The 72,089-nt window shown below is 42.9% G+C and overlaps 1 protein-coding gene and 2 long non-coding RNA genes across 3 annotated transcripts; all 3 read right to left on the bottom strand.

Moving 5' to 3' along the window:
* Positions 1-29,400: 29,400 nt before the first annotated feature.
* On the bottom strand, positions 29,401-31,468 carry LOC113010227 (uncharacterized). The gene is made up of 4 exons (XR_003270304.1): positions 31,322-31,468; positions 30,991-31,233; positions 29,858-30,087; positions 29,401-29,751 (listed from the first exon to the last, which is right to left on the bottom strand). It is a non-coding gene; the product is annotated as an uncharacterized LOC113010227 (long non-coding RNA).
* An 85-nt stretch (positions 31,469-31,553) lies between these two features.
* On the bottom strand, positions 31,554-35,703 carry LOC113010251 (uncharacterized). The gene is made up of 3 exons (XR_003270310.1): positions 35,648-35,703; positions 31,683-31,724; positions 31,554-31,594 (listed from the first exon to the last, which is right to left on the bottom strand). It is a non-coding gene; the product is annotated as an uncharacterized LOC113010251 (long non-coding RNA).
* An 18,678-nt stretch (positions 35,704-54,381) lies between these two features.
* LOC113009912 (macrophage mannose receptor 1-like) lies at positions 54,382-59,611 on the bottom strand. The gene is made up of 4 exons (XM_026148564.1): positions 59,546-59,611; positions 58,678-59,405; positions 55,340-55,696; positions 54,382-55,063 (listed from the first exon to the last, which is right to left on the bottom strand). The coding sequence occupies exons 2-4, from the start codon at positions 58,997-58,999 to the stop codon at positions 54,717-54,719; spliced, it is 1,026 nt and encodes a 341-aa protein (XP_026004349.1). The 5' UTR covers positions 59,000-59,405; positions 59,546-59,611; the 3' UTR covers positions 54,382-54,716.
* Between the last annotated feature and the right edge of the window lie 12,478 nt (positions 59,612-72,089).

Genomic DNA, 72,089 nt, shown 5'->3' with positions numbered 1-72,089 from the left:
CCTTATTTCCAGTTATCCCTGGCTATTGGACTCTCTGCATCCGCTCGTGCAGAATTTCGTTCTCCACGAGCTTCACCTACACCCCCTCCGCCGCTACTGCTCGCCCACTCGCTTCAATGGAGGACGTGCCGTCCGTACCGCCGGATGAGGAGTTACCCGGCCCATCGGAGCCGTCTCCACGGAGGAAGCGACGTTCGCGCCGCCGGCACGGCACCCCACAGCCGGAGTTCAGAATGTCAGAGCAGCCGGCTGTGGTGAGTGAAAGGGACACTTTTGTTGACTCTGTTTTGGTGACTGTGGTTTCTGGGGCAATTTTTTGTGTTTCTACTGAGGATAACAATGATTTCTCACCCATGGCCATAGCTTCTAAGACTGCCTGTTCTGAACCCTCGTTCCATGTTTATGACCGTGTCCGCTCCATTGTCCCATCCTCACTTCCATCCCAGTCAAATGCCAGGCCTGTAGCGCTGCCCTCAGTTCAGTCAGCAGCCGCGCTGCCTTCAGTTCAGTCAGCAGCCGCGCTGCCTTCAGTTCAGTCATCTCCACTACCTGTAGGTCAGTCTGTAGCCGCTTCGCTGCCTATTGCTCTGTCGCCACCAGTTCGGCTGTCTGCCTGCTCATTTACTCAGCCACCATCCTCACTGTCTCATTCAAAGCAGGGAAGACACAAGACATAATGTGGATTGCACAACACTGGACATTATATTCTTCATTTCCAGTTAATACTTGTACAGCTGCTGTTATTGTGTATATATTTATTTATATTTCTTCATACATTCTTATATAGTTCTATATTGTGTATTTTGTTGTACAGTTATTTTATTTTCAACTTTAATTTATATATTTTATCTTATTCTTTCCCAGTTAAATTTACCCTTCATTCTAATTTGTGTTGTACAGTTATTTCATTTTTAACCTTAATTTATATTTTATTCCTTCATAGTTAAATTTACCCTTTTTAATTTTTCATATTTATTTCCTATCTTATTCATAGCCTTTTCCTTTTTTGTTTTCTTTAGGTCACGAGCAGTTGTCCAGGCATTTCACTACATATCGTACTGTGTATGACTGTGTACGTGACAAATAAAAATCTGAATTTGAATTTGAACACACTTCACCACTATATCTGCTGGTTCTCTTAAGCTGGCCATGTCAGAGACAGTTGCTCCCTCAAGGGCCTCCCCAGAGGCTGGGTGTCAGTCACCAGCCAACATGCCGTGACATTCAATGGATCAGAAATCCCAGTTTGCAATTAATACAATACACAATATTACACAGAGTGCACTATACTGGTCATAGGATGTTCAAGATGGGCTATACGCCTTCCAACAACTGCTCACACTGCACAGCAAATACACCGGACAATTACATCCCCACTCTTTGGTTCTGTCCAGTTCAGAAGTTTTGGCGTGAGATATGTGAAGATTTATCAAAGTGTCTGAAATGTAACATTCCAGCCTCCCCTTTAGTATGCTTGCTGGGCAACTTGGATGAGGTCACTGAAGAAATAAACACAGCCCACGTTGTTTTTACGGCCCTATGCATTGCCAAAAAAATGGTCCTCATTAACTGGAAAAATAAAAATAATCTTAATTCTAACCAATATAAAAACCATCTAATAGATCACATCAGTCTTGATACAGCCTCTGCCATCACATTTGATCAATCCCTGTGGGCTCCTTTGATTGGCTTCATCACCTAGTGGGGCTGGGTGGGTCATGGTTTGGTCCTGCCTTTGCTATTGTGGTTGATATGGGGTAGGGACGGCCTTAGGGCATCTGGGGAGTCCCTAGGGATGTTTCCTTGGAGGGCCTAACCCAGGGGATGTGGCCAGGACCTGGTTAGGAGCTCTGGTGGCTCTTAGATGGTGTTTTCCATGTGGCTGCGTACAGCGGAGATGGGGGAGGGTCTGTGCTGGCGGACACTGGTTACCGGCCTGGTAGCCTGGCTGCCCCTGGGTGGGTCCGGGATGGGCGTGGAGGCTTGGGGGTCTGGGGGGGCTCCGCCCCCGGTCTGGGGTGCTGGCGGGGCCTTGGGGCCTTGGGGGCTTGGGTCCTGGCTGTTGTGTCGCCGGAGCTGTGGGCGGGTGGGTGCAGGGGGGCTCAGCCCCAGTGCAGTGGTCCTCTGGTGCATCGGCCCAACTAAGGGGCTCTCTAACTGGTGGGGAGGTTGTCATATCTTTGCAGGTGGTCTCCTCTCTACAGGAGCTCACTCTGCAGGTGGGGGAGAGATATAGGAGAGGTAGAGAATGAACTCAACCTGGGTGTCTATTGTCTTTTGTAGTTTGGGAGATGATTGGATGATGGGGTGGGTGCAGTTTTCTCTGGGGTGGAGTCGGGTGGGGCTGGGCGGTGCTGCTGCTGCAGGCCCCAGTCCGGATGGGCCTGGGCCCCCTTGCCCTGGTGGGTTCCAGAGTGTGGGGGTGCCTACTGGGGTCAGCGGGGGAGCTGGCCCCAGGGAGGGGCCGCTTGCCCCTCCCTTTCCTCCCTCCCCATCCTCAGCTGCCTCCCTATTCCCGCTCTACTACACCCACCCACACACGCAGGGCTTGGGGTGCAGGTATGTCACCAGGGTGCAGGGGAGGCACTCCCCCTCTGTCCCCTTCTGGCCGCCTGTGCCTCAATTTTATTCTGCAACCTAGACACCCACATTACTCACACTCTCACATAACACATACATATAGGGCCTTGGGGGTGGGCACGTTTTACAGCATCCAGAGGATGGTCGGCGTATTCCAACCCACCTCTGGCGCTGGTGCCCTACCCTCAATTTTAAATTCATATAGACACTGAGGGTTTTCGGGAGGAGCCGTGCTGCTCTCTGAGAGGAAGCTAGTACCATGCTCTCCTGAGTTTTAAATGCACTTTAGAACAGCACACAGCAACACTACATATGAGCAGGCATAGGGAGGTTTGGGGTCTTCACTCACCCCGGTTCTGTTAGCCGTCAGGGCTGGGGGGCTGGGAGGAGGTGCTGGCCGTCGGATTGGGGTCTGGGATGCGGGGCCTCCCTGCTACTGCAGATAAGGAGGTGGTCCGCTCCTTATCTGCAGCTCCCCCGCTGACCCCAGTAGGCACCCCCACACTCTGGAACCCACCAGGGCAAGGGGGCCCAGGCCCATCCGGACTGGGGCCTGCAGCAGCAGCACCGCCCAGCCCCACCCGACTCCACCCCAGAGAGAAGGGTTACATCTCCTGGGTCTAGGTGCGGCTTGCCCCTCTGGGGGCGGGGGTACCTGGACCTGGGATATAGAGTATGTTTGGGGAGTGTGACTGTCTGTGCACTGTCTATTTGTGTCTATCTACACGTTGGGTGAGTGCCGAGTATTTGGTTGTGTATATAGGGTGGGAATGCACGTCTGTGTCCGCATGCGCCTGTTCGTCTGTGACTATATGTCAGGTTGGGTCTTAGACTCAACCTCTCTGGGTACATCTCAGGGCCTCCAAAGTACGGAGGCCTGTCTCCCCTCACCACACTCCCTGCCGGTGGCTGATGCCCTCAGACATTGGTGTGTTGGTGGTCCTTGTCATCTGGGACTGGACGCTCATGTATGTACCGGATCACTCCTGGTGGCCGATTGGCGGGGCCTGGCGCCTGTGGCCCAGCTGGGCCCCTTCCGGGGGGTGGGGTGCCCTCAGGCCTCTGGCCTCTGGGCCTGAAGCTCGGTCCTCTCTGGCACAGCTGGCTGCCGGCAGAGCCCGCGGGCACGCCACTGCAACCCCCTCTGCCCTCTGCTCCGTAGCTGCTGGGTGACCTCTCCTTTGGGGCTCTACTCAGCTCTTCCTAGTAGGGTGGCACGGTTTCCCCCTCTTTTGGTGGTCCTCCTCGGGTCCTTGTACTCTGGGGCCTCTGGATGTCTGGGGCCTGGATCTCCTCCATACCTGCTTCATGCCCTGGGGGACGGGGCTATGGCTCCCCACACTCCCCAGCAGATCGTTACATGGAGAAACCTTTGGAATACAAGCATGCTGATCCACACAGGTATGCACACAGGTGTACACACGGGTATTCACAGACGCGGACTACAGCTTTCTTGGCTGCTGCCTCAAAGCACATTGTGCGCTGTCTATCTTGCGTGCTGCACAATATTGTTTATTATTTAGTATCTACTGATATCTACTGCTAGCTAGTTTATTGTGATGGTGCTGTTTTTATTATGTTGCTCTTTTTTTTTGTTTGCTTTCTCTTCTGGTTTTTTTTTTCTCCATACAGGTGACCCAGGTGTTTTGTTTGTTTTTCTCTCTTCCCCCCTTCTCACCGTCTCTTCTCCCCTCTGGTTTTCTTTCTCTCCCTCTCTTTCTTTCATTCTTTCTCCCTGTCCTATCCCACAGTCATGTCTGTCCCGTTTGTAGCAACTGAAAATAAAATAAATTCATAATTATAATAAAGGTCAATCAAATGGACCAATATGGCAAGGCCATGATGATCCACTTGGTAAAATAAATCCGCTTGGCATCTTTCTTGGCTTTAAGACAACAATTCTGATGGCTAAAGATCCAAACGGGACACAAAAAAAAAAAAAAAAGAAAAAAAAGAATGAGAATTGTCAATAGAGCAGTATTTGCATTATAAATGCAGTGGTATTGAGTATAATACAGTCAGTTAACAGTCTGTGTGGGTACGTGTGGTGAGGGGGAGTGGGAGAGCAGGTAATGAGTTCAAGAGTCTGATGGCTTGTTGGAAAAGCTATCTGCAGTCTGAAGGATTGGGCCCCGATGCTGCGATAGCGTCTGCCACATGGAAGGAGAGAAAAAAGTCCATGCAAGGGGTGAAGCACGATGCAGGAGGCCTTGCTGATGCAGCACTTGTGGAAGATGTCCTAGAGCAGACGGAGAGATGTTACGATGATTTAGGCAGCTACTTTAATCCGTTATAACTGGCTGAGATGGCCAACATTGCAGTTTCTGAACCACACACATATGCAGCTGGTCAGAACGCCTTTTTAGCCCTGCAGAGCTGCCTTGACTGTATAGACTGGTCAGTGTTAATAGAATCATTTAAAGACATTAATGAACTCACTGACGTTGTCTGCAGCTACATCTCCTTTTGCAAAGACATGATTATCCCTTCAAAGGTTGTGCATTTTTTCCCTAATAACAAACCATTGTTTTCTAAAGCTCTTATGAGGCTGATTCATGAAAGGAAAAAAGCTTTTATTGAAGGGAATATCTTGAAAGTTAGAGAAATTAGGAAGGAGATCAGATCAGAAAGGAAAAAAAAGCCCAAATAAAACTAAGATTAATAAGAGTTCAGGTCCGGATAATATATGTGGCCAGGTGCTTAGAACATGTGCTGAGCAATTATGCAGTGTTTTTTTATTACATTTTTCTTTTATCACTTCAGCAACAGAAGGTTCCAGAGGAAAAAAATCAATTATTTCTCCAGTTGCTAAGATCACAAAACCTACATCATTAAATGATTTTAGGCCTGTCGCTCTAACATCCTTAGTGATGAAGTCCTTTGAAAAACATGTGAGGAAACAGATCCTGCAGCAAGTAGAGAAGCTGATAGATCCACTACAATTTGCATACAGGCCTCGTAGAGGTGTTGATGATGCAGTGGTCACTCTGTTGAACTTCCTTTATCGCCATCTTGACTAAACACGATCACAGACTTTAGAGGGAAAACCAGCACACCGCAGACCACGGCCTCTCTGTGTGAGGATCTAAACTTATTCTACGCTAGATTCGACACAGCGAACACCATGAGACCGGACAGTGTGCGCACCGCGGATGACGTCAGTGCGCACAGGTCATGCGCGGCTCAGCTGGCTGGAGTGTTCACGCACATCTTCAACCTTTCCCTCTCTCTGTCTGTAGTCCCAGCCTGCTTCAAAATGGCCACCATCGTCCCTGTACCCAAATCCTCCACCATCTCCTCATTGAACGACTGGCAACCTGTAGCCCTGACCCCCATCGTAAGCAAATGCTTCGAGAAGCTGGTCAGGGACTTCATCTGCTCTGCACTACCCAACTCACTGGACCCTCTACAGTTCGCATACCGCCACAACAGGTCCACTGATGATGCCATAGCCCTGACACTACACACTGCCCTGTCACACCTGGAGAAGAGAGACACGTATGTGAGAATGCTGTTTGTAGATTACAGCTCAGCATTCAATACCATCGTTCCCTCGAAGCTGGACAGGAAACTGCAGGATCTAGGACTGAGCAGCTCCCTCTGCAGCTGGATCCTTAGCTTCCTGTCTGACAGACGCCAAGTGGTCAGACTGGGCAGCATCACCTCATCCCCCATCACACTGAACACTGGTGCTCCACAGGGGTGTGTACTGAGCCCTCTCCTGTACTCACTCTACACCTACGACTGCACAGCCACTAACAGCTCCAACATCACTGTGAAGTTTGCGGACGACACTACAGTGGTGGGTCTTATCACCAACGGTGATGAGACGGCTTACAGGGAGGAGGTCAGCGCCCTGACCCACTGGTGTCAAGACAACCATCTCACCCTCAACGTCGCAAAGACAAAGGAGTTGATAGTGGACTTCCGGAGGTGCAGAGAAGTACACACCCCCATCACCATCAACGGCGCTGCTGTGGAGAGAGTGAGCAGCTTCCGGTTCCTTGGTGTACACCTGGCTGAGGATCTTACGTGGTCAGTACACACAAACAAAACAGTGAAGAAGGCGCAGCAGCGCCTCTTCTTTCTCAGGAGACTGAAAAGATTCGGCATGAGCCCCCGCATCCTCAGGACCTTCTATCACTGTGCCATTGAGAGCATCCTCACTGGATGCATCAGCACCTGGTATGGCAACAGCACCGCCTACAACTGCAAAGCTCTCCAGCGAGTAGTGCGGTGCTCTGAACGGATAATTGGAGGTGAGCTTCCCTCCCTCCAAGACATCTACAGGAAGCGCTGCCTGAGGAAAGCGGGGAGGATCATCAAGGACTCCAGTCACCCCAGCCATAAACTGTTCAGACTGCTTCCATCAGGAAGGAGGTTCTGCAGCATCCGGTCCCGTACCAGCAGACTGAGAGACAGCTTCTTCCATCAGGCCATCAGACTGCTGAACACGTCATAGACACCTCAGCTTCACTACTGGAACTTCAACATTATGCACTCCACACTGTACAGTAATGCCACTGTTTTGCACATGTCTCAACTCTGTATATTTTATATATTATATTTATTGTTTACTCTATTTAATTTGTAAAATATGTGTACACACACACACACACACACACACACACACACACACACACACGTAGAAAAATATTTAGTATACACATCCAGAAATGCATATACTATTATATATTGTACATATATTTATTAGTTTCAGATGTAGCCATTCTTGTATTTTGCTTGTTTACATTATTGTATTTTGCACAACTCTGTTGCTTGTGAAGCTCGCACACAAGAATTTCACTCGCATGTGCTGTACCAATGTACCTGCACATGTGATGTGACAATAAAAGTGATTTGATTTGATGGCACCAAAGCTCATGCTCGGCTCTTATTTATTGATTTTTCTTTAGCTTTTAATACTATCCAGCCACATCTTTTAGTTGATAAACATCTTAACCAATTTAAACTTGATTTTAATCTCGTTGGTTGGATTTTAGACTTTTTAACTGACAGATCTCAGTGTGTGAGAGTAAACGGCTGTTTCTCCAAACAGCTGCACTCTTCTACTGGTTGTTGTCTATCTCCTCTACTGTATATTTTGTACACTAATGACTGTTGCAGTACACAGGCCAACAGGCATTTCATTAAATACGCAGATGACACAGTCATTGTAAGCCTCCTTCATGGTGAAGAGGATTCCCATGGGCCTGTTGTGGAGGAGTTTGTTTCGTGGTGTGATCAGTCCTTCTTAAAGATCAACACCTTGAAAACCAAGGACATGGTTATTGACTTCAGGACGACATCCCCCCATCCTGTGCTAACAGTGGTAAATGGTGCAGCCATTGAACTGGTGGACAGTTATAAGTATTTGGGGGTTGTTCTTGATAAGACAGGCAGGTGCTGAGGAAGGCAACCTCTGTCTTGTTGTGTTCAGATCATTCTCTCTTTAATGACTTTCAACTCCTTGATCATCATTATAAAATGCCTGCAGTGAAGACAAAGAGACATAGACTGTCTTTTGTATCTACTGCTATTATCATAGCTAATAACACTAAACCATGAGTGTTGTTGCCGTTGCACATTGCACTTTTTTGATGATAAAATCTAGGTTGTTTTCTCAGGCTTATATTATTCGTGTGTGTGTATGTGATGTGTTTCGTTGTCTGTTTGTTCTTTATGGACATACTGCAAACCAATTCCCCACTAGGGACTGCAGCAGATCCAATGAGCAGGGGGAGGTTGGTCTTCATATGTGCTTTGACAAGTCTCTTGATGAACAACAATGGCAATGTTTTGATTGGATGGGTATGGTATATTTTTCCACCAATAGGAACAATTCAGGAAAAAAAAATTGCACATAGTTTTTAATCTTAACTCTGGTTTTACATGGCCTATTAACACAATTTAAAAACTGGCATATAGTTTGATGTTCACACTTTAACACAAACATGCAGACGCAGAGTTGTCTTGGGTTGAACATCAGTAAAACTGCCATTACCAACAACATCACTATGGATGACAGCTAATGAGACAGGGAGAAGGTTCATATTTACCTTTTTTTATAAAAGTATTGTAAAATTTTGGGGCAATTCGATTGTTGACATCTGACGCAAGTGTATCGGCCGTGAGCTCTGATGCTGTCAAAAAAGATTCTATATGTTTAAAATGATGCTGGTCAGATAAGTTCCCAGTAAAACTCAACAACTGTGGGAATAAACCTGAACTATCTGAGGAAAATCTGCGGTGTGAAACGTCATTGATCACAACTGCGATATGCACAACTGAACAGCACATATACCCAGCAAACATGTCTTTTTTCCAGCAGAGCAATTTGAGTTCTAGGCATCCCAGAAGCGATACAGAAAAGCATAAAGTTAAACATAACTTTTAAACTAATGAGGCCCTGGAGGCAAAAAACTACATTTTCCGCAAAAATGACGTCATTTCCAGTTTTGGGCAGGTAATGGCGGACATGAGATAGTTCGCGCTGACGTCTATTCCAATGTAGGAAATATTAAAAAAAGTTGATCGGATCGGCAAGGCGTGTTCCTGGAATATTATGTTTTTGTTGCTACAAGGTCAGGTGTTCTGGGCATTTTCCCCCAGGCGGAAGCTCCGGGGAAGACCCAGGACACGCTCGAGAGATTATATCTCTCGGCTGGCCTGGGAATGCTTTGGTGTTTCCCCGGATAAGCTGGAGGAGGTGGCTGGGTAGAGGGAGGTCTGGGCTTCACTGCTTAGGCTGCTGACCCCACGACCCCCCCAGATAAAGCAGAAGAAGATGGATGGATGGAAGTGCTTTTTATGCAATTTTTGCAAAGCTATATGTGGAAGGAAACCGTCACTTAGGACAAGCTGATGGAAGATGTAAGTACAACTCCTCCTGTTTCATAGGCAAAAAAAATTATTGCACTAGCTTATGTGGTTCCTACAGTGATTTAAAAACAGTTACACAAAACGAAGCGTGCACACTCTGAGCAGTTTTATAGGGATAAGAAAAGAGCCACAGAGCAATACCACTGGGGTAGTTTAAATGGAGCCTCTGCTCTTTGCACAGTCTTTAGTCAGAAATGAGCCAGTTTACAAAACTCCTCTCATGACCTGTTGATAAAACTTTTTCTCTTTTTTTCTTTGAATTCTATCCATCCATCCATGTTCTTATACTTATCCAATTCAGGGGGGTTGGAACCCATGCCAGTTACCACAGTGTGAAAGGAGGGTACACCCTGGAAAGGTCTGAAATCTGTTGCGGGGTTTTATTTCCCTTGTCAATGAAAAATGTTTTCAGCCCAGAGAGCACAGCTCTGCCTACAGTCTCCTCAGACAGACAGCTCAAGCTTCAAAGCAGAACATGATTATAGCTCATCACTCCCTCCTGATGTGACGCCCAGATAAACAGAGGAGCGATGAGGGCTCTCCAGACACATTGTCCTGGAGTCTGCAGCTGGATGATGGTGGTGTTAGCATTTTTATTCTCAGTGTCTGCAAATGCTTTCTTCTTTGTTGATGAATTCATAAGTGATGTGAAGCGGCATGACAGCGCTTTTCATCTATGGAGTGAGACAGATGCCAGCTTGTGTTGTTGCTCTGGGTCCTCACTGTGTTTTGACTTTACTGTAAATCCATGTCGTTTTTCCTCATGCATCATGTTTCCTTCTATCTTATATGTGTGGGTTTTTTTTAACCTACATCTTTCTGGTTTATTATGGAAAATAAGTTTCAAATTCCTGTCTAGCTTCCCTCCTACTTATTGTGTCCATGTGTGTCCTGAAGTTCAACAACCCCAGTCCGAGGGAAGACTCAGCATCAATCAGACTGATTAATTGTTTTTTATTGGTTCATATTATTTGAAACAAGGAAAATGAATATGTCTATATAATCTTTATGGATCATGATATACTACATACATCAGAGAGGTTTGGCTTCCCAAGATCTGCTAGTATTCAGGGACTCAGAGAGGAGAACTGGTTTCATGTCTTAATTCAGTGAGTGTTCATTCCAAATGTTCCCTCAGACAAAACCTGTTGACATTAGATTCATATCAAAGGAAAGTCAATACTTGAAGGATGGAGGCAGAGGGCCAACAGAGTAACCAATAATGCAATGTGCTGCTGCCCCTCCCCCGCCATTCTCTACTGACAGATGGGTACACCTGTCAGGCACCTGAGCCTGTGCCAGAGACCAAATGCTGGGAACTGCCTCTGGCACAGGAGTGGTGCTAGCTCGAGCATACAGATTGTCATTTTAGACAAAGATGATGCGAGTAAATACAGAAGTTTTGAAATCATGATTAATTAAGGGGGGAAAGTTATCCAAACCTAGCTGCCCTGTGTGAAAGACCAATGTGAAATACAGCAGCAAATAAGCAAAATGAAGGTTTGGTCAGTCAAAGTCTGGACCGAGCTGCTTTGACGTGACCTTAAACGGGCCATTCATGCTGAAAATGAATGATGTGTTTGAATTAAAGCTATTTTTCAAAGAAGAGTGGGCCCACACCAACATCCCAGCGATTTTTTTAAAGCCAGTTATAATAAGCTCATTTGACAAATAAAGAAAGACATAACACAATGGGATATTCTGACCCTTTCATTACTTGGAGCAGCCAAAGTGGTGAGGATGAACCTTCTTTGTCTTTTGTTTCTATTCCAAACATTACCTTTAAGAGTCCCTCTGTCCACCTTTGATATACTAAATACACAAATCTCCACATTCATTTGGCAGAAAAAGAGACGCAGAATAAGACTCGGCACTCTGCCTGGGGCTGCCGAACTTAGAAATGATCAGAAATCTTGATCCAGATAGAAGAAAGTACAGCTAAGAACATGTCTTATTAACACTACCTCTCATGAATGCAAAGTTGGTCAAAAACCCAACTTTGCATTCATGATTGGATAAAACATACTCTGAAGATGTGGAAAACAAGCATCTGTAGTCATTTATCTGTTTCAAAGGCCGTACCAGTGAGAGGCAATCTAGAATTCCAGCCTTCTGTGTGGGACAGTAGCTTTAAGACATGGGCCAATCCAGGCCTTCATACTATATATCAAGTATTTAATGGAACAAAGCTCGAGTCATTTAACCAGCTTCAGAAACAGTTCCAACTCCCCTCTAAAGACTTAGATGGATATGTATGCAAAAAGCTTATAAATAAATGCTGCTAAAATAGGGATGTATTAAGGAGAAATGGGAACTAAACTTAAATGTTAAAATTACTGATGATGTATGTGTGGGAAGAGCTCTGTAAAAGCTGTCGCAAAGGAATAAACAGTCAACTGTGGAGAGAATTTGACTGAAAATTTTAATTCAGATTTTTAATACAGCTCTTGTTATCTCCTCATATTATAAAGAACCTGATATAGAACTATGTTGGTGAAAATGTGGGAAAACAGGAGATTATTCACATACATTTTGGGATTGTCCATTAATCCAAGGATTCTGGACAAGAATCAAAAAAGAAACAGACAAAATCCTCCAACTTATTTCTCCAATAAATCCAATCACATCTCTTTTAGGATCTATACCTAGCTAGACCTATAGTCCCGACAGAAACTGTTCTAACAATACTCCTATTGATAGCTAAAAAAAACAATAGGAGGAGAGTGACAGCAAGTTTGCAACTGAAACTGGACATCTTCCCACAGAGGTGGAGCTGTGTGACTAGATACCTCAGTGACTGAAACAGAATCCTGGAACGCTGTACTATAAGGTTATAAACTCCCCTTATGAAATCTCTCTCTCGTTGGTCTTGGTCTGTTTGGTTTCCATGGTCCTATGTCAGAGAATGTTAACATCCTGGTTGCCTGCTTGTACTTGTTTTTGTTTTGCTAGTGCTTTTTTGTCATGAAAATGACAAAATACAAGGTTATAAAAAAGCAGAAGAAGAAGAAGAGTGGGCCAAAGTTCCTCATTGCTAGTTAACAAAAGAGCTTGATTGCAGTTCTTGTTACCAATCACTTTTTCACATTTGGCTGGTAGGTTTGAAAAACTTTCCCCCAAGAATTCAATGATCATTTAAAAAGTGAATTCCATATTTATTTTGGGTGATCGTTGTCTAATATTAACAGTGTTGGTCAAGTTACTTGAAAAAAGTAATCAGTAACTAATTACTAATTACTTCCCCAAAAAAGTAATCCCGTTACTTTACTGATTACTTATTTTCAAAAGTAATTAATTACTTAGTTACTTAGTTACTTTTTAAAAACATTATTTACAACCTGAAACTTCCACGCTGCACACTCATACTCTATCCAGTACTCGATATGTGATCCATTGTTGATCTGCACACAGCTGGCTGTTGTCACGAACGTCGCACTCGCTTACGTCACTGTCATGAGACATTCTCGCAAAAAAAATCACGGTTTTAGTAACGCAGTAACGCAGCGTTCCTACGGGAAAGTAACGGTAATCTAATTACCGTTTTTGCAATAGTAATCCCTTACTTTACTCGTTACTTGAAAAAAGTAACGCGTTACTGCCCATCTCTGAATATTAACATTTGTTTGATGATCTGAAACATGAAAAAATAATAAAAGAGGAAAGATGTGAATCCTTTGTCACAGCACTATGAACTGCAGTTCTTTCCATTTATTGTGACATATAAAGTGTGTGATGTACGTTTGCTGTAGAGGGGCCACGTGTTTAGTCTACTGGTTCTTGTATGTCATGTTTATTCTTGTTTGCACTTTAAACAGTTATTTGGCTTAAAAAAAAAAACACAAACAGATTATCGTTTTTGATGCCGTGTGTACAGGCGGGTGTTACGCTGTACAGGACTTGTTGATGTTCCTTTTCTTGGACCTTCATCATCAAAGCACAACATCAACTATTTTTACTCAGATGTTGAATAGTGGAAACTGTGCATAAACCCAGGGAAGACTGTTATCACCTATAAAGTAACTACTGTACTGAAACACATCGCCACAGAGCTGTCTACTGCAGGGATAGTTCTCTTCTCATTTTACCTTGAACTTTTCTTATTCATCTGTGTGACCAGCCAACAGCTCTGGACAGAGGCTCCAAGCTGATGCAGACTGGTATCTGTAAGAAACCACAGCAGACAGGTAAACAGAACACCTGGATCATCCTCCTGACTGAGGTCACCTGCATGTTATGATCAGCATGTAGAAAGTGACCTGAAACAGAAACTGATCACCTGAGCCAAGACACCAACCGCTCACAGAGGACGAGCGTCAGCACGTTAGTATCTGAGGAAATAAGTCAGCATATGTCAGAAACATACACCGCTCAAAAAAAAATAAAGGGAACACAAAAATAAGACATCCCAGATCTGAATGAATGAAATAATCTTAATACTTTGTTCGTACATAGTTGAATGTGCTGACAAAAACCAAAAAACAACACACAAGAATTATCGACAGAAATCAAATGTAGCAACACATGAAGATATGGATTTGAAGACACACTCAAAATTAAAGTTAAAAAAAAAACACAGGCTGATCCAACTTTGATGTAATGTCCAATGTCCAGTCAAAATTAGGCTAAGTATGTGTGGCCTCCATGTGCCTGTATGACCTCCCCACAAAGCATGGGCATGCTCCTGATGAGGTGGCCGATAGTCTCCTGAGTGATGTCCTCCCAGACCTGGACTAAAGCATTCACCAACCCCTCAGCAGTCTGTGGTGCAACGTGTTGTAGGTGGATGGAACAAGACAAGATGTCCCAGATGTGCTCAATTGGATTCAGGTCTGGGGAATGGGCGGGCCAGTCCAGAGCGGTAATGCCTTGGTCTTGCAGGAGCTGCTGACACACTCTAGCCACATGAGGTCTAGCATTGTCTTGCATTAGGAGGAACCCAGGGCCAACTGTACCAACACACGGTCTCACTGAGGGTCTGAGGATCTCATCTTGGTACCTAATGGGAATCAGGCTACCTCTGACAAGCACATGGAGGGCTGTGCGCCCCCCCCAAAGAAATGCCACCCCACACCATTACTGACCCACTGCCTAACTGGCCATGCTGGAGGATGTTGCAGGCAACAGAACGTTCTCCATGGCATCTCCAGACTGTCACGTCTGTCACATCTACTCAACGTGAACCTACTTTCATCTGTGAAGAGCACAAGGCACCAGTGGCGAAGTTGCTAATCTTGTGTCCTGCACATTGTTGGGCTGTAAGCACAGCCCCACCTGTGGATGTCAGGCTCTCATGCCAACCTCATGGAGTCTGTTTCTTTTTTTTTCTTTTTTTTTCTCATTTGTGGCCTGCTGGAGGTCATTGTGCAGGGCTCTGGCAGTGCTCCTCCTGCACAAAGGTGGAGGTGGCAGTCTAGCTGCTGGGTTGTTCCTCGCCTACGGCCCCCTCCACGTCTCCTGATGTACTGGTCTGTCTCCTGGCAGTGCATCCATGCTCTGGACACTATACAGACAGACACAGCAAACCTTCTTGACACAGCTCACATTGATGTGCCATCCTGGATGAGCTGCACTACCTGAGCCACTTGTGTAGACTCCGTCTCATGCCACCACTAGAGTGAAATCACTGATCAAATGTGACCAACACATCAGCCAGAAAGTAAAGGTACTGAGAAGTGATCTGTGGTCACCACCTGCAGAACTTCTCCTTTATTGGGGATGTCTTGCTAATTGCCTATAATTTCCACCTGTTGTCTATTCCATTAATAACATCAGTTGTGTAATGGAAGTTTGATTTCACAGAGGTGTGTTTGTCTTGGAGTTACATTGTGTTGTTCAAGTGTTCCCCTCTTTTTTTGTGGCATATGTTTATTTTAATATCAAGAAGAAACCAGCAGGAGCAGGATGACTGACCAGAACATAAGAAGATGTCTGATTCTAATGGCAGGAGTGTTGACTGAGGTCACACAGGGACATGGAGTTGCTTGTGGTTCTGGAAAAGTGATGAATAAAGTAGATCATAACAAACAGCAAGAAACAACAACTTAGCCTCATCTTATGAAGCAAAGCGTGACTGCCAGCACCAGACATGCTAACACCTGCAGAAACCTACAGACCTGAGCTTACAAGTACAACCATCACTCACTAACACTGCAAATCCATGACAAATAAGGAAAAGCAGGAACTACATGTTTCATCTGCACACAGATCCAGTCCTAATGAAAAGGAATAAAGGATCCAGAAACAGTGATTTGTCTCATCATGGCCCTTCCTCTGCTTCAGGCATGTGAAGACTACAGGTGTGATGCACTCTGATCACTAATTGGTCTTCTGCAAAGTTAGGAAGAGCGAGAGAGCTCTGGGGCTTTTCTACAAAGGTCAAACATAACATCTGAGTGTAGTTTTGAGTTAGTGTTTATCTGAGTGTCCAGCCAACAGCTGTGGACAAAAGCTCCAAGCTGATGCAGTCTGGTATCTGTAAGAAACCACAGCAGACAGGTAAACACAACACCTGGATCATCCTCCTGACTGAGGTCACCTGCATGTTATGATCAGCATGTAGAAAGTGACCTGAAACAGAAACTGATCACCTGAGCCAAGACACCAACCGCTCACAGAGGACGAGCGTCAGCATGTTAGGATATGAGGAAATATTTCAGAAATATATGTTCATCATAAAATCAAGAGGAATCCAGCAGGAGCAGATACATGTGCAGGCAGAATGAAGAGCTGCTGCTGCGTTCACAGCCCCTCTGTAACACTTTGTCCAGCTTCTCCTGCTTACAGTGCAAGCTGCTGCGGGTGGAGGTTGGATGGTGTTGCTTAGGAGAGCTCCACAGTGACAGATGTGACAGGAAGTGTCTGAGTGTCTGCAGCCAAAATCAGGGCCAGTGCAATCTGCCAACATGAAGGAAAGGAGCTTCAGTGCGCCCTTTAATGTCTCCTTTAGCTGAGGAGAAACTGGAGCGTCCTTTATGAAAGGACACATTCAGGGGAGAAAAAACACAGACAGATATTTGAACCAGCTGGGGGAGCTAATCATTATTTGTTGTTATCTTCCGTCCATGCCAAATCTACGCCCTTGGAGCTTCTGTATGTTAGCATTTAGCAGCTGGCTACTGACAAAAAGGCAGCTCTGCCCAACTGAAGAGCAAACTTACTTCCTGCAGCACCCAGGAAACTCAGCATTCATTCACCTGGACTTGGACTCAGTCTGGTCCCTGTGGGAGCTGGAATCACTCAGTGAATGAATGAGTGTAGGATCTGTGTGTGACTCGCTGAACATCAGTCCAAGCAGCAGAGACGCATTCATCACCTCCTGTTTCCACAATCAGCTGATCACAGCTGGGCACAGATGCTCTTCACAGAGCTGTGCTGACTAATTTAATGAAGGCAAATAATGTTAATAAGAGCAGTAAATCTTAGTGTGACGCAAAGAGCTGAATCTTGTTAACTCTGTGAATCTACGTAGATTTAAAAAAACACTGCTGCATGATCATCATTGTTTCAGATAATATAAGCTGGTAAAAAGCTGTTGATTTGCTGTTCTGTGAGGTTAAAGATGTCCTTATGTTGGCCTATGAACCAAAAAGTGTAGATTAGCAACAAGTGTAGTGACACGAGCTGTGTCTCCACAGATGAAACACAACCTGACCCTGACCAGATGGTGGAATCAGATGTAATAGCAATAGAATTGCTGTCCCAGCCTGAAAAAAATATTTGTTTTCAATAAAGTTGAATCATCATCAACAACAAATTTCAATGCATCTGGATTGACAAAATGTATGAGTAGACCCAAAATACAAAAAATACAGCTGTTCTGGGACAAACATTATATATGCCAATGTCAGCATTTACTTCAGTGGCATCCTCAGGAGAGTCAGCTGCCAGCAAGAGTTCTTCCAGGTCACTGGTAGAAGGAAGCTTTCTGCCTTGTTGGATAATCTTTCTTTTGAATGTTGTTGGCCACCTCTCCAGCAACCTGCCTGATACATCCTAACCAAACATCAGTATACACTCCTGTTCGATCTGTAACAGGGATAGAGAATTATATCTGCTTTCTACAAAATATTAAAGTGTGTTTACATTGTCAAAGTAATGAAAAATATTCACCAAGCCTTTGATATCTTTGAAACGTGGAAACACAGACAGTATGTTGCTTGACAGCAGGGGGTCAAGGACCATGTTGTGCCGATAAACAAATGTCAACTTCATCTTCTTCTTGAGTGTGTCTTCATCAGCTGAATGTTTCATCAGAGAGATTGTATCCTTGCACTCATCCTCACTCAGTAACCTCTCTGTAACAAACTGCAACTCTCATCTGACAGTTGGTCCACCACACTGGTCTTCACCCGATGATCCATCTCCTGGTGCTAGACAATATGAAATACAGCTTTATCAAAACTAATAACAACATTTGATAACCATTATTAATACAGAACCACAATTTGGAACTATATTATGTATTTCCACTGAATTATAAATGTTACCTGCAGAAGTTAATCGCCTCTCTTTAGCAGTGCATCTCTGTATGGTTTTAATCCTCCAGGCCAAGTACCCAGTGCCACTCTCTTTTTTTTTTTTTTTTTTTTTGCCTGTCCCGTTTGGCTCTTTTGCCATCAGAATTGTTGTCTAAAGGCAAAGAAAGATGCCCAACGGATTTACTTTACCAAACTGACCATCCCAGCCTTGCCGTAATGGTCCATTTGATTCACCTTTTATTGTTTATTTTATTTTCACTTACTGAATACGGGACAGACTTGACTGGGGGAAAGAAGGGGAGAAAGAAAGAGGGAAAGAGAAACAGCTGAGAAGAGGGACGGGGGAGAAGGGCAAAAGACAAAAACCAACAGAACGGGCAGAGAAAAAAAAATGCATATATCAATCACCTGGATCACCTGCTGAGAAAGAAAAAAGAAAGCAAGCAGAAGAGAACAAGAGTAATAGAATAAACAACATCACAATGATATATGGGAATATGACAGTAAATACTAAATGTTAAACATTATTGTGCAGCACATAAGATCAACAGAACACAGTGTGCTTTGAGGTAGGAGCCAAAAAGGGTGTAGTTTGTGGGTGTGATCACCCGTGTGTACACCTGTGAGCATGGACGCGCTTGTTTTTTGTTTTTTAAAAGGTTCCTTCATGTAATAATCTGCTAGAGGGTGTGGGGGGGCCACAGCCCCATCCTCCAGGGTGTGAAGCAGGTGTGGAGGAGATCAAAACTCCAGACATCCAGAGGCCCCCAGAACACAAGAGACCAAGGAAGACCAACAGAGGGGCAGCTGCGCCACTGTCCCGGAAAGAGCTGAGGAGAGTCCCAGATGAGGGCTCACTCAGCAGCCGCGGAGCAGAAGCCAGGGGGAGTTGCAGTGACGCACCCGTGAGCTCCGCCGGCAGCCAGCTGCGCCTGAGTGACCGAGCCCCAGGCCGAGAGGCCGGGGGCACCCCACCTCCGAAGTGGCCCGAGCGAGCCCCAGGCTCCAGGCCCCGATAAGCGGCCGCCAAGGAGTGAGCCGGTGTGTACCTGGACGCCCATCCCCGGACACAAAGAACCACCAACGCACCGATGTCTGAGGGGGTCCGCCACTGGCAGGGGAAGTGGTGGTAGGGGGAGATAGGCCTCCAAACCTTGGAGGGCCTGAGATGTCCCCAGAGAGGTGGCGCCTGACACCCAACCTGACATATAGACACAGACATACAGGCACACACATATACAAACATCCATTCCCACCCTCATGCTCTCATATGCACTTACTCCACACTCAACCAACGTGGAGACAGACATAAAGAGACGTTGTACACACGATCACACTCCCCAAGCGTACTCTACAAACCGGGTCTAGGTGCCCCCGCCCCTGGAGGGGGGAACTGCACCCAGACCCAGGTGGTGTTTCCCTTTTCCCTGTGGTGGGGGGAGGCAGACCGCCCCGACTCCGCAGCAGCAGGAAGGCTCCACACTCCAGACCGCAGTCGGACAGCCAACTCCTCCTCCTAGTCCTAGCCCCCCTGCTCCAGCAGGTCGCAGAGAACGGGGGTGAGAGAAGACTCCAAACCTCCCTCCACCCGCTCATTGTAGTGTTGATGCATATGTGTTCTAAGGTGCATTTAAAACCCAGGAGGGCATGGAGCTACCTGCCAGAGAGCAGCAGTTAAGTGCATGGTCCCTCCTGCTAGCCCTCAATGTCTACGTGTATTTAAAATTGAGAGGTGGGCAACGATGCCAGGGGTGGGGTGTACACCCTGATGGTACTTTGGACTCCGTGTATCGTGCCCACCCCCAAGATCCTATATGTATGTGTAATGAGAGTGTGAGTAATGTGAATGTCTAAGTTGTGGGATAAAATTGAGGTACAGGCAGCCAGAAAGGGGGGGGGGGGGGTAGCCTCCTCTGCACCCTGGTGACATACCCCTACTCCAAGGCCCTGCATGTGTGGGTGGTTGTGGTGGAGCGGGAAGAGGGAGGCAGCTGGAGAATGGGAGGGAAGGAAGGGAGGGGCAAGTGACCCCTCCCTGGGGCCAGCTCCCCCGCTGACCCCAGTAGGCACCCCCATACTCCGCGACCCGCCAGGGAAAGGGGGCCCAGGCCCATCCAGATCGGGCCCAGTGCAGCAGCGCTGCCCGGCAACAAAGAGCCTGGGACAGTCCACCCAACCCCACCACAGAGAAAACTGCACCCACCCCACCATCCACTCATCTTCCAGACTACATAAGACAATAAACACCCAGGCTGAGATCTTCCTCTACCTCTCCTGTATCTCCCCCTCCTGCAGAGGGAGCTCCTGAGGAGAGGAAAGCTCCTGCAAGATGTGACAATCTCCCCCACCAGTTGAAGAGCCCCCCAGGTGGCTCGACGCACCGGCGGCACCCTGCTCCAGGGCTGGGCCCCCATGCACCCACCCGCCCACAACCCTGGCAACACACCAACCAGGACCCAAGCCCCAGCCGAGGCCCGGTCCGGGTCCCAGCCCAGAGATGGAGCGCCCCCAGAACCTCACGCCCATCCCGGACCCACCCAGGGGCAGCCAGGCTACCAGGTCAGTGACCCCCCACCCCCACTAGGTGATGGAGCTGATCAAAGGAGCCCAGAGCAATTGATCTGATGTGGTGGCAGAGGCTGTATCAAGACTAATGTAATCTAATAGATAATTTCTATATTGGTTAGAATTAAGATTATTTTTATTTTTCCAGTTCATGAGGACTGTTTTCTTGGCTATGCATAGGGCAGTGAAAACCATATGGGCGATATTCTTTTCTGAAGTGACATTGTCTAAGCTGCCCAACAAACACACTAAGGGGGAAGTTGGAATGTTACATTTCAGACACTTCGATAAGTCTTCACATATCTCGCGCCAAAACTTCTGAACTGGTGGACAGAACCAAAGAGCGTGGATATAATTGTCCGGTGAATTGGTAGACGTAAAGCCCATCTTGAACATCCGATGACCTGTATAGTGCACTCTATGTAATATTTTGTATTGAATTAATTGAAGACTGGGATTTCTAATTAGATGAAAGGTTTTTAAGCAAATCTGAGACCAGAAGTTTAGGTCTAAGTTAACTGATAAATCCGCTTCCCATTTTGCAATAGGAAGTGATATTGATTCATCTGTTTTAGAAAGCATTCTGTATATTTTGGATAGTAATTTGGGGGGTTTAAGAGTAAGAAATTGAACCACACTTGGTGGTGTTTGTAGTTCAACTTGACCCGGTTTAAATTTCTTTTTTACTATGGATTTAATTTGTTGATATTCTAAAAATCTTTTCTTGTTGATCCCATATTGTGTAACTAGTCTGTCAAATGAAATAAATTCTGTTCCTTCTAGTATATGTTCTAAATATTTGATTCCTTTACCACTGCAATCTGAAATGTTTATCATATTATTGTTTTGTAATATGTCAGGGTTGTTTCAGATAGGTGTACGTTTGCATGGGATTAATGAAGACGCCGTCAATTTTAGAAACTCCCACCATGCTGTCAGAGAAGAGCTGATGTTGATGCTTTTAAAGCATTCATGTCGTTGGATGTTTGAGCTGATAAATGGTAGGTCTGAGATCTCTAGATTATTGCAGAGTGCTTGTTCTACATCTAGCCAAGGTTCATCTAAGAGGGTATGTTTTAGCCATCCTGAGATAAACTGAAGCCTGTTGGCTAAGAAGTAGTGCTGAAAGTTAGGCAGTTCTAGTCCTCCTTTATCCTTGGTCTTTTGTAGTGTTTATAAGCTTATACGTGGGGGTTTATTTTTCCAAAGGAATTTGGACATACATGAATCTAGAGATCTGAACCAATCTTGTGGCGGTTTAGTTGGGATCATTGAGAATAAATAATTTATTTTTGGTAAGACCATCATTTTTATAGCGGCAACCCTTCCCATGAGTGATATGGGTAGACATTTCCATCTAGCCAGATCATCTTCTACCTTCTTTAAAAGTGGGATATGGTTTAATTTAGTTAGATCTGCAAGCTTGGGAGAAACATTAATACCTAAATATTTTATATTTCCCGATTGCAGTGGTGTAGAAGAGGAATTATGGAAGGAGCAATTAATCGGTAGGACTGTAGATTTTGACCAGTTAATTGAGTAATCTGATATTCTTGCAAAAGAGTTTATCAATTCAATCACCCCAGAGATATTGGTTTGTGAATTTTGGAGAAAGAGTAACACATCATCCGCATAAAGGCTGATTTTATGTTCCACGTTCTTGCATTTTATGCCCTTAATTACTGAATTCTGTCTAATTGCTGCTGCTAGTGGTTCAATAAAAATTGCAAATAGTGAAGGGGAGAGTGGGCATCCCTGCCTGGTGCCCCTCAAGAGACAGAAGCTGGAAGATGTCTGGTCATTTGTTCTAACACAAGCTGTTGGGGAATTATATAATATTTTTAACCAGTTTATGAAAGAGGATCCAAAACCAAATTTGTGTAAAGTTGCAAATAGAAATTTCCAGTTAACTCTGTCAAATGCTTTTTCTGCGTCTAAAGAGAATATTGTAGTTTCTAGGTTTTTACTGTATGAGTAGTCTATCAAATTAAGTAATCTACGTTTATTTGTTGATGAGTGCCTACCTTTTATGAAACCAGTTTGGTCAGGATGAATTAAGAGGGGGGTTATTTTCTCCAGTCTCTTTGAGAGAGCTTTGCAGATTATTTTAAGGTCTACATTTATAAGGGATATTGGACGATAGCTTGAGGGATATACAGGGTCTTTGCCTGGTTTTAGCAGGAGATTAATGTTTGCAGAATTCATATTTGATGGAAGTCTGCCCTTTTCTTTAATTTCCAACAACGTTCTGTAGAAAACTGGTGCTAGAATCGACCAGAATTCTTTGTAGAATTCTGCAGGAAAGCCATCTGGACCTGGAGCCTTATTATTGTGCATACTTATCAGGGCTTCCTGGAGTTCACCTGGTGTCAATGGTGAATCCAGTGCCATTGCTTGAGTGTCCAATAATTTTGGAAGAGTTATGTTGTCCAAAAACTGATCAATTTCCCGGTCAGGGAACCAGGAATGTGACCAGGAGATATTTTATTTTGTATTCTTATGATCACAGTTATAATCAGAAGTATCAATCATTAATCATTTACCATTGTTGAACCAGTTGACAGAATAATCTTTGAACCATATCTAGGTTAACATTAATCTACACAGATTATCAGTACTCTAATCAGTCTATTGTTGTTCTGTACTATTCATGTTCTTTGCTTAAAGCTGTTTCACAGTTCTGTAATTACTCAGAAGCCTGTGGGGCCTGCTGGACCCTGCCTTGGTTCCATGTTCCGTTCTGCACGTACACAGGCCTTGAAAGTACATGCACGCTCTTATACAACACATGAATGTGTACACACACCCTTAGTAAGAATAGGAGGGTTGTCTGAGGACAGTTTTCTGACAGATATACTTTCACAAAAGGCACGAATGTAATACACACTTGTTTTCTCTAACAACTAGCAGTTGATGTCCATATTAGGTAAACTCTCTGAACAGGCCCAAACTGTTATCATTTCCAGTAAGGTCTGACTGTGTGACGTCATCATAGCTTATATAAGGAGGGGGAGCTGTTCACTCTTTGGAGATCTGTGGCTGTACGCTTGTCTTCCCATGCTTCTGTCTTAGAAGTGTGCAATAAAATCACTATGTTTGTCACCTACACGGACTCGGCTGTTTTTCCGTCTTACCCAAACCGAACCAGACGTAACAATGCTGTCAGAGAAGAGCTGATGTTGATGCTTTTAAAGCATTCATGTCGTTGGATGTTTGAGCTGATAAATGGTAGGTCTGAGATCTCTAGATTATTGCAGAGTGCTTGTTCTACATCTAGCCAAGGTTCATCTAAGAGGGTATGTTTTAGCCATCCTGAGATAAACTGAAGCCTGTTGGCTAAGAAGTAGTGCTGAAAGTTAGGCAGTTCTAGTCCTCCTTTATCCTTGGTCTTTTGTAGTGTTTATAAGCTTATACGTGGGGGTTTATTTTTCCAAAGGAATTTGGACATACATGAATCTAGAGATCTGAACCAATCTTGTGGCGGTTTAGTTGGGATCATTGAGAATAAATAATTTATTTTTGGTAAGACCATCATTTTTATAGCGGCAACCCTTCCCATGAGTGATATGGGTAGACATTTCCATCTAGCCAGATCATCTTCTACCTTCTTTAAAAGTGGGATATGGTTTAATTTAGTTAGATCTGCAAGCTTGGGAGAAACATTAATACCTAAATATTTTATATTTCCCGATTGCAGTGGTGTAGAAGAGGAATTATGGAAGGAGCAATTAATCGGTAGGACTGTAGATTTTGACCAGTTAATTGAGTAATCTGATATTCTTGCAAAAGAGTTTATCAATTCAATCACCCCAGAGATATTGGTTTGTGAATTTTGGAGAAAGAGTAACACATCATCCGCATAAAGGCTGATTTTATGTTCCACGTTCTTGCATTTTATGCCCTTAATTACTGAATTCTGTCTAATTGCTGCTGCTAGTGGTTCAATAAAAATTGCAAATAGTGAAGGGGAGAGTGGGCATCCCTGCCTGGTGCCCCTCAAGAGACAGAAGCTGGAAGATGTCTGGTCATTTGTTCTAACACAAGCTGTTGGGGAATTATATAATATTTTTAACCAGTTTATGAAAGAGGATCCAAAACCAAATTTGTGTAAAGTTGCAAATAGAAATTTCCAGTTAACTCTGTCAAATGCTTTTTCTGCGTCTAAAGAGAATATTGTAGTTTCTAGGTTTTTACTGTATGAGTAGTCTATCAAATTAAGTAATCTACGTTTATTTGTTGATGAGTGCCTACCTTTTATGAAACCAGTTTGGTCAGGATGAATTAAGAGGGGGGTTATTTTCTCCAGTCTCTTTGAGAGAGCTTTGCAGATTATTTTAAGGTCTACATTTATAAGGGATATTGGACGATAGCTTGAGGGATATACAGGGTCTTTGCCTGGTTTTAGCAGGAGATTAATGTTTGCAGAATTCATATTTGATGGAAGTCTGCCCTTTTCTTTAATTTCCAACAACGTTCTGTAGAAAACTGGTGCTAGAATCGACCAGAATTCTTTGTAGAATTCTGCAGGAAAGCCATCTGGACCTGGAGCCTTATTATTGTGCATACTTATCAGGGCTTCCTGGAGTTCACCTGGTGTCAATGGTGAATCCAGTGCCATTGCTTGAGTGTCCAATAATTTTGGAAGAGTTATGTTGTCCAAAAACTGATCAATTTCTTTTTTAGATGGGTTTATTTGTGGTGAATACAACGTTTTATAGAAATCCCTGAAAATGTTGTTTATTTGTTTCGGTTCATATAATGTGTTCCCAGATGAATCTTGAACAGCACATATAGTTGTTTTTTCTTTATTTATTTTTAGCTGGTTTGCTAGAAATTGACCGGATTTATTACCGTGTTCATAATTTTGTAGGCGTAGTCTTTGTACTAAGAATTTTTTTTTCTCAATTATCTCATTTAATTCTAGTTTTGTTTTGCGTATTTTGTTCAATGTTTCCTGATCTTGGTGGGACGCGTAGGCTTCTTCTAGTGATTTGATGTTTTTTTTCTAATTCCTGAATATTTTTGTTTTCTTTTTTCTTTTTATGTGATGAGACAGAAATTGTTTTACCTCTCATCACAGCTTTCCCTGCTTCCCATAGAACAGAAGCTGATGTTTCGGGAGTGTCATTATAGTTCAAATATGAAGTCCACTCTTTTTTAAAATATTTAATTAAGTCTTCATCTTTAAGTAGTGATATATTAAATCTCCAGTTTTTTCTTGGCGTAGTATTATTCTTGTGCATTAGTGTTAAAGATACAGGACCATGATCGCTGACAGCTATAGGGTGAATCTCAGTGTCTGAAAGTGCCACTCTCGACATCATAATAATGTTCCTTGGAGAGGAATCCATTCTCCACCAGGTTTGCTGGTGGTGATTTATTACACTGGTAATAAATCACCTGAATTAAACTAATCTTCTTAATCTACTTTGAGCTGAGGTTGATTTTGTTCTCATTTTTGGAGGAGCAAGGCTGAAGAAGATAAAGCACAACAGGAACCAAGGATGTACTTATCATTGCATCTCCAACCCACATCCACTGCCACTGTACTGAAGGGAAGTTAAAGACCTTCTTCTGCACCTACATTTGGATCACCTGGATCCATGACAGTCATTCAGGCAGTAATGCCTGGACTGGAAACAAGCATCCTTAAAATATTACAACGTTCCAGCTCCTGTGTTGGAATGAAAAACAAATGTGTTGTTTAAATCAGAGACTGCACTTGTGACAGAACAACAAATATTTTATTTTGATTATATAAGTAATGTAAGTACAAAACAAACTTGTGGTCGGCATAAAATTATTTTCAGAATAATTACATCTGAGACTTTGTTTCATTGTGAGATTATAACAGTGATGGCAATATAATTGTTTGTTGTTCAGCAGAACAGTGTCCAGTATGTTGGCTGTCATACTTTTTTGCATTTGAAAATAAAAGATGGGCTGATTTGAACATCATTAAAAAAAGTGTTGTTAAGTGTTTTTAATCACATTCAGGTTACCACAAATATTTTTTTCATTTAGTTGAACTTGAAATGTTTGTCAGTAGGTAAACAATTAGCATTGTACAGTCAGAAACATCAAGTTATTCTTAATACTGAACACTAGCATAGAATAAGTTGTCCTAACAGTCATCTTAAGTAAGCTTTTTAGGCAAAGAGTTTGCATACTGAGTTTGCAAACTAGAGTTTGCAAACATTTTATACTCAAAATGAGTAAGTTGCCCTAACTTAATTACCTTAAGTAAACTGTACTCAATTTTTTGAGGCAATGAGTTTGCATAGTTTTTATGAGTTCCGTGAACTAACTAGATTTTCCCTCTACAGGAAAGGGCAGAGCAGGCTGTACCTGCTGCGGAGACTCAGGTCGTTTGGAGTGGAGGGCCCACTCCTGAAGACCTTCTATGACTCTGTGGTGGCTTCTGCTATCTTTTATGGTGTGGTCTGCTGGGGCGGCAGCATCTCTGCTGGGGACAGGAAGAGACTGAACAGGGTGATCTGAAGGGCCAGCTCTGTTCTAGGATGCCCTCTGGACCCAGTGGAGGTGATGAGTGACAGGAGAACGGCGGCTAAGCTGTCATCCCTGTTGGACAACATCTCCCACCCCATGCAGCAGACTGTGACAGCACTGAGCAGCTCCTTCAGTGGGAGACTGCGGCACCCACGGTGTGGGACGGAGAGATTTCGCAGGTCTTTCCTCCCCACTGCTGTCAGACTCCATAATAAAGACTTTAACTGATCAAGCACACACATCCATACATATGCAATAATACTAAGTGCAATAATCCTTTCTGTCATCGTTGTATTTTTACTCAGTTGTATATAGCATTTGTATTTGTATTCTATTTTTATCTTATTGTATATTTATTTTATTGTATTCTACTGTATATAGTATTTTATTCTATTCTGTACAGTTGTGTACTGTATTTATTCTTATTTTATTATAATTTTTGCTTCATAACTTTTGCACTGTCCACTTCCTGCTGTGACAAAACTAATTTCCCACGTGTGGGACTAATAAAGGTTATCTTATCTTATCTTATCTTATCTTATTTTACAGTGTACAAAGACCATATCCTGGAGCACTAACAAGTTCAACAAAGTCATTAAAAGCTGCAATAAAAACGTATATACTGAAAATAAATCACAATTCTCAGAATCATATTGACTATATAAAAAGGATGAATGAAGGATATCTGCATACACAGGAAAATGCTTCCTTACTGCATGTGCAAAGGTCTCGTGACGTTCATCAGCACTGTCCTCTCTGATGTGAACCACAGAGTTTGGCTCACAGAACAATAGGTGGAACTTTCCCACTCAGAGCCACAATTATCCACGTAGCTCAGCAGTTGACCTCAGATGCATATCTGTGGACTGTGGGAGGACATGCAAGCTCCTCACAGAATGCCCAAACACGAACATCTTTAAAAAGAAAGTTCAAATCAAGCTTGATCGTCTGCAGATGGAAGCATGATGCTGCTGTAGATTTCACAATATTCCAGTAGAAGAAGAAAGATGGGGCTTTAAGCTCACGTACAGTACAGGCAGACACCGCTCACACTACAGTTATGATACCAGGCCTCTAGTTTAAACTAGTGAATTTAGGGATTTTAAAATGAAAACATCATCAAAGTTAAAGGAAATGATCTTAGCGGGTATCACATTTACAATATGTTATGTTTTTTTATTTGGTCCTCTTCACTGCCCATCATCAACATGACTCAGAGACACTGAAGAAAGCTAGCACCCTCCAGGAAGTAAACCAGATCGAAAGATGTCATACTTAACTTTTTTTTTTAAAAAACATTTATTTATTGGTTTTAACCGGTTTTACATGGTGCACCGTGAACATTACAAAAAAATAATAAAAAAATTAAAAATTACCACAACAACAACAGAAACAACATAGTAATAGAAACAAAAACAAAGCAAACCATAACAGAAGGGAAGGACAGATATACAAATCAAGTTAGAGTTTCTTCTTAATGTATAAGTTATTTTCTCCATAGATAGTATAGATGTCAGTCCATTAAGCCACTGAGATACTCCACATATTTTTTGATTTTTCCAACACATAGCAATACAGCGCTTGGCTTCCAAAAGTCCAGTCGTTAACAGAGCTCTATTGTTTGCAGCAGGTACACAATTATTCAGGTATATGTATTTAAAGTACATATTTTAGGATGAAGTGGAATCACATCACCAATAATTTGACTCAACAGATTTATTACCTTTTCCCAAAAGATTTTCACATGTGGACACTCCCATATGCAGTGACCCTGTCCACTCCACATTTAATACAGGTGTCTGGGGGTTTGAATTGAAATATTTTTTTTGACAACATTTTTGACAGTGTAAGATATTGTCTTGTTAACCATTTATATTGAAGTAGTCGAGATTGCACATTAATTGTCTGACTCTGGGCCAAGGACCATGATTTATACCACTCATCATCTGATATATCCATTTGTAAATCTTTCCTCCGAGCCTCTAAAATAGACTGTGTTGATTCTTTGGAATTTTTCATAAATAATTTATACAACGCAGAAACTCGGCCTCTCCCATTTAGATGCTTTATAACTGAGGAGTAGGGGGGGATTTCTAAGCTGTCACCTTGTGTGGTTGAGATAAAAATTTCTTAATTGAAGAAATCATATTTTACCTTTAAAACATTTTACAGCAAACATGATGGTGAGCTGAGGCAGTGTGGGCGTGGTCAGTGGCTGGATTAACATCCATTTAACAGTCTTAATCACATATCATCCCACTGATGAGCAGGAACATCTTCTGTTTTTTCTACTGACTGCCACCCTGTCATGGTGCTGTGCTTGGCGACCAGCTGTTCTCCAGCAGTCTTGAACAAAGACTCGGACATTAATGTGTTTATGGTGAGAAACTTTAATAGTTTATTATTACAGTGCAAAACCTGTGTGATACACACACAGTCACAGCTGTCATGTCTGAAAATACAAGTCATTGCAGAGCTGCAGGAAAACCTTTAAACATCCCAAAATATTTTACTTAAAAGCATTTTTTTTAAAAACCCACGAAGTGCTGCATAATAAGACCAAACATGTAAAATCCCAGTAAAGATACAACAGCAAAGCTGACACTCTGAAGACACACCCCCTGCTTTTATACTGGTTACTGGAGCTTCAGGAGGGGCCAATGATGTCACAGAACAGCAGCCAATCAGAGACAGTAAGATGAAGGTCCTCCATAAGGCAGAGTGCGTCCTCACTTTCCTGTTCAGAGACAAACATCAGTGATTTCAGCTCAGATCTGGTGACCTTTGACCTTCCCTAACACACACATGTATGTGCTCTGTGACTCAGCTGACACACGTCTTACCTTTTAGCTTCCTCCAAAGGAGCAGAGCTAATACCAGAACCAGGCACGGACAAAATCGCCATAGGTTAGGGACCAGGTGTAGTCGAACTCGACCTCCTCATCTTCCTCTATTGATTTACTGTTAGCAGGAGGGATTTTTTTCTTGGTAGTTTGGGGGCTTGTAGTACTGGGAGCATGAGTGGTTGTTTTAGGGGTAGTAGGAGGAGGAGCTTTTACATTAGGAGGAGGATCTGCAGGAACAATGACAAAGATGGTTCAGTCAGTTTATTATCTGGTCAGCTCATCAGTTCCAGTAGTCTCTGGAAGCTTCCTCACTGATAGACAGAGCTGTCTGAATTCTTGAAAGACTAAAGAAAGGATCTTCAGGTTACACTGAGGATAAACTGAGACTATCTGTCATGAAAGTCTTTATTTATGGACTTTATCAGGCACAGGATGGAGAGGAGTGCAGTGACGGTCTGGGCGTACCCATCTTCTTCTCTCATCCCAAGACCGCAGACAGAAATCAGCATTAAAGAATAAACGAGTTAGATCAGGATCAACTGCAGGCGACTGGAACGAGGGATTCTGCCTATCCTGAGTCCTCTCCTGTACTGTCCTCACACAGACACGACTGCTAGCCGAACTACAATACCAATGGACAGGTGTGTGAACTGTGGTGGGCCCGATCAGCAGAGGAGATGGTCTCATTCCAAACAGACTCCCTGCATCTTTCACAGCAGCTATAAGATGTGCTTTTCTCTGTGGTTAAACCTTAGTGACTCACATTTGTGTGATTCATTCAAATATTCTCCTCTTGAAAGAGAAACATGGGCCTGAAAAGAAACTAATGTTCACATCTGTCAGTCACAACCTGACGCTGAGTCTCTTTAGTGAATCCAGCAGAGTTTTAAAGTCAAATAGAGGTTTTGTGCCACCACAGTGAAGATGGACTTCTTTGTTCCTTCTTTAATATTCCAACCTTTGTAATGATGGGATAATTTTCTCTGGCTGCTCTGTTTATGTGACCTGAATACATTAAGAGAACATGTATCGATAAAGTAAGATATAACCTACCACCTTTCATTGATCTCTATGACATTTCTACTAAAGTTCAGGAAAACAGGTTGAATAAGAAAGATCATTGCACTGACCTCTGACTGTCAGCCTGCTTTCATGAGTATTTGGATGATCCTCAGTGGAGCACGAGTAGAGACCTTCATCAGACTTCTGAACATTAGCGAGAGTCAAATTTTCTTTAGGATCAGGTTCAATCATGTCCCCATCTTTATAGAAATAAGACTTCACCGGTTCACCATCTCTGGATTGACAGAGCAGAGTCACATTACTTCCTGTCCACACAGGAGATGAAGGGATGTCCAGGATCAGGGAACCAGCTGACCAACAGAGACACAAACAGAGTGATACAGAGACAGACTTCCACCAACACACAGAGTCATACAGACACAGCTGGAACATCTGTACCTGAAATAATGATGTTGACTTCATCACTACGCTGTCCTGATGAGCTTTCAGAGAAGTAAGCTCCATCAGAGGGGTTATGCAACTTGAGTTGACACAGAGAATTTTTAAGAACAAGGCCTTCAGCTGCTCCACATCTCTCAGTGCGTCCTCCTCTGGTCCTCTTCACTGTCCATCCATCAACTCTTTGTTCATCATCATCATCATCACAAGACAGAATCGCTAGAGCACCAGGACTGAAGAACTGCTTTTGATCTGGAGTTACACTCAGAGAGACTGAAGGGCAGACAGATACACAGACAGAGTAAATGTATTTGTGTTCTTGTTGGAGTCTCACTGATGGTTTTCACTTCCATCTACTCACCTGCAGAAACAGTCAGTGCAGAGAGATGCAGCACACACACACCTGCAACAGGAGGACAGAGGTCACTGAAGGTCAGAGAAAGTGCGACTGTGTACTACAGGGGTGGGGAACTCCAAGCCTTGTGTTCTGCAGGTTTCACACATGTCCTTGATCTAACACAGCTGATTTAAATAGCTAAAACATCCTCAACATGTCTTGAAGTTCTGCAGAGACCTGGTAATAAAATAATCATTGGTGTCAGGTGTGTTGACCCAGGGTGAGATATAAAACCTGTAGGACACCGGCCCTCGAGGCCTGGAGTTTGACACCCCTGGTGTACGAGCTTCATTCTCTTAAATCCTACATGATTCCTCAACAGAGGTTGGCATTACCAAAGTAAAAATACTTCGTTACTGTAATTAAGTGCACACTCGGGTAAAAGTGGGCGGGGCAATAAGTCACACTACTTCAGCATCTAGCTAGCCCTACTGAAGAGGAGCGAGCATAAAGGGATTAACAGTTTATTATAAGTCAGGTCATTTCAAATGCAGTGTTTCTATGAGCACAACAAACATCAGCAAACACACAAACTGTTTGTGTGCAGTTTGTCTCACAGTGTGTTACAGTTAAAGGTCCAGCTGCTGTATTTCAAAGAGAGGAAAGAAAGAGAGCTAACATCACTCAGAGATGGAGAAAGATAAGAAGATAAGAAAGAAGCACATGAGAGGACGTAGAGAGCTTAGATTTAAGGGAAGGACTTATGCTCCACACTCCATCCATGGAGTGTTGTGTGCTCTGTCTGGATGGGTAAGGCAAGCAGTGCTTTAATCTACATATGGGGCGACCGTGACTCAAGGGGTTGGGAAGCGTATCTGTAACTGGAAGGTTGCCGGTTTGATCCCCCTCTCTCTGTCCTGGTCGTTGAGTCCTTGGGGAAGACACTTCACCTACTGCCTACTGGTGTTGGCCAGAGGGGCCGATGGCGCGATATGGCAGCCTCGCTTCTGTCAGTCTGCACCAGGACAGCTGTGGCTAAAACTGTAGCTTGCCTCCACCAGTGAATGAATAGTGGAATTGTAAAGTGCCTTGGGTGCCTAGAAAAGTGCCATATAAATGCAATCCATTATTATTATTATTAAATCTGAAAAGACATTAGACATAAAATGGACCATCATAATCTCGTCATAATCATCATCACAGACAGCGCCATCATAAAGCTGCTCATCTCTTAGTGAACAGGCATGGTGACAGATTAGATTCCTCTTGGCCAACATGATGATGATGTAGAGCAGATAGCATTTGAAAAGGGTGTTAGTTTATAATTTCAATCATTATTGGTGATACAGCAGATATTTACCCAACTACAGAAGTGATAATATTTTAGTTCAGTTCATTTTTATTTCAAACACATACATTCACCAACATTTCATAATATCATCCCATGCAGTTGTTTGAAAGGGAGTAGTCAGAAGTATATACTTATTTAACTCTGACCCCTTAGGTTGACATCTTAATCATTTCTTCATCATTCTATCTAAACACACACACACACACAATTGTTTTCTCATATTCAAGTAAAAATATATTTAGATTTACTGATTTGCAAAAGAAAATAAACATCACTTTGACTACTGTGTTGGGTTACTTGCATTTTCTTCATTCTTATACTTATTTAAAATTTATTTTTTGAGTTCTATTTTAAACTGGTTTATATCCCTTTATATCCTGATCTTTATTTCTTCTTTTAACTCATTCCAGAATTTAACTCCCGCTCTTGAAAATTGAATCTTTTCAATGTTGTTCTTACTCTTTGTATTTCTAAATTCCACTTCCCTCTAAAATTATACCACCCTTCTCTCTCTAAGAACCATTTACTTATTTCCATTGGGAGCATCCCTTTCCTTGCCTTATATATTATTTGCACTGTTTTAAACTTCACCAGATCCTGGAATTTTGTAGCTTGCATCTTAATAAAGAGTACGTTTGTGTGAGCCCTATACCCCTCCTGATTTATTAATCTAATAGCCCTTTTCTGCATTATGATTATAGTCTGAATATTACTTTTATATGTATTTCCCCAAACCTCTACACAATAACTCATATATGGTATTAGTAAAGCATAATATAGCATGTACAATGCTTTCCTATCCAGAAATTGTTTTGTTCCCCGAGACAGCAATGCCCCGAGCTAACTTTACCCTCACATAAGTGATGTGTGATTTCCAACAGGCCTTATGATCAATGATCACACCAAGAAATGTTATGGTATTAACCCTTTCTAGATATATATTATCAACACAAATTTCAATGTTAATGTTTTCTTATAATTTCCAAATAACATAAATTTTGTTTTATTTAAATTTAATGACATTTTCTTTTTATCTAACCCCTTCTTTAATGTGTTTAACTCCTGTGTGATCACGTCCAAAACCTCTTGCAATTCCACACCTCAACAAAGTATATTGGTATCATCTGCAAATATTTTAGTAACTTCGATATTTTACAAATATCATTTATATACACAATAAATATTTTTGGACCCAATACTGATCCTTGAGGTACTCCAACATTCAATATCCACCAGTTTAGATTTAAACTCATTTATTTCTACATATTGCTGTCGATCCATCACATAGCTTTTTATCCAATCCAATACTACACCCCTAAACCCACATTTTTCCAGTTTGATTATTAGAATTTCGTTACCCAGGGTAGCCATTAACCTATCTCTAATAATCGACTAAGCACCACAGGCCTTCAAGCTGTCTGTAGTTAAACCTTTACTCTCTAGACCAGCGGTCCCCAACCTTTTTTGAGCCACGGAGCGGTTTCTGTCCAACAATGTTTTTACGGGCCGCCCAGTACCAGTACCTAAAATAGAAGATTTGGTCATAACACACGGGAAAAGGCCCATGGAAACCAAGTTACTGATAAAAATGATAAAAATATAGAGATAAAAACCCTGAAAACCATAAATTTCAAACCTGAGCCTCAACTCTCGAAGCTGGTATCAGTCTGTGGCCCGGGGGTTGGGGACCGCTGCTCTAGAGCCTTAGCCAATTATACGCCAGTATCCAACCTTCCTTTTATATCAAAGAGTAGTTGTCACACAGCTAACTGATCATCTGCAGAGGAATGGCTTATTTGAAGAGTTTCAGTCAGGTTTCATCACAGCACAGAAACAGTGAAGGTTACTAATGATCTTATCTGATAGTGGACTCATGTCAGTGTTTTGAACAGGTTATAAAACAACAGTGTAAGAACAGTTTCATGGTGTAAGATGCCAGTTTTGACAAGTACAGACTAGTGGAGAGTCGTCTGGATTATCAGTGTAACGGTCTCATCCTTCTCTTTCTCTTTCTGTGTCCTTTATATTAGAAACCGTCAATCCCTCCCCCACATCACCCTGACTCGTATCATGAACAGGCTTGTGTCCACATGAACGTGCAGACTTTCCACTGGAAAAACGAAAAAAAAAAACAGTCTTTTTACATAAAATGCACAAAATCTATCTCCAGCACTGTCACAGGAGGTGCTGGTCAATAAAGCCTGTTAAACGGTAACAAAGCACATGTAGCATGAAGTCAAATAAAGGCACACAGCTCTGATGCATAAAGACTTGTGAGCACAGAAGCAGAGTTTATGACAACCTTCTCTCTGGAAGAGGTTTTTCCAAACTCTGTGCTCACTGCTCTAAACGAGCATTTACATGTGGATGAGCTCAAAGTTTGCAGACTCTCTAACAGAGTTCAGAGTCAACTGAAGTTCATGCACACACACTCTGATCCAGGTAAGAAACCCAGAGGAACAAACCCGCTGTCCACCACACCTGTGGTATTTTAGAAACTTTCACAAAGTCCAAGCAGACAGAGGCTGAACATAAACCCTGCAAACATCTGTGTGTGTTTGTGTAAAGGAGACACACACACTGAAGGAGCAGCTTTTTCAGAGTGTGTGATGGATCAGAGGTTGGAAATTCTTCTTACCGTGCAGCAGGATCACAGACAGCAGCCTCATTTTCATCCTCACAGTCCCGTTACAGAGCTCCTCACTGCCTCCGACCTCACCCTCCTCTCAGGAGACTCTCAACAGGAAGCTGTAGCACTCTGACAGGAGGCACCGCCACAATAAAAGCTGTCCTAGATAAACACCTGTGCCAGTCGCTTCCTGATCATGTGTTTCAGACACGTACAAGTTAACTTAATAAGTTAAGTTAGTATCCAGCATCAGGCTCAGACAGCACAGGCCTCCCAACCACAGCCAACACTGGATTAGTCTTCAAGTTTTCTTTCTGTTGTTGTAATACTGTATTCACCTTACAATATGGCACAATATAAATAAAACTGGAGACAAAATTACTGACAGATTTATAGTGATCTGATCAAGATGGTTCAACATGAGCCGTTCTTAAACTTTGTTGGAAGAAAGTGAGGAGAGAAACAAAGAGCTTTGATTGGACAGTGAGTCAGAACTCAAACTGGGAGAGGTCAGCATCAGCAGTGTTGGCCAAGTTACTTTCAAAAAGTAATTAGTTATACTTAGTAGTTACTTCTTTAACAAAGTAGCTGAGTTTGTAACTGAGTTACAATATTTTAAAAGTAACTAATTACTAGAAAAAGTAACTATTGCGTTTCTTAAAAAATAACTTTAACCCTCTGAGGTCCACGACATAATCAGCCGTTTTTGATATTTCCTCTACATTTCACCTTTAAAAACTATTTACTTTGCCTTGTTTGGTATCATTCTTTTCAGCACAACCTCACATGTCTGAATTTACTGTTATTACTTCATTGGTATAATGTGTTTTTTTTTTTTTGCCTGTCCCGTTTGGCTCTTTTGCCATCAGAATTGTTGTCTAAAGGCAAAGAAACTGGAGCGTCCTTTATGAAAGGACACGTTCAGCAGAGAAAAAACACAAACAGATATTTGAACCTGCTGGGGGAGCTAATCATTATTTGTTGTTATCTTCCGTCCATGCCAAATCTACGCCCATGGAGCTTCTGTATGTTAGCATTTAGCAGCTGGCTACTGACAAAAAGGCAGCTCTGCCCAACTGAAGAGCAAACTTACTTCCTGCAGCACCCAGGAAAGTCAGCATTCATTCACCTGGACTTGGACTCAGTCTGGTCCCTGTGGGAGCTGGAATCACTCAGTGAATGAATGAGTGTAGGATCTGTGTGTGACTCGCTGAACATCAGTCCAAGCAGCAGAGACGCATTCATCACCTCCTGTTTCACCTCTGTGAATCTACGTAGATTTAAAAAAAACACTGCTGCATGATCATCATTGTTTCAGATAATATAAGCTGGTAAAAAGCTGTTGATTTGCTGTTCTGTGAGGTTAAAGATGTCCTTATGTTGGCCTATGAACCAAAAAGTGTAGATTAGCAACAAGTGTAGTGACACGAGCTGTGTCTCCACAGATGAAACACAACCTGACCCTGACCAGATGGTGGAATCAGATGTAATAGCAATAGAATTGCTGTCCCAGCCTGAAAAAAATATTTGTTTTCAATAAAGTTGAATCATCATCAACAACAAATTTCAATGCATCTGGATTGACAAAATGTATGAGTAGACCCAAAATACAAAAAAGACAGCTGTTCTGTGACAAACATTATATATACCAATGTCAGCATTTACTTCAGTGGCATCCTCAGGAGAGTCAGCTGCCAGCAAGAGTTCTTTCAGGTCAGTGGTAGAAGGAAGCTTCCTGCCTTGTTGGATAATCTTTCTTTTGAATGTTGTTGGCCACCTCTCCAGCAACCTGCCTGATACATCCTCACCAAACATCAGTACAAAATCCTGTTCGATCTGTAACAGGGATAGAGAATTATATCTGCTTTCTACAAAATATTAAAGTGTGTTTACATTGTCAAAATAATGAAAAATATTCACCAAGCCTTTGATATCTTTGAAACGTGGAAACACAGACAGTATGTTGCTTGACAGCAGGGGGTCGAGGACCATGTTGTGCCGATAAACAAATGTCATTTTCATCTTCTTCTTGAGTGTGTCTTCATCAGCTGAATGTTTCATCAGAGAGATTGTATCCTTGCACTCATCCTCACTCAGTAACCTCTCTGTAACAAACTGCAACTCTCATCTGACAGTTGGTCCACCACACTGGTCTTCACCCGATGATCCATCTCCTGGCGCTAGACAACATGAAATACAACTTTATCAAAACTAATAACAACATTTGATAACCATTATTAATACAGAACCACAATTTGGAACTATATTATGTATTTCCACTGAATTATAAATGTTACCTGCAGAAGTTAATCGCCTCTCTTTAGCAGTGCATCTCTGTATGGTTTTAATCCTCCAGGCCAAGTACCCAGTGCCACTCTCTTTTTTTTTTTTTTTTTGCCTGTCCCGTTTGGCTCTTTTGCCATCAGAATTGTTGTCTAAAGGCAAAGAAAGATGCCCAACGGATTTACTTTACCAAACTGACCATCCCAGCCTTGCCATAATGGTCCATTTGATTCACCTTTTATTGTTTATTTTATTTTCACTTACTGAATACGGGACAGACTTGACTGGGGGAAAGAAGGGGAGAAAGAAAGAGGGAAAGAGAAACAGCTGAGAAGAGGGACGGGGGAGAAGGGCAAAAACCAAAAACCAACAGAACGGGCAGAGAAAAAAAATGCATATATCAATCACCTGGATCACCTGCTGAGAAAGAAAAAAGAAAGCAAGCAGAAGAGAACAAGAGTAATAGAATAAACAACATCACAATGATATATGGGAATATGACAGTAAATACTAAATGTTAAACATTATTGTGCAGCACATAAGATCAACAGAACACAGTGTGCTTTGAGGTAGGAGCCAAAAAGGGTGTAGTTTGTGGGTGTGATCACCCGTTTGTACACCTGTGAGCATGGACGCGCTTGTTTTTTTAAAAGGTTCCTTCATGTAATGATCTGCTAGAGGGTGTGGGGGGGCCACAGCCCCGTCCTCCAGGGCATGAAGCAGGTATGGAGGAGATCAAAACTCCAGACATCCAGAGGCCCGCAGAACACAAGAGACCAAGGAAGACCAACAGAGGGGCAGCCGCGCCACTGTCCCAGAAAGAGCTGAGGAGAGTCCCAGATGAGGGCTCACTCAGCAGCCGCGGAACAGAAGCCGGGGGGGGGGGGGGGTTACAGTGACGCGCCCGTGAGCTCCGCCGGCAGCCAGCTGTGCCTGAGTGACCGAGCCCCAGGCTCCAGGCCCCGATAAGCAGGGGTGGAAGTAACGAATTACAAATACTCACGTTACTGTAATTAAGTACATTTTTTGGGTACTTGTACTTTTACGAGTAATTTTTCAAGTGTGTAATTTTACTCATACTTGAGTACAACTTACACCATGTAATCTACTTCGCTACTTATAAAATCAAAAGTCACTACTGAGTACGCCTACAATTTGAATTAATATTCAAACCTTTCGTCTGCATTTTTGCAGCCAATAAGGCCGTGCAATCGCAACCACGCCAATTTAAGACGTAAGCAAAGAATAAACTCCGCTGCAGCAGCAGGCACAGGTGTCTGGAGGTGCTACATGGTGGAGTACAAACTACTTTATAGACGGAAGATTTGGAGACAAAGAAGCCAAAATGGAGACAGAGGACAACACTGTCAACCATGAAAACGACGTAGAAAAGACGGAGGACGCGTGCCCGTGGCCATACCTGGAGGAATTTTTTGTGTACAGAGGAAGAAAAGGAGACTGCGTCCAGAAGCAGTGCAAACTTTGTTTGACCTCTACAGTCATTTCAGCTTACAAGACTTCAGCATCTAATCTAAAAAAACACATTGAGGTAAGAGGTTTTACAACTATACGTGTATGATATTGCTTTCTTATTTTTCATGTGTGTTAAGGTTACTAGTTTGGCTAAGATATTGTCACCGCCATTGGTTAGCCTGATATTAAAATAAGATGGAGCTAGCTAATGTGCGTATGTGCATGCATAATTGAGCTACAATTCGTAGGAATGTTTTAGCTTATTATTTGGACAACCACCGTCATTACAATAAATTAAACTTGTAGTCATTTAAAACTCACAGGCCTACAATCAGCTGGCCTATTTAAAAAAACAAACAAACAAACTTGAACACAGTGCTGAGCTGCATCTCAAATTAATCTTCCAGCTCTCAGCTGACATGTACCAGAGCCCGATTGATGGATCAGTTGATCAGTATCATTGGCCTGATATAGGTCTAGCATAGTGACATGGCTCTTAATCAGTAGGGTTATATGTTTCCCAATATGATATCTTTTTTTAAAGAACATAATGTGGATTGGTTTTATTTGTTAGCTGTATGGGCAGCATTTTTGTGTATGTGATCCCTTTTCTTAAATTAGATTTGCTAGATACACATATTTTGCTCTCTTAGTATTTTTAGGACCTGACTAATACTGAAAACTTTAGGGTGATACTGATAAAAAGGAGTTAAAAATTTAGATACTGATACATTGGTCGATACTCTTTTTACAGATAGTATACATATTACAGAACTTAGAATGTATACAGAAATTCATGTTTTTTGCAATGATCGTTCAAAATTGGTTTACACTTGTGAATAAATACAGCAATATATCTGCAAAATTTGACCAATTCACCACTCTTTTATACTATGCTCAACAATCAAAGATTAGCTCAAGTCTAGTTGAATAATGTTTTAAAAATGTGTTTTCTTTTAGTGTTAATCACAGTGATGTTATGAAGTAATGTATGAACCTGACGTATGATAATATTTATCTCTACAGAGGAAACATCCATCGAAGACTGAGCAGTACAATATCACTGTGGCATCAACATCTCGACAGCGAAAGACCACAGCCACACCAAACAAGCTCTCAGCAAATACACAAGCCAAGTTACCAGACCTGATGTTGAGAGCTGCAAACAAACATGTTCCACAAGCAACTGTTGACAAGCTTGTCATCAATTTCATATGTGAGGGTCTACAGCCATTTGCAGTGGTAGAACAGCCATCTTTCAAAGAATTGGTTACCACATTACAACCTCAAGCCAAAGTCATCTCCAGACCCACTGTCCGTGCCAGAATCTGTGAAGCTGCTGATCACATGAAGATGACTTTGGTTGCAGCATTGGATAAAGTCAAATTTGTTGCTACCACTACTGATTGTTGGTCAGCTCATCAGAAAAGTTACCTTGGAGTCACATGCCATTGGATAGAGGAAGCGTCCCTGGAAAGAAGATCTGCAGCACTAGCATGCAAAAGATTGAGAGGGTCTCACACATTTGACATGCTTGCTGGTGCGCTTGATGATATCCATTGTCAATACAAGATTAGAGGCAAAGTTGTAAGAACCACAACTGATAGTGGATCCAACTTTGTCAAGGCCTTCCACATGTTTGGGGCACAAAATGATGCAGATGAAGCTGAAGATGAAGCAGACCCAGAAACTATTGACCTGACTGACCATAGGGACTACCATGAGGCAAGTGCAATTCTTGATGAAGACTCTGGTTTGGAGTATCAACTTCCGCCTCATCAGCGATGTGCATGTCACCTGCTAAACCTTGTGGCAACAACTGATGCTGCCCTAGCAGAGAGCATGAATGAAACCTACAAGAGGCTCTCCCGTGCAACCTTTGCAAAATGCCAGGCCATTTGGAACAAAACTGGCCGATCTCATTTGGCTAATGAAGTGGTAGAGGACAAGTGTAAGCTACAGATCATTCGTCCCAATGCAACACGATGGAATTCAACCTACCTTGCCATTGAAAGGATAATACGCATCATTGATGAGAAGGGGGAAGATGCCATCAGGAGCATTTGTGAGGAGTTCAAGGTGAAAATGTGAGTAAAATTGGACACCTACCAATATGGTTTCAAATTTTGTGAATTTTCCTTAATGGATGGTTAAAAACGTGAGCAGACTCTTAATATTAAATCAGAAGATCCCTATTATAGTCATGGTGGGTTTTGTTGTTGTGTCTTACAGGTTGAGTCCTGCAGAAGTTGCATTCCTAAGGGAGTACTGTACCACCATGAAGCCACTGGTGAAAGCTTCAAACATCCTTCAGTCTGAGTCCACTTCCTTTATGGGATGGCTCCTGCCAGTAATCCAACAACTACTGTCCAAACTTAGCAGGCTGGAGACATCAAGCAAGACATGCGTGCCACTCATCAGAGCCCTGCAAAATGGCCTTCAAAAGCATTTTGGAGCGATGATGGAGGATCCAGAGTTGGCTGCAGCTGCAGTCCTCTTACCCAAGTTCAAGACTTCCTGGACTGACAGAGCAGATGTAACAGAGGCTTGTAAGGATTCATGTGATCCCAGTTTTGTGTTTTACATTTGAACACATGCTTAAGTGAGTATTTCACCTAATACATTGTAAGTTATTGATGGTCTGTCCTGAATACTAAACAATCCTTTTTGAGAATTTGCCGATTTTAAATTTGTGTTCAGGAATAATCACTGAAATTTAAATAACAAAATTGTGTTATCTACTTGCAATTACAGCCTTGACATACATCAAACAACATCTTGAAACGACAGAGCATGAGAGTGAGGATCAGCAAAGAGAGTCATCTGATGAAGATGAATTCTTCTCCAGACCAATCTCCAGAAGGCTGCAAAGTGCAGTTGAGCTTGATGGTTATCTTGCTTGTGCCACAGACACCATGGAGCTGCTGCACTCCTTCTCAGCCATCAAAAACCTCTCTCTTAAACTGAACACAGCTCTGCCTGCTTCTGCTGCGTGTGAACGACTTTTTAGCTGTGCTGGTCTACTCTTCACTGCCAAACGAAGTCGGATTGCCTCTGTTAATTTAGAAAACCAGCTCTTGCTGAAACTGAACAAAAGGTTCAGAAAGTAAAGTGTGAAAGAAATGCTAAGAGTTTAAGACACTTACCTGCCTGTTGTTCAGTGTATGGGGAAAAGTTTAAATGGTTCTACGCATGTTCAGAAACATTTTTGTCATTGTTTTAACAAACAAAATTCCCTCTTTTATATCTACATTTATTTACAAAACAAGTTACCTTTCTATACCTTGTTCATCTGAAAAATGTGCTTTGAACATAAATATTTATACTGGTGAATCGAGTTGAATGCCTGCTATTGACAACAGAATAAAACATCAGTCTGTTAAAAAGTAATTAATACTCTGAGGAGTTTTTGAGAACAGTACTTTGTACTTTTACTCAAGTATTTTTTTTAACACCAGTACTTTTACTTGTAATTGAGTACAATTTAACCAGTGTAACAGTACTTGTACTTGAGTACAAATTTTGAGTACTCTTTCCACCTCTGCTGATAAGCGGCCGCCAAGGAGTGAGCCGGTGTGTACCTGGATGCCCACCCCCAGACACAAAGAACCACCAACGCACCGATGTCTGAGGGAGTCCGCCACTGGCAGGGGAAGTGGTGGTGGGTGGAGATAGGCCTCCAAACCTTGGAGGGCCTGAGATGTCCCCAGAGAGGTGGCGCCTGACACCCAACCTGACATATAGACACAGACATACAGGCACACACAGATACAAACATCCATTCCCAAACATCCATGTGTACAGCGTCTCTTTATAGACATAAAGAGACGTTGTACACACGATCACACTCCCCAAGCGTACTCTACAAACCGGGTCTAGGTGCCCTTGCCCCTGGAGGGGGGAACTGCACCCAGACCCAGGTGGTGTTACCCTTTTCCCTGCGGTGGGGAGAAGCAGACCGCCCCGACTCCGCAGCAGCAGGGAGGCCCCACACTCCAGACTGCAGTCGGACGGCCAACTCCTCCTCCTAGCCCCCCCCCCCCCCCCCGCTCCAAAAGGCAACAGAGAACAGGGGTGAGAGAAGACTCCAAACCTCCCTCCACCCGCTCATTGTAGTGTTGATGCATGTGTGTTCTAAGGTGCATTTAAAACCCAGGAGGGCATGGAGCTACCTGCCAAGGAGCAGCAGGTAAGCGCATGGTCCCTCCTGCTAGCCCTCAATGTCTACGTGTATTTAAAATTGAGAGGTGGGCAACGACGCCAGGGGTGGGGTGTACACCCTGATGGTAATTTGGAGTCCATGTAGCGTGCCCACCCCCAAGATCCTATATGTATGTGTAATGAGAGTGTGAGTAATGTGAATGTCTAAGTTGTGGGATAAAATTGTGGCAGAGGCAGCCAGAAGGGGACAGAGAGGGGGGGGGGGGGGGCCTCCTCTGCACCCTGGTGACATACCCCTACTCCAAGGCCCTGCATGTGTGGGTGGTTGTGGTGGAGCGGGAAGAGGGAGGCAGCTGGAGATGGGGAGGGAAGGAAGGGAGGGGCAAGTGACCCCTCCCTGACCCCAGTAGGCACCCCCATACTCCGCGACCCGCCAGGGAAAGGGGGCCCAGGCTCATCCGGACCGGGGCCCAGTACAGCAGCGCCGCTTGACCCCACAGAGTCTGGGACAGTCCACCCCACACCACCACAGAGAAAACTGCACCCACCCCATCATCCACTCATCTTCCAGACTACATAAGACAATAAACACCCAGGCTGAGATCTTCCTCCACCTCTCCTGTATCTCCCCCTCCTGCAGAGGGAGTTCCTGAAGAGAGGAGACCTCCTGCAAGATGTAACAACCTCCCCCACCAGTCGAAGAGCCCCCCAGGTGGCTCGATGCACTGGCAGCACCCTGCGCCAGGGCTGGGCCCCCATACAACCACCCGCCCACAACCCTGGCAACACACCAACTAGGACCCAGGCCCCAGCCAGGGCCCCAGCCCAGAGACGGAGCGCCCCCACAACCCCACTCCCGTCCCGGACCCACCCCGATAAGTCCCGCTTTTTTGTTGATAGTTGTCTTGTGTTACTATTTATTTGTGTAGAATTTGGGTCCCTGTGGGCTTTGTTATTATAGGTAAATAAAATGAATTTGTTATCAGGTATGTTATTTATAAGTGTATTTTTTGTGTGTATATATAAAATGAAATAATTATTTATTCATTTATTAAGGAAAAAATGAAAATCAGCCAGGCTACCAGGTCAGTAATCCACGTCCGTCAGCACGGACCCTCCCCTAGCCCCGCTGCACGCAGCCACGAGGAAACAGTCACCCGAGAGCCAAAAGAGCCCCCAACCGGACATGACCGCTACCCCGGGTTGAGCCCCCCAAGGAAGATGCCTCCAGGGAACCCCCCGACGCCCTAAGCCTGTCCCTACCCCCACACCAATCACAACAGTGAAGGCGGGACCAAACTATGACCCCCCACCCCCACTAGGTGATGGAGCTGATCAAAGGAGCCCAGAGCAATTGATCTGATGTGGTGGCAGAGGCTGTATCAAGACTAATGTAATCTAATAGATAATTTCTATATTGGTTAGAATTAAGATTGTTTTTATTTTTCCAGTTCATGAGGACTGTTTTCTTGGCTATGCATAGGGCAGTGAAAACCATATGGGCTATATTCTTTTCTGAAGTGACATTATCTAAGCTGCCCAACAAACACACTAAGGGGGAAGTTGGAATGTTACATTCATTTTGAAGTGATTTAAAGTGACCGGGAAACAGAGCAGATTGTAAACATGAGCAGAATTCGTTAGAATGAGAATTGTCGATAGAGCAGCATCTGCATTATAAATGCAGTGGTATTGAGTGTAATAGAGTCAGTTAACAGTCTGTGTGGGTACGTATGGTGAGGGGGAGTGGGAGAGCAGATAATGAGTTCAAGAGTCTGATGGCTTGTTGGAAAAGCTATCTGCAGTCTGAAGGATTGGGCCCCGATGCTGTGATACCGTCTGCCACATGGAAGGAGAGAAAAAAGTCCATGTGAGGAGTCAAGCACGATGCAGGAGGCCTTGCTGATGCAGCACTTGTGGAAGATGTCCTCGAGCAGAGGGAGAGATGTTCCGATGATTTATGCAGCTACTTTAATCCGTTATAACTGGCTGAGATGGCCAACATTGTAGTTTCTGAACCACACACATATATGCAGCTGGTCAGAACGCTCTCTGTGGTGCCCCTGTAGAACGTGGTGAGGGCAGCAGGACAGGGGCAACCCTTAACTTGTTGAGTTTGTGTAACGGTGGGAATGTGATTTTGATTTAACAGAGTCCCTTTCCACGACGTGACATCCCCCAACACTGAAAGATTAGCAGTCCCTGCTAAGGCCCAGCTTCCAGTCATGCAGCCTTCTTGGAGTCCGGTTCCTTTTTCTACCCCCAAGCGAAAATATAGCAAAGTGCACCATACAGTCAAATGCTACAACGAGCAATCCCTTTCACGTACCCATGGACGACCGTGGCTCAAGAGTTGGGAGTTTGCCTTGTAATTGGAAGGTTGCCGGTTTAATCCCCGGCTCGGACAGCTTTAGCAAGACACTTCACCTACCGCCTACTGGTGTTGGCCAGAAGGGCTGATGGCACGATATGGCAGCCTCGCTTCTGTCAGTCTGCCCCAGGGTGGCTGTGGCTACAACTGTAGCTGCGTCCACCAGTGAATGTGTGTGTGAATGGGTGGATGACTGGGTGTGTAAAGCGCTTTGGGGTCCCTAGGCGGGACTAGTAAAACGCTATACAAATACAGGCAATTTACCATTTACCATAGCATAGCTACCCAGAAGCCATAAGGTCCTAAGGTGCACCTAGCTGCTACTGTGGGGATACTTCCAGCCTTCCTGGCTTTGTGCTTAATCCCAAGCACTAGCAGCAAATCATTCCCCCACATCCCGCAACGACAACCTAGGCGGGACGTTCCTCATTTCCTCTTCTTGTGGCCAAACACTCATGTCTGCGCACACTGTCAGGGGGCCCTTGGCTAAAGCTACAAACAGTTAATCCTCCATCTTCTTATTTGGCCTATCCCTTTAAACCACAGCAATACTGGGACACTGGAATACACATACATCATCATATATGCTTTTCCCCCAGCTACCACCAACTGCTCTTAACTTCATATCCTGTCGCACAACGCCAGTTATGTAACGGTGGGAATGTGATTTTGATTTAACACAGGTGTTATTGAAGGAGGGAAACCCTCCTCAAAAACGGACGGAGCAGTGGAGCAGTCAAGGGAATGCACCGAATTAAAAAACTGTGTGACTGAAAATAAAATTTATTATACTTAAACAGTTAAAAATATAAAATGAATTAAAACAACCCTGGCCAGGGGGAACAACACAAAAAAATTCATTAAAACAACACATTAAACATCCAGTGGCTCCGTCACGGAATAAAAGTCACTAAAAATTTGAAATCCAGGTGATCGTTGTCTAATATTAACATTTGTTTGATGATCTGAAACATGAAAAAATAAGAAAAGAGGAAAGATGTGAATCCTTTGTCACAGCACTATGAACTGCAGTTCTTTCCATTTATTGTGACATATAAAGTGTGTGATGTAGGTTTGCTGTAGAGGGGCCACGTGTTTAGTTTACTGGTTCTTGTATGTCATGTGTATTCTTTCTTGCACTTTGAACAGTTATTTGGCTTAAAAAAAAAACAGATTATCGTTTTTGATGCCGTGTGTACAGGCGGGTGTTACGCTGTACAGGACATGTCGACGTTCCTTTTCTTGGATCTTCATCATCAAAGCACAACATCAACTATTTTTAGTCAGATGTTGAATAGTGGAAACTGTGCATTAACCCAGGGAAGACTGTTATCAAGTCAAGTCAAGTCAAGTCAACTTTATTTGTCAATTCTGCCACATGTACAGGACATACAGAGAATAGAAATTTCGTTACTCTCAAACCCTAGTGATTAAAAAATGCAAATAAAATAATTAAAAAGTAAAAAATTTAAATAAATACAATACAATTTTACGTATAACAAAAAAAAAAGCTATGCAATATACAATATACAATATTCAAGTAAGGAGGCATAGAAGTGCAAATAGGCAAATAGTGCAAATGGAGATTTAGTAGTATGCGGTAAGAGATAGTCACCTATCACCTATAAAGTAACTACTGTACTGAAACACATCGCCACAGAGCTGTCTACTGCAGGGATAGTTGTCTTTTCATTTTACCTTGAACTTTTCTTATTCATCTGTGTGACCAGCCAACAGCTCTGGACAGAGGCTCCAAGCTGATGCAGTCTGGTATCTGTAAGAAACCACAGCAGACAGGTAAACAGAACACTTGGATAATCCTCCTGACTGAGGTCACCTGCATGTTATGATCAGCATGTAGAAAGTGACCTGAAACAGAAACTGATCACCTGAGCCAAGACACCAACCGCTCACAGAGGACGAGCTGAAGCACGTTTGATAGGTTTGTAGCTTGAACCTATTCGCTGGAACATTGAAGACAACATAATTACACCGCAAGCAAGACATGAAGTAGGCAAAGTTCTTCATGTTACTCGTGCACGGGAGAGAACCGGACAAACGCCGTTCCTTCGCTTGGCCCCAGTTGCTCTCGACCGCTCCCCCGTAACACTGCTCTTTTATTGAGGTTACATGAATATGCATAGGTTCATTAACATACGACATCTACATACAAACAAAGAGTACCTTGCCTTTGTGTGTGTGTGGTATGATTTGTGTGCGGTTAAGATGTGACCCTGTGAAGACTCCCCAAAGCTGGTGCCAGGAGTCTAGCGGGTCCATCTGAACAAAAGGCTCTTATACTTAAAGAGATATACGTGTGTTTGCTATGCCATATATATCAATAAAGAGAAGATAGGACCTCTCTGATGCTCCTAGGCTGTGGGTGTGCATTCTAGTGTGGAATACACACCAAGCCTTTGCAGCTTGCTAAAGATCACAGTCCTATCACTACACAATTGATTATACACCTCTAAGCATATATGGTTAAATATTTCTAAGCATAAATGACAATCAACAATACAAAACCTAACAATGTTAGTATCTGAGGAAATAAGTCAGCATATGTCAGAAACATACACTGCTCAAAAAAAATAAAGGGAACACAAAAATAAGACATCCCAGATCTGAATGAATGAAATAATCTTAATACTTTGTTCGTACATAGTTGAATGTGCTGACAAAAACCAAAAAACAACACACAAGAATTATCGACAGAAATCAAACACATGAAGATATGGATTTGGAGACAACCTCAGTAGAAAAAACACAGGCTGATCCAACTTTGATGTAATGTCCAATGTCAAGTCAAAATTAGGCTCAGTGTGTGTGGCCTCCATGTGCCTGTATGACCTCCCTACAACGCCTGGGCATGCTCCTGATGAGGTGGCAGATAGTCTCCTGAGTGATGTCCTCCCAGACCTGGACTAAAGCATTCACCAACCCCTCAGCAGTCTGTGGTGCAACGTGTTGTAGGTGGATGGAACAAGACAAGATGTCCCAGATGTGCTCAATTGGATTCAGGTCTGGGGAATGGGCGGGCCAGTCCAGAGCGGTAATGCCTTGGTCTTGCAGGAGCTGCTGACACACTCCAGCCACATGAGGTCTAGCATTGTCTTGCTTTAGGAGGAACCCAGGGCCAACTGTACCAACACACGGTCTCACTGAGGGTCTGAGGATCTCATCTTGGTACCTAATAGGAATCAGGCTACCTCTGGCAAGCACATGGAGGGCTGTGCGCCCCCCCCTCCAAAGAAATGCCACCCCACACCGTTACTGACCCACTGCCTAACTGGCCATGCTGGAGGATGCAGACAGGCAGTCACATCTACTCAACGTGTGGTGTCCCAGAAACGATGTGGGCTTCATAGATAATTGGCATAATTCTCAAACACGTAGCCTAAAGCAGATGACTCGTAATCTGGAGAGGAAATGGCGTGTCACAAATCTAGAGGATCATCATTTAGCCTGGAGAAATAGTTTGCTGCTTTATAAGAAAGCCCTCCGCAAAGCCAGAACATCTTACTATTCATCACTGATTGAAGAAAATAAGAACAACCCCAGGTTTCTCTTCAGCTCTGTAGCCAGGCTGACAAAAAGTCAGAGCTCTTTTGAGCCAACCATCCCTTTAACGTTAACTAGTAATGACTTCATGAACTTTTTCACAAATAAAATTTTTATCATTAGAGAAAAAATTACCAATAATCATCCCACAGATGTAATATTATCTACAGCTACTCTTAGTACCATTGATGTTAAGTTAGACTCTTTTTCTCCAACTGATCTTTCTGAGTTAACTTCAATAATTACTTCCTCCAAACCATCAACGTGTCTTTTAGACCCCATTCCTACAAAACTGCTCAAAGAAGTCCTGCCATTAATTCATTCTTCGAGCTGTTTCTGATGTCATTTAGAAAAAAAAAAAAAGAAAAAAAAAAAAAAAGAACATGCTATAGGTATTACAGGTACTGTGCTGCAGTGGTTTGTATCATATCTATCTAATAGACTCCAGTTTGTTCATGTAAATGGAGAGTCCTCTTCACACACTGAGGTTAATTGTGGAGTTCCACAGGGTTCAGTGCTAGGACCAATTCTGTTTACATTATGCATGCTTCCCTTAGGCAGCATCATTAGAAGACATAGCATAAATTTTCACTGCTATGCAGATGACACCCAGCTCTATCTGTCCATGAAGCCAGATAACACACACCAATTAGTTAAACTGCAGGAATGTCTTAAAGACATAAAGACCTGGATGGCCACTAACTTTCTGCTTCTTAATTCAGATAAAACTGAGGTTATTGTACTCGGCCCTGAAAAGCCTAGAAATATGGTATCTAACCAGATTCTTACTCTGGATGGCATTACCTTGGCCTCCAGTGACGCTGTGAGGAACCTTGGAGTCATGTTTGACCAGGACATGTCCTTCAATGCACATATTAACCAAATATGTAAGACTGATTTCTTCCATTTGCGCAACATCTCTAAAATTAGAAATATCCTGTCTCAGACTGACGCTGAAAAACTAGTTCATGCATTTATTACTTCCAGGCTGGACGACTGCAATTCATTATTATTAGGATGTTCAAAAAACTTGCTGAAAAGCCTTCAGCTAATCCAAAATGCTGCAGCAAGAGTCCTGACAGGGACTAGAAAGAGAGAGCAGATTTCTCCTGTTTTGGCTTCCAGTTGAATCCAGATTTGAATTCAAAATCCTGCTCCTCACATACAAGGTCTTAAATAATCAGGCCCCATCTTATCTTAATGACCTTGTAGGACCATATCACCCTATTAGAGCACTTCGCTCTCGCTCTGCAGGCCTACTTGTTGTTCCTAGAGTATTTAAAAGTAGAATGGGAGGGAGAGCCTTCAGTTTTCAGGCCCCTCTTCTGTGGAACCAGCTTCCAGTTTGGATTCGGGAGACAGACACTATCTCTACTTTCAAGATTAGGCTTTAAACTTTCCTTTTTGCTAAAGCATATAGTTAGGGCTGGACCAGGTGACCCTGAATCCTCCCTTAGTTATGCTGCAATAGACATAGGCTGCCGGGTGGATTCCCATGATGCATTGAGTTTTTCCTTTCCAGTCACCTTTCTCACTCACTATGTATTAATAGACCTCTCTGCATTGAATCATATCTGTTATTAACCTCTGTCTCTCTTCCACAGCATGTCTTTATCCTGTCTTCCTTCTCTCACCCCAACCGGTGGCAGCAGATGGCCCCGCCCCTCCCTGAGCCTGGTTCTGCCGGAGGTTTCTTCCTGTTAAAAGGGAATTTTTCCTTCCCACTGTTGCCAAAGTGCTTGCTCATAGGGGGTCATATGATTGTTGGGGTTTTTTCTCTGTATCTATGAAGCGCCTTGAGGCGACTTTTGTTGTGATTTGGCGCTATATAAATAAAATTGAATTGAATTGAATTGAATTGAATTGAATTGAACGTGAACCTACTTTCATCTGTGAAGAGCACAAGGCACCAGTGGCGAAGTTGCTAATCTTGTGTCCTGCACAGTGTTGGGCTGTAAGCACAGCCCCACCTGTGGATGTCAGGCTCTCATGCCAACCTCATGGAGTCTGTTTCTGACTGTTTGAGAAGACACCTGCTCATTTGTGGCCTGCTGGAGGTCATTGTGCAGGGCTCTGGAAGTGCTCCTCCTGCACAAAGGTGGAGGTGGCAGTCTAGCTGCTGGGTTGTTCCTCGCCTACGGCCCCCTCCACGTCTCCTGATGTACTGGTCTGTCTCCTGGCAGTGCATCCATGCTCTGGACACTATACAGACAGACACAGCAAACCTTCTTGACACAGCTCACATTGATGTGCCATCCTGGATGAGCTGCACTACCTGAGCCACTTGTGTAGACTCCGTCTCATGCCACCACTAGAGTGAAATCACTGATCAAATGTGACCAACACATCAGCCAGAAAGTAAAGGTACTGAGAAGTGATCTGTGGTCACCACCTGCAGAACTTCTCCTTTATTGGGGATGTCTTGCTAATTGCCTATAATTTCCACCTGTTGTCTATTCCATTAACAACATCAGTTGTGTAATGGAAGTTTGATTTCACCGAGGTGTGTTTGTCTTGGAGTTACATTGTGTTGTTCAAGTGTTCCCCTCTTTTTTTGTAGCGTATGTTTATTTTAATATCAAGAAGAAACCAGCAGGAGCAGGATGACTGACCAGAACATAAGAAGATGTCTGATTCTAATGGCAGGAGTGTTGACTGAGGTCACACAGGGACATGGAGTTGCTTGTGGTTCTGGAAAAGTGATGAATAAAGTAGATCATAACAAACAGCAAGAAACAACAACTTAGCCTCATCTTATGAAGCAAAGCGTGACTGCCAGCACCAGACATGCTAACACCTGCAGAAACCTACAGACCTGAGCTTACAAGTACAACCATCACTCACTAACACAGCAAATCCATGACAAATAAGGAAAAGCAGGAACTACATGTTTCATCTGCACACACAGATCCAGTCCTAATGAAAAGGAATAAAGGATCCAGAAACAGTGATTTGTCTCATCATGGCCCTTCCTCTGCTTCAGGCATGTGAAGACTACAGGTGTGATGCACTCTGATCACTAATTGGTCTTCTGCAAAGTGAGGAAGAGCAAGGGAGCTCTGGGGCTTTTCTACAAAGGTCAAACATAACATCTGAGTGTAGTTTTGAGTTAGTGTTTATCTGAGTGTCCAGCCAACAGCTGTGGACAAAAGCTCCAAGCTGATGCAGTCTGGTATCTGTAAGAAACCACAGCAGACAGGTAAACACAACACCTGGATCATCCTCCTGACTGAGGTCACCTGCATGTTATGATCAGCATGTAGAAAGTGACCTGAAACAGAAACTGATCACCTGAGCCAAGACACCAACCGCTCACAGAGGACGAGCGTCAGCATGTTAGGATATGAGGAAATATTTCAGAAATATATGTTTATCATAAAATCAAGAGGAATCCAGCAGGAGCAGATACATGTGCAGGCAGAATGAAGAGCTGCTGCTGCTGCTGCGTTCACAGCCCCTCTGTAACACTTTGTCCAGCTTCTCCTGCTTACAGTGCAAGCTGCTGCGGGTGGAGGTTGGATGGAGTTGCTTAGGAGAGCTCCACAGTGACAGATGTGACAGGAAGTGTCTGCAGCCAAAATCAGGGCCAGTGCAATCTGCCAACATGAAGGAAAGGAGCTTCAGTGCGCCCTTTAATGTCTCCTTTAGCTGAGGAGAAACTGGAGCGTCCTTTACACTGTAGCTTGCTATCACCAGTGTGTGAATGTATGTGTGAATGGGTGGATGATTGTGTATAGTGTAAAGCGCTTTGGGGTACTTAGGACCAAGTAAAGTGCTATACAAATACAGACCATTTACCATTTATGAAAGGACAGATATTTGAACCAGCAGGGGGAGCTAATCAGTGGAATGTCTGGCCGTGACGCAGGTTAATGAATGAATCCAAGAGAAGAAGAACAACAGCAGCCTTTAGTCGTTGAGAGCTGATCTGTCAACTTATCAAAAGTTCAGTCCTGTAGGTTATTTAAGTCATTAAATGTCTAACATCATCAGTAAAGAAATATTCTAACTTAGTACAAACCTAGCCTTTATTTTTCTTCTGTTGATTTGCGCCTGTCAAATTATCATTTGTTGCACCGATGACAGTGGCCTCCTTGACTCCGCGCTCAAAACAGCGTTCGGAACGCTGGTTTACGTTTACGTGAAAAGGGAAAGACCAGCTCTGAGTCGAGGAGGGGGCCTAAGGGTTGTTGATCAATGGTCATGAGAATTTGTATAATTAAGATTGAGGAACTGACCTCCCAGCCCATTGTTCCATCAGTGGGCTGGGAGGTCATAATGCAAATGTACTGTTTATAAGATTGGGGAAACCTGCAGTCAGCTGAGACTGAAGACGTCACTTGGATGAGTGACGAAATTTTCTCCCACAAAACGCTACGTCCAGATGAACAGAATCAACTGTTGGAGGTTTGTGCTTTCAGATTTGTTTCTATATGAATGAGTGCAGCCTGAGAAAACCTCTGATTCTATCACACCATTCACAGAGCACATGTCCTGTTTGTCACTCATATAGATTTCAAAGGATTTCCCTTCATAATAAAACACTGAATCACAATAAATTGGAAAAATCTCTTCAGACTTCTGAGAAAACTCCATAAACAATCTTCAAATGTATGTTAGCTACAGCTCCGGTCTCAGCTGTTCCCAGCTTCCCCTTCGCTCCTCTCCTGTCTCACTAAAAAAGGAAACCGTCATCAGGCCAAACGCCATCAGCTGTGTTCTCACCTGCCTCTCCAGCACCCTCCCGTTGAGCTCGCTGCACCACTCCTCCCCTGCAGCCGAGCCCGGGACCACACCTCCGCCACAGAAGGTTTATTTGGCTACATTAACAAACATGATCAGATTATAGAGCTCATATGGAGTCATGACACAAACATGGTTTTACCTGCTTTTAGTGAAGCTGAGGATACAATGGTGTGATACAAAGATTTACAGCACATGAAGCAGAAACATTAAAACCTTCACCTTATCTGAACTAAATACAACAAACATCCTGCTACAGTTTAATAATGAACCAATCCAGCAACAATGAAGGAAGAAACCAAGATGCTCCTGACTCTGGTAAAGGAGAGGACATGAAACACAGACTGCTCTCTGCAAATGTCTAAGCTGCAGGTAACAATCTGTTGGTCATTTTCAAACCCAGAGACTGTAAACACTGAGCACAAACACAGAGTTCACCCCAGAAAATCTACATGTGCAGCTAAGAAGTGACTTTAGGTTTAAACTTTAGTGTTTTATACAAATAAAATTAAATGTCTCATTTTTCCTCTGACTGACCCACTCGTGCTGCCCTCCTGTGGTCATGGCTGCAGACATGCCACAGGCTTCAGTCTTTCCCCCTGAAGCCCACCTCTCATAGCACACTACATAATCAGTGACCCAAAGCCACAAACGTGCAGCACAGCCGTACTGCAGTCCCAGCCACACGAAAGGAGTCGAGGCGTTTTTGGCTCTTTCCTGGACCCATCGCTGCTCCTCAGGGTTGCTGATTGTAACCAGGTCATGATGTGTCTGTCTGCAGTAATTCAAGGCTTCCTCCCAGGTTTTGTTTTCCCTGATTAGAATCAGTTTATCTGCCATAAAATCAGAGAAAACATGAAATCAGTAAAATCTGGACTTGAAGTCTCTGGATGTTTGGTCCAGTTTCACTGGAAGAACAAAAGAAAACACTTCAGTGATTCTTCAGACGAATCAGTCGCTCTACAGAGAAATCTCTGTTCCAACCATCAGCTAAACATCTTCACCTGCAGAAATAAGTAGCTGAAGAAACATACTGACCTAAATCCTCTCAGTGACTCCAGCAGTTCATCTGTTGGACAAACAGCTGAGATAAATCTGTGTAAACTCACCATCATAGCAGAAGAAAGGCTTTCTTTGGTCACATCCAGCAGAGCTCCATCTTCCTGATCTCTCTAACAGAGTCGTAGCACATTTCCTGTTGTTTAGTCCATCATTAAATGAGTCCATGTCCCAGTATCTGAAAGAGAAGTTACTCCCATCTGACCACCTCCAGCTGTCTCTGAACAGGCCGATCCACGAGGCTGTAGACTTCTGCAGCTTCTTAAACTCTTCACTGTATATCTGATCGAGTCCACTGGCCAGGTCGGTGTGATGCTGTCTGCAGTAGCTCTGAGCCTGAGTCCAGGTCTTCTTCGCCATAATCGGCATAATAATCAAATGAAAGGTTTTGTTGTCTTTCATTGTTGCTGTCAACAGAAAAACAAAAAAACATCATCTTTATCAACTAATTTGTCTTTTTCTTTCTCAGCAAAAACAAACATTTTCTCGTCTCTATATCTATTCAAACTTTCTTATCTTTTAACAGTTTATATTCATTATTAGGAAAAGCATAAAAACATAACAACACAGACAAACAAGAAATGAAAAAAACACCCAAAGGAAATTAAATACATTAAAGTGATTAGATACCTTTACAAATCAAAATAGGGGGGGTGAAGAAAAGAAAATTTAAAAAAAAAGAAGAGAAAAATAAAAAATATATTTTTCATCCATTTACCCACAGATTTAGAAAAAAGAGTGAACTGTTGTCCTTTACGCTCACTTCCTATTTACCTATTGTCCTATTGAGGACATCTTAAAAGCAAGAGGGTAGGCCGAGAAGAAAATAGGAGGGGTCCCCTTGGATCTGATTCTTAAAAATATTAGTTAGTTCTTGAGATGTGGATCTCGAAAATCTTTTGATGAGTTTGCATTCCCAAAAGTAATGAAAAAAAGTTTCTTTCTGACATTGACTACAGAAGGGGGAAATATGAGGTGTGATCTTATGCAAAACATTAGGCATCTATGTATAGGCAGAATAGGATTTTGTATTGGGTTTCTCGCAAGCAGTTGCAAGTAAAAGTGGATCTAACTATGTTAATGGATCCTTTCCACTCCTCTTTGGTATCTTGAATATTAAGATCTCTCTCCCATTTATGAATAGCGCTCAGTGTGCTGCTACTGAGAGTCTATAGAAGAGAATAAAAAGCGGAAATGAAATGGGTTCTGTCTTTTCACTTAATGAGAAATGTCTCCTTATCATCATATAAAATGAAAATGGTCTCTAGGAATATTAAAATCTGACTGTAATTGCTCAAAGTTCATCAGTGTGTTGTTTTGAAACAAGTCGCCAGTTACCCTTCATCCGTTTTTATGCCACATATGCAAATTCTCTGCTGACTCAGCCTCAGGATGTCCAAAGGCAAGAATAAAGCGCACCCAAAGGGAAGCGCATCAGTGGTCATGTGCGCATCACGCAGAGGCAGAGTGAGAGGCAAAAGGCGGCAGAGCATTGCAGGACGGTCGTGGCTCAAGAGTTGGCAGTTTGTCTTGTAGTCGGAAGGTTTCCGGTTCGAGCCCCAGCTCGGACCGTCTCGGTCGTTGTGTCCTTGGTCAAAACACTTCACCTACCGCCTACTGGTGTTGGCCAGAGGGGCCGATGGCGCGATATGGCAGCCTGGCTTCTGTCAGTCTGCCCCAGGGCAGCTGTGGCTACAACTGTAGCTGCCTCCACCAGTGTGTGAGAGTGAGTGAATAGTGGAATTATACAGCGCTTTGAGGGTCTCAAAAAGCGCTATATAAATGCAGTCCATTATCATTATTAGTTGTAACGCGTGATTACGTGAGCGTTAATGAACCTGTAAGTGTTATTATGTTTGACAAGTTAACTGGTATGATAATAGCTGTAGTTGTTTGTGCCACAGATTGTGCCTGTTAAAGCTATTTAGCCAACTTATGATTTTACAATGACCCCTTGTGGACATTGTAAAATGTTGCTGTGTCGTAGTAGATGATGGGTTATGATTGTTTCTTAGTTATCTTTGGCCCTACTAATTATAGTATTACCTGTTTCTCATATATATACTGCATCTGCTACAACTATAAGTTCACATCTGGCTGCATCACATTTGGTTTAAACATGTTAAGCTCTGATGTAACTTCCTCTATGGAGCTTAATTAAAGTCCTGCACTGCTGCAGTCTTTCAGACCGAAGACTTAGGCCAGACTTGTATACCCAGCACTTCCAGTATATATATTCTACACCATGCATCGAACATACTGCAAGACATTCATGGAACAAAGTCTTTGTTTCTCAATAAAGGAGTCACGAATGAAGTGCAGTCTTCTCTACCCAACCTGTTATGCATTTCCATCCAAACCCTTATTGTATCATAAATAATTGGGAACACTCTTAATCTCAGTTTGTAATTTGTTTTGTCACAGACAGCTAAGCTCCAAAGGGAAGAAGGTGAAGTAGACCAAGAGTCTAGGTGGGAATGAGAATTTAGATAAGCATGTAGCCACTCCCATAAAACACAGCCATGACATGCCCAATTATAAAAACTTTAATTTGGTAACCCTAAGCCTCCCCTATCAGTAGGCAGTTGTAAAATTCTAATTCTTAATCTAGGTTTCTTGCCATCCCAGATACATTTTAAAAAGACTTCTTCTATATCACAAGAAACCTTCTGGGTTATCCATAGAGGTAACCTTTGTAGGGGATATAATAAACGCGGGACAATATTCCTTTTTATTAGGCTCAAACGCCCCATAAGAGAAAGAGGCCATTTTTGCCATCTATCTAAATCTTAATAAATTTTAATTTTTTAAAACTGGTGATAAGTTCAGTTTCCATAATTCTTTAAGAACTGGTGTAATGTTTAGCCCAAGGTATGTGAAGCCACTGGGGGAACATTGAAAGGGATTAGAAATATCTGGCAAAGAGTTAATCTGATCACCCAGCGGCAAGACTTCTGATTTCCCAAAATTAATTCTGTAACCAGAGAATGAGCTGAACTCATATATAATGGGCATAATGGCTGGTATTGGTAGTTCTGGTTTTGAAAAGAACAACAGAATAACATCAGCAATGCTATCTTATGATTTGTTTCACCCACTGTTGTACTGTGCACATCTTGGTGCTGCCGAATGGCCTCAGCTAGAGGTTCAAGTGCTAATGCAAAGAGGAGATGGGACAGAGGACAACCCTGCCTCGTAGCTCTTTGCAGTGGAAACACTGATGATTGTACATCCTTAGTTATAACACAAGCTTCTGGAAGTTTGTGGATAGCTAATTTGCCTCATTCTTCAAACTGTCTCTTTCAGGAACATATGATACAACACAGATTATAAACTAAATTATAACATTATTAAATATTTTATTATATCACTGTCCACATATCCTCACCGTCATAGCAGATGAACTGAGATGTGTGAGTACATGGGTAATCAGCCCATTTGTCTTCTATTATCACACAGTTCTCAGGGGTGCCACCATAATCATTTGGCTCTCCAGCTGCCCAAAAGGTCTTATTTTCAGTGTATTCCTCCCCCGGCAGAGACCAGTGCCACCTCCTGTTGTCTCTTCCTGGCTCGCTGTACAGTCCAATCCAGGCTTGTGTTTGACTCTGTGCAGAGTCTTGAAGTCTTCTCATGTCTGTCAGGTCAAACACTTTGGCCAGGTCTGTGTAGTTCTCTCTGCAGTATGCCCGTGCTTCATCCCAGCTCATCTCTTCTTTAATAAAGTGGTACTCATACAGCTGACATGTGATGAAGACACACTGACCTGAAACAGAAGAAATACTGTTGAATATCTGCTGATACAAGCAGGAAACTCATGTTCCCATCAAACTGTCCAGTTTACAGGTCAATCCTTGATTTTCTCAGTAAGGGTTCATTTGTTTAATGAGGCCTGATCAAACTAAAGGATTTCAGGTGGAAACAATCAGGAGCCCTGGTAAAATGATCACTCACCCATCAGAAGAAGCAGAAACAGACTCCACTGCATCGTCGCTCTGTCACATGAAAATGACTTTTCTGTCATTTGGAGGAAACAATGAATCCAGCAGCTCTTCAGTGTTTGATGGACACGCAGCACTTTATATTAAACACAGATATCTAGTTTGTCACACACTGCTGTAAGAAATATATGATTGTTCTTAATAAATGATCATCTGTTTAAAATTGTCCATGAAGAAAAAAGCAACAGTTCAAATGTGGTCCACACAGCACCTCTGTACACAGACATGAAATGAGCCTGCAGGTTTGAAACTTACATCTGGTTCTTCTCTGGTGTTCATGCAGACAGCTGTGCAGTAAATAACCATCTGTACTAACACACTCTCTCTTTGTACTGAGTATTTCAATATGAACATACAGTTTTTACCCCTGATTCAAAGACACACTGTTAATATGAGTTATATACAGACTCATTTACATATTGCTACGGAAAGGAGAAAGAAGAAACATTGGACTGTCCAACAATCAGAACGAGGAAGTTTCATTCTAATATCCAAATATGACTTCCTTGTTTGTTTGGTGGTGCAGGTGCAGGGGAGGGCTATGACAGCAGAGGTACACCTGAAAAGGTCACCACTCTGTGACAGAAACATGAATATGAGTCTGTTGATTTTTGAGAATATAAACATAACGCTGCCTGTACTGATCAATATTGCTGGATCGCTCTGACGCTGACATGATCTTATAAACCTATCAAAGACTTTTTGCATGTACTGACGCAGCAGTCAATCCTGTTCAAGCTCGCCCTCCAAATTCACCCATCATCAGGTTGTCGTCCATCGATGAGTTTGTAGAGCTCAATAAATGTCTGTCAGTGCTGATTATTCAAACTGTGTTTAAAACGTGACTCATTCATTGTCAAAAATATTTCCTCTGGATATGCAATTGTTTTTAATACAGTGGCTTGCAAAAGTATTCGGCCCTCTTGAACTTTTCCACATTATTATTATTATTATTATTATTATTATTATTATTATCACAGTATTTCAATATTAAGATACAGACTTCCCCCCCATGACACAAAGACACAGTGTAGATATGGGGTTATGAAAGGACTTGTTTATATACATAGTGAGTGAGAAAGGTGACTGGAAAGGAAAAACTCAATGCATCATGGGAATCCCCCGGCAGCCTACGTCTGTTGCAGCATAACTAAGGGAGGATTCAGGGTCACCTGGTCCAGCCCTAACTATAAGCTTTAGCAAAAAGGAAAGTTTTAAGCCTAATATTAAAAGTAGAGATAGTGTCTGTCTCCCGAATCCAAACTGGAAGCTGGTTCCACAGAAGAGGGGCCTGAAAACTGAAGGCTCTGCCTCCCATTCTACTTTTAAATACTCTAGGAACAACAAGTAGGCCTGCAGAGCGAGAGCGAAGTGCTCTAATAGGGTGATATGGTACTACAAGGTCATTAAGATAAGATGGGTCCTGATTATTTAAGACCTTGTATGTGAGGAGCAGGATTTTGAATTCAATTCTGGACTTAACAGGAAGCCAATGAAGGGAAGCCAAAACAGGAGAAATCTGCTCTCTCTTTCTAGTCCCTGTCAGGACTCTTGCTGCAGCATTTTGGATTAGCTGAAGGCTTTTCAGGGAGTTTTTTGGACATCCTGATAATAAAGAATTACAGTAGTCCAGCCTGGAAATAATAAATGCATGAACTAGTTTTTCAGCGTCACTCTGAGACAGGATATTTCTAATTTTAGAGATGTTGCGCAAATGGAAGAAAGCAGTCTTACATATTTGTTTAATATGTGCGTTGAAGGACATGTCCTGGTCAAAAATGACTCCAAGGTTCCTCACAGCGTTACTGGAGGCCAAGGTAATGCCATCCAGAGTAAGAATCTGGTTAGATACCATATTTCTAAGATTTTCAGGGCCGAGTACAATAACCTCAGTTTGATCTGAATTAAGAAGCAGAAAGTTAGCGGCCATCCAGGTCTTTATGTCTTTAAGACATTCCTGCAGTTTAACTAATTGGTGTGTGTTATCTGGCTTCATGGACAGATAGAGCTGGGTGTCATCTGCATAGCAGTGAAAATGTATGCTATGTCTTCTAATGATACTGCCTAAGGGAAGCATGTATAATGTAAACCGAATTGGTCCTAGCACTGAACCCTGTGGAACTCCATAATTAACCTCAGTGTGTGAAGAGGACTCTCCATTTACATGCACAAACTGGAGTCTATTAGATAGATATGATACAAACCACTGCAGCGCAGTACCTGTAATACAGCATGTTCTAACGCTCTAATAGGATATTATGGTCGACAGTATCGAACGCTGCGCTAAGGTCTAGCAGGACAAGCACAGAGATGAGTCCACTGTCAGAGGCCATAAGAAGATCATTTGTAACCTTCACTAAAGCTGTTTCTGTGCTGTGCTGAGCTCTGAAACCTGACTGAAACTCTTCAAATAAACCATTCCTCTGCAGATGATCTGTTAGCTGTTTGACAACTACTCTTTCAAGGATATGATATGAAAGGAAGGTTGGAGATTGGCCTATAATTAGCTAAGACTGCTGGGTCTAGAGATGCTTTTTGAGTAAAGGTTTAACTACAGCCAGCTTGAAGCCCTGTGGTACATAGCCGATCATTAGAGATAGGTTGATCATATTTAAGATCGAAGAATTAATTAAAGGCAGGACTTCTTTGAGCAGTTTTGTAGGAATGTGGTCTAAAAGACACGTTGATGGTTTGGAGGAAGTAATTATTGAAGTTCACTCAGAAAGATCAATTAGAGAAAAAGAGTCTAACTTAACATCAATGGTACTAAGAGTAGCTGTAGATAATATTACATCTGTGGGATGATTATTGGTAATTTCTTCTCTAATGATAAAAATTTTATTTGTGAAGAAGTTCATGAAGTCATTACTAGTTAACGTTAAAGGGATGGTTGGCTCAAAAGAGCTCTGACTGTTTGTCAGCCTGGCTACAGAGCTGAAGAGAAACCTGGGGTTGTTCTTATTTTCTTCAATCAGTGATGAATAGTAAGATGTTCTGGCTTTGCGGAGGGCTTTCTTATAAAGCAGCAAACTATTTCTCCAGGCTAAATGATGATCCTCTAGATTTGTGACACGCCATTTCCTCTCCAGATTACGAGTCATCTGCTTTAGGGTACGTGTTTGAGAATTATACCACGGAGTCAGGTACTTCTGATTAGAGACCTTAGTTTTCACAGGAGCTACAGTATCCAGAGTCGTACGTAGTGAGGAGGTGAAATTATTAACAAGATAATCGACCTCTGTAGGGGTAGTGTTCAGATAGCTGCTCTGCTCTGTGTTGGTACAGGGCATTGGAGATGATAACAGTGGGTGGATTATATTCTTAAACTTAGTTACAGCGCTTTCATTAAGACATCTACTGTGATAAAGTCTGCTCTCCACCGCTGTGTAATCAATTATTGTAAATGTAAATGTTATCAGGAAATGATCAGACAGGAGAGGGTTTTCAGGAAACACTGTTAAATGTTCAGGTTCTATGCCATATGTTAAAACAAGATCTAGAGTGTGATTAAAGTGGTGGGTGGGTTCTTTTACATTTTGAGAGAAACCAATTGAGTCTAATAACAGACTAAATGCCATGTTGAGGCTGTCATTTTTAGCATCTACATGGATGTTAAAATCACCCACAATAATTATTTTATCTGAGCTCAGAACTAAATTAGATATAAAGTCTGAGAAATCAGACAGAAACTCTGTGTAAGGCCCAGGTGGACGATATATGATAACCAGTAAGACTGGTTTCTGAGTTTCACAGCTGGGGTGGACAATGTTAAGCATCAGGCTTTCGAATGAATTAAAAGTCTGTCTTGGTCTTTCATTAATTAATAGGCTGGTGTGAAAAATTGCTGCCACACCGCCCCCTCGGCCTGTGCTTCGAGATTTCTGGTAGTTAGAATGACTCGGAGGTGTTGATTCATTTAAACTAACATAATCATCCTGCTGCAACCAGGTTTCTGTAAGGCAGAGTAAATCAATTTGTTGATCAATTATTAAGTCATGTACTAACAGAGACTTGGAGGAGAGAGACCTAATATTTAATAATCCACATTTCACTGTTTTACTCTTTGGTTCAGATGTGGATACTGTATTGTTCTTTCTTTGTGATTTTTTATGTTTAAGTTGTTTGTTGCTGGTTTTTAGTTTGTTTTTTGTCTTTTTGGAAGCTGACACAGTCTCTATGGAGATGGGTTTTTGGGGGGGTAGCAGGAGGAGAGAAGCTGCAGAGAGGCGTGTAAGACTGCAACTCTGCTTCCTGGTCCCAACTCTGGATAGTCATATTTTGGGGGGTTTAATAAATTTGTCCATATTTCTAGAAATGAGAGCTGCTCCATCCAAAGTGGGATGGATGCCGTCTCTCCTAACAAGACCAGGTTTCCTCCAGAAGGTTTGCCAATTATCTATGAAGCCCACATCGTTTCTGGGACACCACTCAGACAGCCAGCAATTTAAGGAGAACATGCGGCTAAACATGTCACTCCTGGTCTGATTGGGGAGGGGACCAGAGAAAACTACAGAGTCCGACAAGTTGCACACTGATTCAATATTGATTTTAGTGACCTCCGATTGGCGTAACCGGGTGTCATTACTGCCGACGTGAATTATGATTTTACTGAATTTACGTTTACCCTTAGCCAGCAGTTTTAAATTTCCTTCAATGTCGCCTGCTCTGGCCCCTGGAAGACAATTGACTATGGTTGCCGGTGTCTCTAGCTTCACATGTCTGAGAACAGAATCGCCAATTACCAGAGTTTGACCCTCGGCGGGTGTGTCGCCTAGTGGGGAAAAACGGTTAGACACATGAACGGGTTGGTGGTGTACCTGGGGCTTCTGTTTAGGACTATGCTTCCTCCTCACCGTGACCCAGCCGCCCTCTTTCCCCAGCTGCTTGGGGTCTGCCGGGGAACAGCTAGCGGGGCCTACGCTATCTTCGGCTGCACCAGCTACAGGGGCCTGCCTAGCTACGGGTGAATGAAGGGTGCGAAGCCGAGTCTCCAATTCAGTAATCCTGGCCTCCAGAGCTGCAAATATGTTTTTTTAAATTTGTTACAGGTATCATTACTGCCAAAGGAGGCCGAGGAGTAACTAAACATCTGACACAATGAGCAAGAAAGTGCAGGAGGGACAGGTTAAGTAGCCATGGTGCTAACGAGTCGGCTACGAGCTAAGCTAAGCTAGCGAAACAGTACAGAGACAGTGAGTGAACACTTTGGCTATAAATTAGGTAGTGAGTACACAGAAAGTGTGCTTCGGATGAAGCACGTGAAGATTATACTATGAAAGAAGAATGTATTTAAAAGTTGTTAATTAAATTGCTAAGCAAATAAGCTACTCAGAAACACCACTGTGTTTCAGCAGGAACAGGAAGTGATACTCTACCACAGAGCGACCGAACACCAAGTGACAGCGCCACCAAGTGAGATGTGACAGCAGCCTATGACTCGATTTTACATCTCAGGTTTTAAATACCAGTCCCTACATTTGAAAATTAAGCATGTATGAAAGTACATGTCAATATCACATTTGGTTTTCAGTAAATTCTGAAGAAATAATTAAATTATCAACCTTTCCTTCTAACTTTATATTACATCATTGAAAGAGTCTCCAGTCTTACACCTGTAGGTGTAACTAGACTGCAGAGTCCTGGCACTTAACACTGCATTACTCTGTCTGTGTCTGAGGACCCCCTATCCTTGGGGTGGACCAGTTTTTAGCACAGCATGCTTTCGGTTTAAAACCCACTCATACAAATTTAAAGAAGCTTGGAAAGGACCTCTTTGAGTTTCTTGAAGATGTTTCACCTCTCATCAGATGACGTTTCTCCGGACCCTGCAACCTTTCGGGTAAATTTATTTCTGATGGTTCACAGTAAAGCCTTGCAGAAACACAGGTTTTGATTGTCAGGTCCCAGGACCCTGAGACTGGACGTCTGTTATTTACACTAAAATGGATTAATACTCTGGTTTTTACCTTTACTGTTTCTCAAAGGGTTAAAAGTGATGATGATTTAGACTTTAGCTGCAGGATATTTTATTCAAGCCATTTAGGACGAGCAAAGCAAAAGAAAAAGCAAATAAATAAAAGTCACAGTTTAATAAATCACCTGAATTACACTAATCAACTTAATCTACTTTGAGCTGATGTTGATTTTGTTCATTTATGGAGGAGGAAGGCTGAAGAAGATAAAGCACAACAGGATCCAAGGATGTTCTTATCTCTGTGTTGATGATATTTGACTAGTTGATGATAGTCACCCAACAGGAAAGCAAGTGTGATGTAACCCCAAATCCTCCTTAATTAATCGTCTAGTATGGCAACAATGAACAGAGAAAAAGCCAAAAATACTAAATCAATTTGCAGGTTCACAGTTTGGGCTGCGGTTGATTGCTCTGCCATCATCTTACATTTAGTTTTAGTTAACTAAAAGAAAGATTATGATCACGGTAGAGTAAACACAGGAGAAGATTAGACACCGAGGTAGGGACAAACTACGATCACTCAGAACTGAAGGGTATTAAACTTCATGAAAGAACTAAGAACCTCAGAGCTGGAAACTAAACGATCCCATAAGAAGTCCTATGTACACTAAAATCAGACATAAACCTCTCAAAGAATCTAACCAAACTGAGAATATCATTAACAGACAGTCCAAAACATAAACCTGGCTAACTGACCCAGGGCCGTAACAGCAGGTCTTTGTGATTTGTTTTCCACCTTTTCAGAGCTACAGACTGAAGTTTCTGGCCATTCTTCTTTACATAACCTCTCCAGTTCAGTCAGTTCGGATGGAGAGTGTTGGTCTTCCCACAGTTTTTCAGCAGTATTATAATCTGGACTTTGACTGGGCTGTTCTAACACATGAATATACTCTGATCTGAAACCACTCCATTGGAGTTCTAGTTCTATTAGGGTCATTTTCCTGTTGGAAGGTGAACCTCTACCACAGTCTGCAGTCTTTTTCAGCCTCTACAGGTTTGTTTTCAGTATATTTATCTCCATCCTTCCTCCCATCAGCTCTGAGCACCAGCCCTGTCCCTGCTGAAGAAATGCTGCCACCACCATGCTCCACTGTGGGGATAGTGAGGTCAGGTTCCTGTGGAGTGTTAGGTTTCCACCACTCGTAGTGTTTTGCATATAGGCCATGAAGTTCAGTTATGGTTTGACCAGACCATCTTCTGCAGAGTAAAGGAGGGTGACTGCAAATGCATGCCAAACATTTCAGACTTTTATTTGTAAAACCCTTTGAACACCATGGATAATTTTCCTTCCACTTCACAATCCTGAGATAATTTATGATGGTCTATCACACATTTAAACACAATTAAGGTTGTGGTGGTAACATAATCAATATGTACAAGTTTAAAGGCTATAAACACCTTTTCACTGAACACGTTGAGCTATATAGCATGTCCAGAACATTTAAAATACTATTTAATGTAACCATATGTCAGGGACCAAGCAGTAAAGCATAAAGGACACAGGTGGTTTTAATTCAAAAAATGGGTTTTATTGACCCAAAAATATGAAAATATATTTAACAAAGCCAAAACTTAAACAGGCAGACCAATAAAAGAGGTCAACTCAATAGACTAAACTCAAGATAATAATTAACAGAACCTCAAACAAACATATGACAAACTGACCTGCTGAAATGACACACAGGGGGACTTAAATACTGGTTTAGCTAAACCAAATGACACACACGGGGGAAAACAAGATGGCTGCCATATAACCAACTAATACAAAACATTTAAACAAACATGAAACACCCCCCAGGCAATGAAGCATGTGGTGCAATCCAATTAGGCTGTCAGTAGTACTTCAGGTCTCCCAGCCCTTTGCCACACCTTTTGCCAGACAGGAGGAGACACCAACCCCCAGGTAACTCAAACAAAGAAAGATGTATTAATATAACATAAAACAGAACTTTGACCTTGCAAGGTTAATATGTGTGCATGCCATATAAACATTGGAAGGTGTGATGGAAAAACGAATACATTTAATAAAGAAACAATATTGAACAATAAGTAGATTTTAAAGTAGTGACTGTAAATTAAACTAAAGTGAACAGCGGGTGGTGAGGTGTGGAGCTTACCATGTGTGGCATGCCATCACACACCTCCCCTCTTCAGAGCTCTCGCTGGAACAGCGAGAGAGATAGTCAGCAGTGAGGTTCTCCTTGCCTGGTACGTGGTGGACAGTGAATCGGAATGGCTGTAAGGCCAGGTACCAGCGGGTAATTCGCCCATTTGTGTCCTTCATCTTCTCAAGCCACTGGAGTGCTTTGTGATCAGTTTCCAAGGTGAAGTCTCTTCCCAGTAAATAGTAGCAGAAGGAGTCCAGGGCCCACTTGATCGCTAAGGTCTCCTTCTCTACTGTGGAATACCGAACTTCCCGTGGAAACAGTTTCCGGCTGATGTAAGCCACTGGATGGCGGCCTTCCATGGTTTCCTGAAGGAGGACAGCTCAGTCTGTAATATGAACGGTTCCTCAAAGTTGGGACTGTACAAAACCGGTTGCTTACTTAGTGACTGTTGTATGTCATGAAATGCTGCCACTGCCTCCTCTGTCCACTTGATGTAATTGGGGGAACGTGATCCCGTCAGGTCTGTGAGCAGAGCTGCCCTGTTGGAGAACTGAGGGATGAAACGACGGTAGAAACCTGCCATGCCCAGAAAGGATCTCAGCTGCTTCCTTGTTTGGGGCAGGGGGGATGATTCCATGGCCTCGATTTTGCTGACTTGTGGCCTGATAACCCCCTTGCTGATGACATGGCCCAGGTATTCTGTCTCAGCAGCGGCAAAAACACACTTTGACGGATTCACCGTCAACCCAGCTGAGTGCAGGTGGTCCAGAACAGTTCGCAGGTGTTCCACATGCTCCTCCCAGGTGTTGCTGTGGAGGCTTGGGGGACTTCTCTATAAGCAAAGAGTAGATATGGCAGCCATTGATCCCAATCGTTACCACTGTCGTTGACAAACTTCCTGAGCATCTGTTTCAATGTCTGGTTAAACCGTTCTGTCAGCCCATCAGTTTGAGGGTGGTATGGTGAAGTTCTCAGACTCCGGATACCCAACAACTGATAAACTTGCTTTAACAAAGTAGACATGAAGTTAGTGCCTTGATCAGTTAGTATTTCTCGTGGAAACCCAACTCTTGCAAAGAACTGCACTAAACAAAATGCAATGGGCTTGGCCTTTATAGATTTTAAAGGGAACACCTCAGGATATTTTGTGGCATAATCTGTTACAACAAGCATGTAACGATTTCCTGCTTTGCTCCTCTCAACAGGCCCTACAATATCCATTCCAAGACGCTCAAAAGGAGTGCCAATGACAGGGAGAGGTTGGAGTGGAGCTCTATGGGGGATTTTAGCAGATGTTATCTGACACTGTGGGCAACTTTTACAAAACTGAGCCACATCTTTGCTAAGACCAGGCCAGTAGAAATTATGTTTGATGCGAGCTGTGGTCTTGTGTTTACCAAGGTGGCCAGCCCACGGAATAGAATGCCCTAAGGTGAGAATGGCGTTTCTAACCTTCTGGGGAACCACCAGCTGCAGCACCGACCCCTGCTGACGATAGAGAATGTCATTTTGCAAGATGTACTCACCGTTAAGAACCTGCTCCACTCCAGGTTCCTTTTCTTTGGCCTTCCGGAAAAGAGATATTAAAGATTGATAAGATTTTTGGAGTTCAGCAATTTCAGTTGGAATATTAAACCCTAGGGGTGACGGTGTTGGCTCAGCGTCTGTTAGTGTATCCACAGGTGAAAATTTGAATTTCTCCTGCCTTCTTTGTCTGCGGGTCTTCTGTGGCTTCACCACAGTTGTCTCAAACTCCTCATTAAAAAAAAGGCAGGGCACTCAGGATCTCAGAGTGGGTACTGACTTGCTTAGCCTGAGCTCTGGTAACAGCTACATTACACTCCTCAGTCTGCTCAGATTCCAACAAATCAAAAAGCACAGGAAGGTCACGCCCTAACACGGCAGAGTAAGGCAAACTGTTCACAACAGCCACATTCAGCAGATACATCTGGTCCTGAACTTTAATGTAGATGTCAGCTGTCGGATATCTTTTCTCATCTCCATGGACACAACAGATTGAAATTGTATCACTGGTGCGAACAATATTAGGTGGGGCAAAATCTGAGTGAATAAGAGACCGAGAACTGCCAGAGTCAAGAAGGGCATTGAGTAGAACCCCATTCACTTCAATCTGACTCATTTTGATGGATTTGTCACTCTCCTGCTCAGGATCAGCATTAGAACGAGGGGCAAAGCACATTTGCACCATTTTAGCAGAATTTCTTGGGCACATAGGTTTTGTATGGCCCTCTAATCCACAAAGATAACAAATGAGCTTCTTACCAGAGGCCTTTGGTGGTCTAGTGGTAGACTGAGAGGTCTTACTGGTGCTTGTATTTGCTGAATCCAGATGGTTTTGCTGAGGTATCTTCCGGGTGTCCCTCGATGCCTTCCATGCATTATGGCTCCATGCTTGCCCCTTCTTTCTGGCAGCAACAAAAACATCAGCTAACCGAGCCGCTTCCATTGCTGAACCAGGGTTGTGTTCTCTGATCCAAACCTGAAGCTCAGGAGATAACATTCTGAGAAACTGCTCCAAGATTATAGTTTCACCAATGTCATGAATAGTTTTACCCTTCGGCTGGATCCATTTCCCATAAAGCTCCTTCAGTCTCGCATATAGCTCGCGAGGGCTTTCATCTGGTTGAACATCCAGGGATCTGAATCTTTGCCTATACGTTTCAGGGTTAATGTCATATTTTGACAGAATAGCTGATTTCACTTTATCATAGTCTAATGAATCATCAATGTCCATGTGAACATAGGCACCTCTAGCTTTACCAGTAAGCAAGGGTATCAAATGAAAAACCCAATCTGATTTCTGCCATCGATAAGCTGTAGCCATACGTTCAAATGTGATCAGGAAATGTTCAATATCATCAGCTTCAGTTAATCTTTCCAATCTGCCCTCTATTTGTAGGGGAAACTGAAATGCTGGTGAAATGGCTGGATTGGAATTAGTCATAACTGGTTCAGCCTGGGCCTGCTGAGCAGAGGAAGAAGGATGAATATCAAACTCTAATGATTCAGAGCGAGCTTCTGCAGAATCTGATGGTGATGTTCTGACTTGGATTTCTGACTGCAGAAGTCTAAACTGATGTTGAAAGGCTTTAAATCGCTGTTCTTGTCGTGCATTTAACTCACTCTGTTTTGCATCCCGGACATCCTGTTGTTCCATGTGAGCATGTAGCATATCGACTAGATCAGACAAAGTAGGCTCCTTTTCCGCTCTCTCCACAACTTCAGTGACTCCTGAGGCTCCATTTTCCTCCTCTTCGCAGGTTTGCTGAGCAGATCCCTTTTTCTTTTCATTCTTGCCACCACGATGCATTCTTCTTCCTCATGGGGAAAAACAGAAGAAAGAAAAAAAAGACCTGTGTCCAATACTGGATGATCCCACTGCTGCCACCAATTGTCAGGGACCAAGCAGTAAAGCATAAAGGACACAGGTGATTTTAATTCAAAAAATGGGTTTTATTGACCCAAAAATATGAAAATATATTTAACAAAGCCAAAACTTAAACAGGCAGACCAATAAAAGAGGTCAACTCAATAGACTAAACTCAAGATAATAATTAACAGAACCTCAAACAACCATATGACAAACTGACCTGCTGAAATGACACACAGGGGGACTTAAATACTGGTTTAGCTAAACCAAATGACACACACGGGGGAAAACAAGATGGCTGCCATATAACCAACTAATACAAAACATTTAAACAAACATGAAACACCCCCCAGGCAATGAAGCATGTGGTGCAATCCAATTAGGCTGTCAGTAGTACTTCAGGTCTCCCAGCCCTTTGCCACACCTTTTGCCAGACAGGAGGAGACACCAACCCCCAGGTAACTCAAACAAAGAAAGATGTATTAATATAACATAAAACAGAACTTTGACCTTGCAAGGTTAATATGTGTGCATGCCATATAAACATTGGAAGGTGTGATGGAAAAACGAATACATTTAATAAAGAAACAATATTGAACAATAAGTAGAATATTTTAAAGTAGTGACTGTAAATTAAACTAAAGTGAACAGCGGGTGGTGAGGTGTGGAGCTTACCATGTGTGGCATGCCATCACACCATATAAGGAGATAATTTTTTAAAAAAAAGTCAGTGTGGCATGAATGAGGCATGGCCGGTCCACATGTCGGATTTCAGAACCATTTTATTTGACGCGGTGGCAGGTAATGAGCTACCAGCCACACATACTTCACACCACAACAACTCCCCACAACCCTAATTCCCCTTATTTAAGTCGGCGGGCGTAATTGCATATGTCGCGCAGGCGCATCAGCCTTCTCTGTGAGAGAGGGAGTCGGCCCGGACCGTCAGCACCGCCGACCACCAGTTCAGCTCACAAACAGCATTTTTTCTGTATTAAATGTTTCTGTATTAAAGGTGATGTTTCAAACATCGCTCACATAAGTTATCATTTTAAGATCATTTAATTTAGTTTGTGAGCAATGCTTAGTTCAGGTTTCCCCTCCAGCCAAAATCCGTCAAAAAAGAAGAAGAAAAACTGTGAATACATTCTACACATCACCCTGCTGTTCTCACAAACCTAAAATAAAACTTTATTCAGACCACTTTACTGTCTCACCGTATGAATCAGTGACGCTGCTCACACTCAGTGTCTGAGCCAGTCAAAGTGTTCCTGTTTACACTGTAAAAAGTTTCCATTTTATGTGAACAAAGCTCATGTAACACTA

The sequence above is a fragment of the Astatotilapia calliptera genome, chromosome 3 (genome assembly GCF_900246225.1).
Source record: "Astatotilapia calliptera chromosome 3, fAstCal1.2, whole genome shotgun sequence".
NCBI classification, from domain to species: Eukaryota; Metazoa; Chordata; class Actinopteri; order Cichliformes; family Cichlidae; genus Astatotilapia; species Astatotilapia calliptera.
The sequence above is the reverse complement of the archived record's forward strand: the minus strand, read 5'-3'. Positions and strand labels throughout refer to the sequence as shown.

Excerpts from the sequence above, each read along its gene's own strand:
- LOC113009912 (XM_026148564.1), bottom strand. The coding sequence starts at position 58,999 with ATGAGCTGGGATGAAGCACGGGCATACTGCAGAGAGAACTACACAGAC. Across the intron at positions 55,697-58,677 it reads TCAGTTCATCTGCTATGACG|CAACAATGAAAGACAACAAA; the intron begins GTGAGGATATGT and ends TTCTGTTGACAG. Across the intron at positions 55,064-55,339 it reads GCCTTTCTTCTGCTATGATG|ATAAACTGATTCTAATCAGG; the intron begins GTGAGTTTACAC and ends ATTTTATGGCAG.